Consider the following 72089-nt stretch of genomic DNA (forward strand, 5'->3'; position numbering starts at 1 on the left):
GAACGGCCCCCTTTAAGGTGGCATGCCTCACTTTCAAAGCACTTCATTGTCTTAGCCCTATCTTTTTAAAATCCCTCATTCGTCCTCACTGTCCCACACGCAATCTCCGTTCTGCTCACCGCGATTTACTGACTACCCCAAGGAGTAAAACCAAGAGATTCGGCGCTCGTCGTTTCTCTTATCTAGCTCCTGTGCTCTGGAACCTCCTCCCTCTCCCAATCAAATCCTGTTCTTCCCTTCTGAATTTCAGGAAAATGCTAAAAACCCATCTCTTCCCCATTCCTACTTAGAATCTGTCATTTACGTTCTCCCCTCATCTTTTCTGTTTATCAGCGCCAGGAAGCTTCGGTGTCAGTGCGCTTTATAAATCACATTTAACATAACATAACATAACAAGTGTCATTCAGTGTGATGTTAACAATGATTTTAATAGGATCAAAACAAATCAGGGCACTTTACTTGGTGATGCAGAACTAATCGTATATTCACTGAAAACCGATTTCCACACATTATCATTTGTGTGTAATATATTTTTGACAGTAAACCTGTGTGTCTGTGCAAATTTAGTGGCCGTTTCAATGGAAAAGGTGCTGTCAGTAAAATGTGTTGTCTGTAAAGTATAGTGGACTAACACAAGATGAACTATACACATTCAGAGGTTAGGAAAGGAACAGTGAAACACATTTTCTCTGATTAAGTGTCATTCAGTGTGATGTTAACAATGATTTTAATAGGATCAAAACAAATCAGGGCACTTTACTTGGTGATGCAGAAATAATCGTATATTCACTGAAAACCGATTTCCACACCTTATCATTTGTGTGCAATATATTTTTGACAGTAAACCTGTGTGTCTGTGCAAATTTAGTGGCCGTTTAAATGGAAAAGGTGCTGTCAGTAAAATGTGTTGTCTGTAAAGTATAGTGGACTAACACAAAATGAACTATACACATTCAGAGGTTAGAAAAGGAACAGTGAAACACATTTTGTGTGATTAAATGTCATTCAGTGTGATGTTAACAATGATTTTAATAGGATCAAAACAAATCAGGGCACTTTACTTGGTGATGCAGAAATAATCGTATATTCACTGAAAACCGATTTCCACACATTATCATTTGTGTGCAATATATTTTTGACAGTAAACCTGTGTGTCTGTGCAAATTTAGTGGCCGTTTAAATGGAAAAGGTGCTGTCAGTAAAATGTGTTGTCTGTAAAGTATAGTGGACTAACACAAGATGATTTAGTTACATTAAAAATGGCCTGCCTCATGTCCATTAAAGCTAAGTGGGTCTGTAAAGTGTGTTCTTCTAAAAATTGGGTCATGGTTCTAAAACATTTGGGAAACACTGACCTAGTCTGTTAGAAGATACTGGAATAAAAGGCTACTGAAATACCACTATACTTTGTGTGGTTGTCCTACTCACCTAAAATCACAAAGGATCTTGTGGTAGAGAGACTCTGATGTAATTTCAAAAACTGAGGCAAGATATTAGAGACTCCTTTTGACCATGGTGTCAGTATATGTAGAAAGAGGACTGTTCCCACTATGTACCCCTGCCTTGAGTGCTCTTCTTCATCTGAATCTGTAATCCTACATTTTGTTGGCCTGGGCCTCATGCTAATCTAGGGTGTGCACATAGGCATATGCCTGTTTATAAAATTGTGAGGTTCAAGATCAGTCCTCTGACCTGAAGGGGCACACCAAGTCCTTATAGTAAAAAGTGGACTCCTGTACCTATTCTGGGTTTATCACATAAAGCAGTGGTGGCAGCATACGATGTTTATGATTTTTGTTATGATCAATGTCTATGTGTCAGTGAGTGGATGGTCTTTTGACCCTGCTCGGGGAAGAGTCAGCTGTTATATAAAACCTAGAATCTTATGCTGACATCCTGTGTGTGTTTTGAGTGCAGTGGGTGTATAGCATGCATAAGGTTTAAGGAATCTGTGCGTATGAGTCTGAACACTGAAGTCAGTTGGATCCAATTTGGAGGCCTGTGGTTTAGCATGGCACAAAATGGAAGGTGAACACAGCTTGACCAGATAATGTAAATGTATTGCCTGTATTTCTGTGGCTGGAATTTGGTGATCCAGACCCTGAAGAGAAGCCAATATAGACAAGGCTACCTTTATCAATTCAATTATGACTTAGCGAGGGGCTGCTGATTGGTTCTTCTGAGCCCTTTTGGGCATGGTAGAGGTGAGTGTTGGGATTAAAGTTTCTGTTATTCAAAGTAGGGACGTTTCTATGCTGGTGTGCCCATTTGTCTGTCTCTAATTTCTGCTTCAGGGAGGCTGATGAAAGCCAGTCAGCTCAGGTGTTCACTGTTGTGAGAAGCATCAATTTCCACAAAGACTGAATCATGAGAATAGCCTGGAAATTACATTTGAAAAGTAACTAACTCAAACTGATTCTGAAGCATAAGGATCCTTAACCCCTTCCTGGAAAATGTGAAGAAAAGGGGCATCAAAACCACCACACTTTGCTCTAGTTCCGTGTTTTTCTTGACCAAGGACGGGAGTACTACACAAAGTATTCTAAGATCTGCCTAACAGCCAGTCTCATATAGGTGAGCTAGCATAATACAGTAATTTCTGCTGGAGGAGCTAATGAGCCTAGAAGACTGCCTGCTGAGAGATGGATGGTGTCTGCATAGACCTGCAATAGGAGAACCTGTCGATGAAGCGAAGCATAGCAAGCTCACAGCATGAGGAGCCCCAGAAGAAGTTGATCACTTGAAAGCAATCTGGACTGACGCTTGCAGGAAAGGAGGGCCCCCATTCTATTTTCACAGACAACAAGTGGACTATACCAACCTTGTACTTAGCCCCAAGAGATAGTATCACCACTGAAAATAAGAAATTCACCCAGTCACCACCAATAAGGAGAATGCTGATCAGTCTGGAAGCTGCAACCGCTGCAGAGTCATCCTCGGACAGAAACGTGGCCCGGAGTCAGCACCTCCGCCTTCCAAAGTTGAATGCTGTCATGTTCATTGCCTGCCAGAGACTGACCTACAATGCACATCTTGGAAAGGGTTGTACTTGGCCCGGTTGACAGAGCCTTAGTAGGGCGCTAGTGGCAAACAAACTCAAGCACTATGATTAGGGCTGAGTACACCATTCCACTACTATGTGTAGATTCAAATTGGTTAAAACACTGAGTACAGTAATGGAAATGTGTGCATATATTTGTCCCAGATCCACAAAATTGTACAGTTTATGAATTTCATGTTAGTTACGCTAGCATGTTTGTTGTGTATCCTCCCTCTCAGTGGCTTTCTGAGCCAGTGATGACAAGAAGAGTCCTAAGGCTGTTAGACATGAAGAAAGGAGCAAGTTTTCAGGACAGACTACAGGATATATTGTCTTCAGCTGATCCAAGTACCATTTGACACATGGATTTTTGCAGACATACCCGAGAGTATACACCCATCTAGTCCGGAATTGTCCCCTGGTGAACAAGAGAGATGTTTGAACACAATTTCATTTGAAGGTGTAAAAGAATAAGAGGAGAGAGCCTGGTATCAATGAAGGAAGAATCTCTATTTTAATATTTGTAGGATTGTAGGATCTATCTGCTTCTATGGTTACCCCTACCTTTTGCCTGGTGCTAAGCTGTATTTAACTAATCTGACTGGGATCCTGCTAATTAGGACCCCAGACTATCTGCTTTCTCCCTAAATTGTATGTTCAGTACTTAGGTACATCCCAGATTGGATACTGGGCTACTCTTGTAAGTCCCTAGTATATTGTACCCATGTACCCAGGGCACAGGTCCCCTAGACGTCTCAAATGGACTGAAGCATGTATTATGCCACCCATGGGAGACCATGCAAAATGGAACTACAGGCCTGCCATTGCAGCCTGTGTATGTTGGTGCTTGCAACACTTAGTAAAGATATAGATTTCCTGGATCTAGGATCACTGCACTTAAAACTCATACGTCACCCTTATAGCAGGCCTTTTGCAATCCTGAAGGCAGGATGCTTGGTTCTAAGTGACAGTGTGCCCCTGCATGAGCAGGACATCCCTGCAGCCTACAGATTCCATTCTCCCGGGTTGTCAGTGAAGCAGAGATATACTATATAGAGGGGCACCACGTAATTATGCGATGACCATATCGAAAACGGCTGCAACGAATCTTATCATGTTTGGTATCAAACATGTTGGAATCATGCCCCCACACCATACACAATGTGGGAGGTATGATTCCATGCACTAGAAGAGCCTTCAATTAGGCTCAGAGCGTTCCTGGTACCAGCCTTCTTGACCCCGACAGCACAAAATGGTTGCTGCTGCCCAGAGACATGATTCTGCCCTCCTGCTGCTGAGTCAAGCTCGAGCAGGGGAAGGCAGAACAATAGGCATCCTGTCACAGGGAGGTGTGACCACCTCCCAAACAGAATTTAGTGAATTGCGGTGTGGTGGGTGTAGTTGCCAGTGCCACTCAGTCTGCATGAGGGGCACATTTGGTGTCCTCGTGTATAGTCCAGTTTAAACCAGTCCTGTGAGCCATTGGCTCCCGCTCTGGCATGAAACTGGACAAAGGACATGGGAGTAACCTCCCCCCTGTCCAGACCCTCCCCTGGGAGGGTCCCCTGAATCTCCCCAACCCTTTCCCTAGGGTGCTTAAGTGCTTACCTGGGTCCCTAGATTCGTTGTGGGATAAGATTCAGGTCAGACACCACTTCTTCTTCTACCGTCTGGGCACTCTGGACTTCGCTGGACTTTTTTTGGGTCTGACTTTGTCTCCCTTCCGTCTGCTGCATTGTCTGTGCCTGTGTATCATATTCCAAGGCCTGTGAAGCATCAAAGACACTTAAAGGAATCTCCCTTGGAGTGAAGGAGTCACTCCCCTGCAATCACAGGCACCACAACTAATTCGACTGGTCTGCTGATCCTGAGCTCCTCCAGACTCTGTAAGGTTCTGCAACACAGGTGGCGGTTTTCCACAGCTCCCGAGGCCTGCCCTGCTTCTCACCAAGTTTGAGACTAGTATTCCTCGTAGGGGTTGCAATACCCAAACCCCTGTGCACCCCATCAACTTGCAGTTGTAAAGGTTTGTTGGCTTCCCTCCAAGAAGATCTTCGGGCTCCAAATAGCCCCAACCTCGAGCACTTCCACTGACCAGAATCTTCAGCCACATCACATTGTGTGCATCATGGCTTGCATCTTTTGGTGAGCTGCTTAAGGTCACAAATCCAGTTCCTCCGGCCTGTGGGTCTACTTGAGGGTCACACTTTTTTCTTTTGGGCTCCCCTGATTGCTCGGGGCCTGCCCTGAATCCCTTGCTTTTGGTGAGACCCCTGGACCTAGCTGGTCCCAATGTTGCTCCTTCTCACCTCCTGTGATGGTTGCATTTGCCAAGGCCTGTTAGTGCTCCCGCCGGACACCAACCCCTCAGCACTCGACATTCTTCATGGAACAGCACGTGCACGGCTCCTGGTCCTCCTCAGTGTCGCCTAGTCCTCACAGCTGCAGAGTCAAGGTCATCGTCACCCATCCTGCAACATTCGACATCGGAGGGCATTCATCTTCCAAGTCTCCTGGTCACTCCTGAGTGACATAGACTCTGTCCCCTCTTCTTGCAGGTAACTCTCATTTAGAATCCAGCTTTGGATTCCACTGGACACTATCTCTTTATTGAACAGTGGCACTTTCATGAAGTCCTCCATTGGGTTTGAAGGCGGTTTCCAATACCACTTCACACGTATGCACCCGGCTTCCCTGGTGCAGGCAACGTGGATACTAGGGTTTCCACGGGTGGGGTGACTGTCCAAACTTCTGTCTTCCACGGGGTTTCTTCAAGGTCCACTTGGTAGGGTCCTTAATCTTTAAAAATCCAACTGCTAGTTATACGTAGAGTTGTACGGAGCATGCAGACGTGTTTCCACACAGCACACGCGCTCCGTGGGGTCCCTATCTACTCATCTTGGGTGGTCCCTTGGGTCCAGAGCACTTTTACGTCCTCTCAACCCTGTCTTGATCTGAGTCGTGGTTCTTATACAACTTCCTTAGTATATGGATTGCCCCCCCCCCGGGTCCACTGTGTATTACATGCTATTTACTGTGTTTCTTTGGTAAAGTATGTTGTGCATTGTGTTTATCTCGGTGTAGGAGATATTTGAATGTACTAGAGAGTATTATATAATACATACATATTTTTATAAATACTTGGCGTGGTTCTTTTCACGTAATCTATACTATAAGCTTGCATTCTGGTAAAACAAGCTGCTTTACACTCTTGGACTAAGCCTGAAGGCTGTTCTCCATAGCTACCACTTAGAGAGTTTTCTAAGGTTGTCTAAGACCTCTTAAACCACCAGAAGGGTTTCCTGGACTAGTGCAAGGTGCTTGCTTACATTAGTGAACATCATATTCCAGGCCAACTTCTCACAAAGTTGTATGAGCAAGTTTTTAAAAGACATCGAAGCACTTTATTGAGCGATTTCTTATTGCATCTGAACAGTTTTGAACAGGGGGTGTTGTGAATTCAATGGTATGGCAAGTGAGGACCAGATCAGAAAGCTGGTATGTGATGAGGATGAAGTAGGAATTTCTGAATGGGCCCTTCTAGACAAGGCACTGCACCTTTTTGATTTTATAACACATGCAAGCCCACTGTACATAGGTACAGTGCTTTTTTGGACTTAGACGGATTTGTCGCTTGCCCTTTACTTTGAGATACGACTGGTGTACTAATCAGTCACACTGAAAACAGCACATCTGCAGGAGGTCAGAAACCCTTGTATCTCATTAGCATAGTATACATGAGGCAGGAGGTATTTGTAACCCATTCCAAATGTCTGTGAATGGAGAGATGGAGGTCGTGGATGGACAGCGGACCTCTATCTTTGTGTTTGTAGTCACTTTTAAAGCTACAATAGTTGCTTTTAGAAAAAAGTAGGCATGCAGGGTATTACATCAAGGAGAGCATGCTGTGGTCCTCTGAACATTGCCAGCTCACCCTGAGGCTACCCGCTACCATTCATAAAGTGAAAGCTGTCCCACAGCTTCACTTTGGAAAGGGGTTATCAAGTTGGTGATGATGACCTGTCAATCGGCACCACTGTGATTGCAAAGTTCTGATATATATCATTGTGACTTTGAACTTCGCACCTACTCATCGCAAATTACGACGTGTCATAGATGGTGCTTCAAGAGCCAGACAGTTTGTTTCAACTTGCAATGTACCTTTAGTACCCTGGGACCTGTGATTTTGTGGCTGCAAACCTGTCATTTTGTGAATTGCTGACTTTACACCAGCAGAAGCATTATTTGGCTCATAGTAATGCTATATTATGCATGTTCATAATTTGAGTTAAGTTTACCAGGGATCGTGTGAATTCTGGTCAAGTGCCAAAATGGGATAAATACCCATCAATGGGGTGCAAAGTAAGCTATGTAGGGCTTAATTTGGAGTTGACTGGTGATGCAAATGTTTGATTTCTGGAGGAAGTTCTAAATATGAAAAGAGAATTCTCTAGTGGAATTTCCTCCACAGTGCTATCCCTTTAATGGAGGAACACGTGTTGAAAGATTCACACTGGATTTGCACCTCTTCTAGAAGTCTGTGCATTATCCAGTACCACCTAAAGCTAAATCAGATGAAAAGGCTTCAATCTACATTTCCTCTCCTCTGCAATATTCCATTTCAACAATGAAGTGTGCCTTAAGTTGGACCCTTTCTGCAACTAGAAGCCTATGCAGTACAGGTAAGATTTGTTCATACTTACTTTTACATGTTGCATAAATGGTCCTCTGCATACTGTGTACATGGCAAGCATTGAAAAAGTTAGATTCACATGCTCATATAGATGACACTACCGTAAACCACTCTGAAATTAATGAGAGCAGAAGAAGCCATTATGTTCTTCACAGCTGGAGTGAATGTAATGTCTCCATTAGATGGAGAAAGTGAATCCTGAACAATTGCATTAACTTGAGTGTTGAAGAGCAGGTGCTACAATGTACTGAAATAATTACATTTATTGGTATTTTACTGAGCTTACAAGGTACTCAAGCCACTTATCTACACTGTTGCAAGAATCGTAGGAAGACTACTTAGGTTACCCATTGCACCGCTCGCTAAATCAATTTGGATGGATCATTTGGAAATGTATGTCCCCATTGTTGTTTTTACTTGAAGCTCAGCCTCTTTCAGAAGTCATAATAGGGCTCAACTATAAAAAATATATATTTACGTATCTTTATTACAGAATCAGAAGTCGTGACTTTATCGATACGGTTCCACTGAAAACGCATTTTGGTGTGCTTATAGCTTTAGTGACGATTGACAAACCCGCTCAAAATTTAGCACGCCAATAACAAAATTGGTTGTGTTCGGCAGTCCAATTTTCGTGCAGGGGAAAACAGATGAAAAGATACCAAATTCCAGTTTCATACATAGTGAGCGCCAAGTATCTCAATCAGAAAGCATTGTTTTTTAAATAAAAGATGAAATCTGTTTAGCGCTTTTAGAGGTATTAGTTAGTGTTTGCAAAACATGTCAGTGAGCAGAGAAGCATTAAAATGTTGTCATTTTGCACCATTTATAGCGTTCCACGCAGAAGTTTTTTGGTTTCTCATCAGCTCGCCATGAATATTGGCAGGGCTTTAATTGGGCCGGGTCCTGCCAGTGCTCAGCACCGGCAGTTCTAAAAAGCAGGTGCTGAGACGGGTCCCTATCAGGCTCTCTATTTTTGCCCTCATCCTCACGGTGAAAAAATACCTTAACTCTGCAGCAATACCACCCTTCACTGCCTTTGATGTAAATTCAATGGGGCTTATTTATGAGCCCTTGCGTCACTTTTGCGCCGCCGGTGTGTCACTTTTTGTGACGCACCGGCAGGGTAAACAATGCACCATGTTGCGCCACATTATACCTGCGCTAGGTATAATGTATGCAGGGTGGGCGTTTTGACGCAAGTAAGCCTCGTAGAAGTGACGCAGTGAAATCTATGAGATTTCACTGCCCCACTTCTAGGATGCAAATGCGTCAATATCTTACGCCTGCCTTACAGCAGGCGTAAGACTGACGCAGGCACATTTGAAATGGGACTTGCCCATGTGAAATGACCCATTGATGGAGTTGCTTCACTTTTGTGACACACTCCAGCAATGCGTTATTTTTGTGCCTACAGATACGTCAGAAATACTGACTTATCTGCAACTCCTTGCGACATGATGCGTCATACTCTAAATATGACGCATCTACCATGTCGCAAGGAGGGCGCAATGAAAAGTGAAGCATCGCTGTTTTCATGCAGCGATGAGTCCTTTTTGATAAATGAGGCCTAAAGAGACTCACTCGTCATAGTACTTTCACAGTCTCATCATTTCAGAAAGGAAGCATTTTCAATATTATACACAACAAAGCCATAGTTGTTGCTTATTTACCTTTTGCAACTAACAACATATATCTGGATGCAATGACAGAAACATTAAAATACGGCACCTATGCTAAGTACAGAGTTTTAGCTTATATGTTTTTAAGCCATGCCCTTAATTACACTGGCCAAGCCCCTTGGAGAGACCCCTCAGTTTTTTCATCTCACTTAAAGCCCTGAATATTGGACATCATCATGCTGCTTTGGCATACCTACAGAAATCAGTGCTCACTTTGAGGCGTTATTTTTCGGTGCTCGGCACACCTGCATTTCTAACAGTCTGCCACATGGTGGCGATGTTTGGTTTATTTAGAAATTAACATAACAACAGTTGTTTATTAATGCAATATATGTGAACAAATAACGAATACTTGCCATCCAAGCCATTTTTATAGCTTTGGGGGCCTGGAATATTTTGAGGTGTCACACTTGTAGGTACTTGGCAGCACTGTCAGGGGCAATGGGTGCTGCAAGCTGCAGTGGCCTCCTGATGAGGGCCCTGGCACTAAGGGGTATATTTACAAGGGAAATGTCGGAGTGCTGCGTCAGCCTTCTTGGCTTAACGCCTCTCTCTGCCACTTTGGAAATGCAGGGCTGCACTGTTTTTACAACAATACTATGCAGCCCTGCATTGCCCCCTGCGCTGGTGCTAATTACTGCTGCCTAGCGCTAACACAGGCATCCATGCAGCATAGTGCAAGGGTGCCTGCATTGTGGGAATGATTGTTTATGTGCAGGGGGTGTCTCTTCCTGCATGAAAACAATCTTAAATGGGGATTTGTAACTTCTATGTGTGCTGCTTTGTGCAGTATACATAGAAGTTGCAATTCGTCATTTTTAAAAGGATTGTTTATGTGCAGGAAGGAAAAACATCATGAATGGCACCTGCTTTTTCTGTGAGTGCTGCACAATGCAAAAACGAGGAGAAATAAAGCATTTCTCCTCGCTGCGTCAGGATAAGACCAGGGATTTTTTGGTCTTAATTTTGGTGCTGCCCTATATTTACGTCACCCTTGTAAATATGGGGCCGCGTCAAAATCAATGGGTGTTGCGGCGGAACACCCACTGCAACACCCATTGCTCACCCGTTTCATGCCAAGTATAGTGTGAAAGGGGGCCTTATTTACAAGGCAGCGTTAAGCCTTGTAAATATGGTGAAGCCTTATGCTGTTCTAAAAATTATGAAGACTGCACTTATCATGAAGAAGCGTTAGGGGTCCTGTGTAATGCTGTAATTTTATATCTATCTTTATCATCTGGTATATTTTGCTTTCATGGCCTTGAGCCAAACAAAGTATTTGCGTTTGTTTGAGTTAATTTTTTTATGGTTATTTAACTATCGCACTGGAAAGCCACGAATTCTGGCAATCGCTTTTTTATGAAATGTGATTGGCTAATGAAGGACTTGAATGATTTGTTTTCTGCTTTCTTGGCGTGAGCGAATTTGCTCAAACTTGCGCCTTTTAAGCCATGGAAAAAAAGCCATGGAAAAAAAATTCACAAGAAAAATTCTAACCCTTTCTAGGCCAAAAAGGGGCGAGTGTTAGAAAGGTACGCAGAGGCATGGAAAGATTGCAGAGAAAATGAAAAATGCAATTAGTGGACAGTAAACATGCACATAAAAAAAAATCAACAGCATGAAATGCCATTTTGTGTAAAAATATACACCATTTTCCAACACACTCAAATTTCATGAAGACAAAATAAAGGTATAAAGGTCCACTGTAGGCAATGAAATGGATTATGAGCGTATACGAAGGATGAAACAAATCGATCATTGAATTACAATAAAAATTAATTTCAAATGAGACAAGCTTCTGAATAAATAAAAAATAATATGTTTAAAATCAAAACTTTAAAGAAATCAGGGAAAATAAAAAAAGAAAAAAATGCTAGGTAATCAGGCCTGTTGCGAAGTGCAGGCCTCCTGCGTCGCATAGATTTTTAGGGCAGCGTCTGACCACAGTCCAAGCCGTGCACCCATCCACCCCTCCGAACAGTGTAAGGCTCTGAGGGGCTGGGCACATGGGTATTGGACACTGGGGGGGATATGTACTAGGAAGTGGCAGAGCGTGTCGTTAGCCTCCTTGGCCTAACGACACGCTCCCTGCCACTTCTGAAACGTAAGGCTGCACCATATTTACAAGAATGTGGTGCAGCCTTGCGTTTCCCCGTGCAATGGCGCTAAGTTTAACTACTTAGTGCCAAGGCAGGCACCCTTGCACCAGAGTGCAAGAGTGTCTGCGTGCAGGGGAGGATTGTTTATGTGTAGGAAGGTGTCCGTTCCTGCACATAAACAATCCTGAAATGCCATTTTGTAACTTTCATGTGTGCTGCTTCATGCAGCACATATTAAAGTTGCAAAATGGAATTTTTTAAAAAGGTTTGTTAATGTACAGGAAGGGACACCTTCCTGTATATAAACAAACCATGGCATTTTGCTTTTTCCATGTGTTCTGCACAAGGCAGCGCACATGGAAAAAGCAAAAACAAGGAGAAATAATGCATTTCTCCTCGTTTCAACAATTTAAGACCAGGATTTACCTGGTCTTAATTTTGGCACTGCCTCCTATGTACGCCACCCTTGTACATAGGGGGCAGCGTCAAATACAATTAGTGTTGCAGTGGAACGGCCACTACAACACCCACTGCACGCCCCTTTCATGCTAACCATAGTGTGAAAGGGGGCCTTATGTATAAGGCAGCGTTAAGCCACATTAAGTGGCTTAACGCTGCCTTGTACATAAGCCAAGGCCCCTATCGCCACCACAACGTCTGTAAAAGTGACGTTCGTTTGGTGATAGGGGCTTGTACAGATGCCCCTTGGTCTGGCTGCAGTCCAAGCTGAGTGTCCAACCCATGTTGTGCATTGCATAGTTAGGGATGCATATGAGGGCGAATGGATGTAGAGACTGGCACAGCCAGTCCCTGCGTCCAACCCATCTGTGCTCAGCAGGGTTGGATGGACAAGAGGTAGTCCTGCATCCAACTAATAATGCTCCTTTAAAGAAATGAAATTCGACGAGAAAACCATTGTTAAAATAAACATATGGTTCAGGAAGTGCTGTATGCTTTGACAATCAATCTAGAAAAAAACAGAAGAAATTTGACGAAACACTGTTAACATGCTGTCATGGCTCCAAATCGAATCCCTAAAATCTATGAAATCTGTCAATTATGAATCACTGCTCAAACCAAAACTTATGCCCCACCATCACACCCATAACCTACCCCTAAAAGCAATGTTTGTGATATCACAATCTTTATACAAATACCGTATTGGACTTAACAACAGAGCATCAATAAAAATAACGCACATACAAGCACAGAAAATGTACTGTATCCATATCAATGTATGCTTGTATGCACTGTCACCAGTGATGTCATTTCTGATGGCCTCCACCGCAGGGACGCAGCTATTAACGGGTCAGCAGGTGCAGTACCACCGAGTCCAGAGGCCTAAGGTGCCCACTAATCCCTGTTTTTTGCTGTATTTTCCAACCCAAACAGCAATAAGTGAGGTCATGTTCATTCTTGCCTATCACACAAGAGGTCAAAGAGAGGGGAGAGAAAAATAGAAACAGCCAACACCAGTGTTTAATTTGAGTCGGTGATTTCCATTGCCTGGCACCGGCACTTAATTGTCAACGCTGGTGCTTTTGACAGTCTGCCACCAGGTGGCATTGTCTGGCTAATTTAGAGGTGACCACAACAACAGTTACTTATTAATTCAGTATACATTAAAAAATACTATTACCCCCCCAAACAACTATTATAGCTTTGGGGACCTGAAGTAGTCTGAATTGTCACACTTGCAGGAGAGTGATGGTTAGTAGTTGTGTTTTTACTATCATTGGAAGCATGGCTGGGGCAATGTGTGGTGCAAGCTGCAGTGGTTTCCTGATGAGAGCCCTGGCACTTATTTTCCACAAATTAATCACTGGCCAACGCACATCCTCTCTACCTGCTATATCATGACATCAAAGCTGCATGGGTACTTTGCTGAAGTAACACTTATTCTGTCTCCAGCTATATCACATGTATCGAAAGATAATTGAACAAGGCATCTCAGCCACTTTTATTTTGGGCATGCTTCATCATTGAATTCTTAGCCCCATCTGAGTCGATGGATACCACTCAGATGAACTAAACAATTTGTTTGGAGTTCATAATATATTATTTTACTGGATATCAGAACGGATCCAGATTTTACAATATCTCAAGGTATAAGCAATATATATATCTTTAATTTTCGGAGTACCCTGGACATACTAGAAGCTGGGTTGTTTTCTGAAAACAATGTTTTAGATATCCAAAATGACTTTGCCTACATGTTTTGGGTGAGTCTATTTGTCCATGTGGTTCATCGGCCTTCCTCAGACTTTTGGGATCCCAACCTTAAATTCAAAGATTCTCATGTAATGTAATAGAGACCTAAGGCTGTCTTATTTGTTAAACTGGATTTCCTATGATATAAAATATGAAGAAAGCACTTTTGGTAAAACCTTCAGGGCCTCATTTACGAAAAGTTGACGCATCGCTACCTGAAAACAGCGATGCGTCACTTTTTATTGCGCCCTCCTTGCGACATGCTGGATGCATCAAACTTACAGTATGACGAATAATGTCGCAGGGAGTTACAGATACGTCAGTATTTCTGACGTAACTGTAGGCGCAAAAATGACGCATTGCTGGAGTGTGTCACAAAAGTGACCCAACTCCAGCAAAGGGTCATTTCACATGGGCAAGTCCCATTTCAAATGTGCCTGCATTAGTCTTATGTAAACTTAGTAGGTCGCACACTGCTCGTCATACCAGCAAATAGCCCCATAGAACTCTGGATAATGTAGTGGCAACGGTGAGTACGCCTATGCCACGAGTATGTCACTATAATGCCATCCCTGGACACGTGTTTCGAGGTAATTGCCTCTCGTCAGCAGGGTGCAGGTAGGTATGTGGGGTGCCAAGTAGACTGCCAAAATATTAAAGGTCAAGTACCTCTCACGGCGCGCAGGTGCGGAACCAAGGCTCGTCAGCCCAAATCGCTCGAGGGAGATTAAATACGTAAACTTAGTAGGTCGCACACTGCTCGTCATACCAGCAATTGACAATTTTTATTTTATCGCCTGGCTTGATAATTTGCCCCCTAGAGTCATGCATAATGAACACATTTCAAACGATTCTTTCCTCATACAAGCTTTTTAACCGAGAAGTAGAGTGTCAAGCACTCTTTCATTCATCCAATATTTAGTGCATACACTCTGGTCATATCAAAAAACACAACATAAGATTGTGCCATACAAACATACATTGTAGAGTTTTTTGGGCCAATAATAATGTATGTCAAGTTGCAATAAATGACATGTAACAGAGGCATGCATTACATACATACATCATGGTTCTCCATATCTTTCAAGGTCCTTTATGTCCAGGTGTGTACTGTGTTAAGCATTAATTCAGGAATCCGGTATCATCGGGTTTTTGAGCACTATGCGGCCAGCTTTGATTTCGATTATCTATTGGTTTCTGTTTAAAACCACATATTGCTTCCAAAGATGTAGCAGTATACCACCATTCATCCCTGTCATAGTGAATCCCAGTGACGGCTTTTGTTCGGGCCCATTTAACTTGCCTCCAGTTCTACCCTTCTCCGACGTGGTGGATGAGGGCAGTATTGCCAGATTTTGAGACCCGTCCCTTGTCCAAAGGTGCCCAAGTTCAAGCTCAAATTTAGCCCATCGCAGATCAGTATCAGCTCAAAACCAGCCCAAAGTTGCAACCCTCAAGTTATGCAAATAAAGCCTTCAGGAAACATGTTATTCATAATTTTACTTTCTTTTCAATGCAAAGCTCCCAAGTTTCCCAGGTCCATGCATGATGTGCTGCTCCAGTTCAGGTTATTTATATTCATTCTAGGACTTGTAGCCCTGTTTTAAAATGGAATAAACAACACTACAAGTTTCCAGAATTCAAAGAAAAAATCTGGACTGGAGCAGCACATCAACAAACCGTAGAACATATTTATGCAGTATAGTAAACCCAGCTCTGTTAGCACTATCAGGGAAATCGAGGGGATATTACCAAGAAATTGCGATAATTTTATCGCCAGCTATCGCTGGATTTCATCACGGAGATAACGCGTTATTATCAACGCTTATCTCCAAGGCGATAGAAAATCCAGCGATAGCGCCGAAACCCAGCAATAGGGCGATAAATCCAGCGATAAATCCAAAGCGCTGATGAAAAGCTTGCTAATAGGCAGGTGAGGACTTAACCTTACAATCCACCTCCCATTGACTAGAATGGTTAAGTCAGGTTTTAAATAGGTGTTAGATTCCAGCGATATTCGCAGTTAGCCCAAATTTTTTTCGCGGGTATTGCTAATAGGGGAAGCTGGGTTTGCACTTTAAGTTAGGAACGCCTACTTTGCATGTCATTAGCGATATATATCGCTGACATGCAAAGCGGCACCAAAACGGTCGCTTTCGCCATAAAGCTATCGCTAACAGCTGTTAGCGACAGCTTGCTAATAAGGAGATAGAAATATCACCGCTTTAGCGGCAAAAAGTGCAGCTAAAGCGGCGATAAGGCCCTTGGTAATATCCCCCCAAGTTCTTTGGATTTTTATATAGTGCGAACTCGACCCAAAGGTATCAGAGCTCCTTACTTAAGTCCAGTTGCATTACAGACGGACACATTCATTTTGTTAGGCATGGGAAGATTACGTTATTTGCCCAAAATCACAGGATGTTTAGCGTCCCTGCCGAGACTCAAACCCAGGTCCCCACCTTCGCAGTTGACCGTTCTAGCCTTTAGGCCACATCCTCTGCATTGCAGCATTGTGATTGGCTTAGGGGAGCCTGGGAGCTTCCCGCTGCAGATTCCAGGAAGAAGATGAAGAGGACGGAGGATTTACTTTTTTTTTTAATCCTTTTCATTTCCCCCACCTCCCTTCTGCCCTCCCCACTCACCACCCCGTCCGGTAGCCGCTGCTACTGAACAGAACATTGGTTTCTTGTACTTTAAGGAACAGCATGTGAGAATTTTCCAATATTTTTTTATGATAGTTTTTCACCATATTGAAATGGATGCTGTATGTGGCTACACATATCAGTTTCTCTTCTTAATCTTTTGAGTATGTCTGTAACAGTGTCTCTCGAGCATTCCGTTTTATAAGTTTCCGTTTACAGTACACATTTCAAATCAAAAGCAGTTGCTTGGTCCAGAGTAGAGTTCATTTTCCTGAGTTCTTCACAATCATAAGAACAGCACACAACCACAAGGACATTGCCAATGTTCCCAGTATGACAATAAAGTAAGTGTTTCTTCAGGACTGTTAGCAATTAAAAGCAACAGACAAAAACACACAAAAACAAACAATAGATTAAAATCAATTAAAATCAATACAAAATACATTCAATACATCTAACAATAAAATAGGATGCTCCATTAAGGGAAACTAATTCTACACATAAATAAAGCCACAGTACATTTTGGAATTGCATCATGCAGCTATGTTTTATAAAAGTAAAGCGATACTTAATATAAAAAATATAAACAGATTTCTTTGAATAACTATACACAGCATTTAATCAGTTAGTTAACAACTGTTAACAAAGCAAGGAGCCATCAGCCACGTTTACCAGATTTGCATGAAATTGTATGGGTGTTTGAATGGGAAATCCCATATACCATGGAACACCAACTTTACATCTCAAATCCTGATTTGCACTGGAAAGTAAATACGGCTACAGAACTTTGCTTTTGGTTTGTGTTACAAACGTAAAGTAAACTTGGTGCAAGTGGTTAGTAAATCTGGGCCTTAGACTCTAGAAGGAGATACAGTCATATTTATGTCACTTGAGAAAATAATAGAACAAGCAGTGGTAAAGCAATCTGCTTGCCTTTTACCTATTGCCTTTGCCAAAGGTTTAAGTCGTGTGGCACAGCATAACCAATGCATTGCTGTGTGGACGAAGAATACAAAAAAACGTATTGACTCAGCTGGACAAAATATTTTGTAGGGGTAGGCCACACAGGCAAGCACGTATATAATTCTGCAGATTTGTTATTTTATCTTTAGTTACTGATTTGAGTTGGATCAGCAACTGAAAAGACAAAAGCATGCATAGTTTAAAAAAATGTAAAGTGTGTCAGGAGAAACAACACCAAGGAAAAGCAACACTCAGTAGAAAGTAATGCTGGGGTGGGAAGCAAAATGGGGGTACTGATGGGTTGGAAGCAACATGGGGGTTGGGAGGCAGAAGCCACATTGGGGCACGGATTAGGGCAGAAAAAAAACAAGACACAGTTATGGGGAAGAAACATGGGGATGCAGGTTGGAAAGCAACACAGGTTGTGGGTTGTGGAAGCACATGGAAGAGAATTAAAACTAGGGATGTGGGGAGAGAAATACAGGCCCTCATTTATGAAAAGTGACGCATTGCTGCGAGAATACAGAGTTGCGGCACAGGGGTTTACAAAGCGGCACATCTACATAAATGCGTCACTTTGTAAATATGGCGCAACTTGGCTCATTTTTTTACACCGCTGATGCATCAAGTGAAGTGCACCAAGTGAAGCAGGATCAAAAACGACCCAAAGGCATGAGAAAGAGGGGACCCTCTCCAAGACATGGCCATTGGCAGAAAACTGCCTGATTTCTTGGACTTAGGGCCCATTTTCATCATGTGTAGTTTGCTATAGTTAGTGGACAAACTAAATCTGCCTTGAAAGCAACAAATGAATTTATTAGCTGCTGAATTCCCAGCGCAGTCGCAGACAACAGGACCACTCAATAGCATAGAGTAAAGTGGGCATCACAAACGAGCCCGCCTGCAGGGATTCTGCATTTACCAATAATAGAGAAATTTACAAATTGCTAATGTATATAGGTAAAAACAAAAGGGGCCAGGATACAACCCTGGCATAATCCCTGTGAAGGAAGTGGCCAATTAGGGTCACCCGTGTCACTCACAACCACCTCTCAGCCTTCCATACCAAATGAAGAGTCGGTCAGACGGTAGAGAATACAAACCAATATCTGTTTATTCGAATACACTCAGAGTGGAGCCCAGTCTGAAAAGTCGCCTAGGAGTGCTGCAGAGGGACTGACATCAGCAAGCATAAATATACATTATGTACATTTCAGGACCAATGAAGGCACACTCACAATGGAATTTGTCAAGCAGATGCAGCAAAACAGTGAAATACAAAAATTAAGTTTTGATTCTGAAGCCGGGCACACACTATCTACTATCCAAGATCGTTCTGCCTGTGCCCGCCACTAGACAAGGGGGAGAAGGCTAATATCTGAAGGGAAAGGTATGCGCTAAAAAGAACAGTGTATTCATGAGTGAAGCAAAACCTAACTTTGGAGAAACAGAACCTAACAGGGGCCTTTTTTCGGAAATAGCAGAGTGTAAGTTTCGACTATAACACAAAATGGCGCCGGCATAGAAAACGGGGCAGCGAATGCTCCCATACATAGAACAATGCACAAACATGATTTTCCTACTGTAGCTTTAAACAACCTTGTGGAGAAGCCATCCATATCATATCTCACCACTGAATACATATCGAGGTGAAAATCACTTAAAAAGTAAACAATATTGCCATCCACCCCCATAGATAATATAAATTGCCCAAAGCCGGGTCCTAATCACTCTGTCAAACACAGAACAAAGATCCATGAATACCAGGTGGAGGTGGCCTGACCATGCATTCATTTATTTATTGCAGTCAAATGTAGCTTAAGGCATTGATCATTGGTACTGGGACCCAGCCTAAAACCATACTGCAAGTCAGAGAGGATTCCCTTGTACTCCACCCAGATCGAGAGTTTATTAAAAATCAGCCTCCCACTTCTTTGACAACTGCATCTATTAGGGAAATGGAGTGATGGCATTGGGGTGGGGGGGCCTGCCGCCCTTTTCAAAAATGGTTACCATAACCAAGTTTGACCAAGACTTAGGTGGGCCTTCTACCACTGCTACATTGATGTAGTAAGTCAGGACTAGAGTCCAGAACACAGGGGCATTCATAAAGGGGTCAGAGTGGATCCCGTCTGGGGCCCTGTTTCTAGAGATATTCAAAATAGCATTTTTTACCTCCTCCAAGCCCATAGGCAAGGTAAAGAGACCCATTTGGCTTATTGTCTCTTCAAATGAGTTCGCATTACATATATTATAGATCACTTGAAAGTGAGTTACCCAAGACTGCGGGAGAATATGGAAAGACACTGCACCCTTGTCTAAGTTGTTAAAAAAGGGGGATTAACGACTTCCCAAAGTGTAGCGCGATTTGTTAGTGAGGATGCTAAAAGTAGTCCCTCCTAAAACTAGCGATCAAGTTTTCATGCTTTGGATTATTTATCAGTGCCAGGATAAGTGATGTATGCTCCCTGGTACAATTTTTGTCAAACCATCTCTATACTAGGGGGGCCCACATGAGCGCAGAGAAGGCCCATAAAACCTCTAAAGAATGATTTGAACCTCTCTGGCACTGTTCTAATTCTGAGGCACAAATTTTTCTTACGTGTGCATGAAACGCCACCGGGACCACTGTCGACCATCTTAGTCTTCTCCCTTGATTGCTAGATGTTATGCCTAGGGAATTGGACTTGGGGTTAAACCTTACCTGCGGGAGGTGCCACTTCACCCTCAAGGAGAGGGGGTTGTGGTCACTGAACTCAGCAGTGTACAGTCACATCCTCTAAGTCAGCACCAAATTGCTTGAAAAAAGGATAAAATAGATTACTCTCGAGCAGTCCCTACCCATGAACGTAGGAAGAAGAAACTTTAGCCCTTGCAAATTTAGCATATCAAGGGCCAGATGTACTACCTGCCAAATAGCGCCTCGCAAATTTCGTTGCCTTTGCGACTCGCAATTTGCAAGGAGCTATTTGGCATGTACAACAGTGTGTTTAACACTGTTAGCGATTCCCAAAGGGGTTGCAAATTGCGAGGCTCATGAATATTAATGAGCCTCTCGCAATTGGCGAACCCATTGGGAATGACAGGCTCTTCCAGGGATGGTGGACTGCTGGGTTCAGCAGACCACCATGTCTGGGACTGCTTTTAAATAAAGCAGATTTTTTTCAAATGTAGCCCATTTTACTTAAAGGAAAACGGGATGTATTTACAGAAGAAACAAATGAAACGTTTTTGTTTCATTTGTTAAGGGCAGGCAGTGGTCAAAATCATGAATGTACCTGGAACAGTAACTGGCCATGCCAAGGAGAGATCACAGCATGGTTGCATTTTGTGGTGGAGTAGTGGATGATAAGTCTTTCACTTTAGCCTGATCTGGTGTCATCCCCTTTTGAAATAAAATACGGCCAAAGAATTTCAGTTCTGTTTTGTGAAACTCACACTTTTCTGCGTTCAAAGTGAGACCGGCATCAGCAAGCAAACAGCATACTTGTTTAAGTGCTTTGTCATGTTCCTTTCGTGTAGCCCCAAACTCCAGTATATCAACACTGTAGTTTAAAGCATGTGTGACAAGCTGCATTACTCAACGAATCGCATCTTGAAAGATATCTGCAGCTGATGACACACCAAAACTGAGTCTTTTATATCTGAACAAACCAATATCCATTGAAAAGGTAGTAATGTACATACAGTTTTCTTCCAGTTCAAGTTGATGGTAGCTTTTGTTCAGATCAAGGTAGGAGAAGACTTTGGGGTCATTCAGCTGTGTGAATATGTCCGCGATGTGTGGACCTGGATGTTTTTCTCTTTCAATTGTTTTGTTGGCCTGTCACATATATCAACACAAATGCGCACTGAAACTCCACTGTCTTTTTTGGCACCACCACAATAAGTGAAACCCACGGCGTCGGACCAGTAGAGCGCTCAATTTTGTCATGCTTTAACAGTGCTTCTAGTTCTTTCTCAATGGCTTCCCGAAGGGAAAAGCAATTTGACGGTGTAGCTGTGCAATGGGGTGAATATCTTCATTAATATGAAGCTGTACCTTCATTGTCTTAAGTTTCCCAACTCCTTTAAACATTGTCAGGAACTAAACCACTATTTCAGAATGGACATTCAAGTTGTAGGTAATAGAAATCAGTCCCATGTCAGTAGCAGTGTTGAAACTTAATAAGCATGCACTCAACAAAGTACCTGGGAGTACATCAATTAGCACTTGCACTGTTGTTTTCTTGTGCTGTGTGGTTGCCAAAAAGAAACCCTTACTCCACATGGGTGTAGAAGCTGCCGAGGTATAAACCCTGGTTCTGTTGGTGGTATCGGTGACAGTTCTTTGTACTTTTCTGCCAGCAAGATGTTTATTGACACACCACTGTCTTTAGTGAAAGTTGTAGGGCACCCTTTCACCTTAAGCGTGATTTTAGGACAGCGTCCAGAGGAACTTTGTTGCTTCGTGTGGTAATTCTTTTCAGACCTGTGTTTTTTGTGCACGTGACCAATCCTACATGAACATGTCGATCTGTCACTTACATTACCATCTCACATCCATTTTCCTCATCGTAACTTGATGATGGCGTAAATGAACTGTTGATGAATTTGATAACAATGGACTTTGTTTCGTTTCCACTTGCCTTAGTCGTTGTTTCCTTTTGGCTTGTGCGAGTAGCTAGAATGCTTCTGGAACCTTTTAGCGTCCATCTTCTCGTCTCTTCGTGATGCACTAAGTTTCTCTTTTGCTTTGCAAACATTTATGAATTGCTTTTCCTTCATGCAGCTTTTGCATATTTGTCTGATAGCAAGACATTTACCTTCCTGTTGAAAGGAGAATCCACAGCAGAAACAGGTATCTGCTCGCACTACTCGTTTCTGCATTAAAACATTTTTAATGTCTTTCAGTTGTTTTTAATAGATATTTTCCTGCCCACTCACCTGCACATAAAATTGATTACACTCCTCGCGACTTAGCAAGCCTCAGTAGATCTTTTGGTGGTAGTGCCAGTAATCAGCCGCCATTTTGGTTAGCGCTCTAGCGTTTCTGTAGCTGGGGTTATTTTAGACAGGACGCTGCATGTGTGCAGCGCACGCGCGCAGTGGGCGCGCCAGAGGCGCACCAGAGGCAAGCCCGTCTGCGCCCGTCCGCGCCAGTTCGCCGCCAGGACCCCTGGTAGGTTGTTATCATCTACATTACCTACCCTCATTATACCCTGCAGATATTCGCGTGATTCTTTAGTAGATCTTAAGCCTGCCCCCTGCAAATCACCCTCTCACCTTTATCATGTACTGGAGGGCCCCTTCTCATGTCGAGCTTGTAGATTCCAGTGCACTGAGTGTCTCTGTCCCTCTCTGATTACTTTTCAACAGCTTAATTTTAAAGACTCACCTCACTCTCTAAAGAATACCTTTCCTAATTTCCCATCTTCCCCATGGAAAAATATCGAGTGGAACTGTTTTTTGGCCAATGTTAGGTTGCTCCCTAAACACGCCACAAATATATGGGATATCCTGACTGATCTAATACCCGAGATGGGTTTCATTACTGAGACCTGGATTAAACCATCCTCCACTCTTGCCATTGCCTTGGCCATTCCGGAGGGTTATCGGATTTCGAGATTGGATAGAATAGGCAGACCGGGCGGGGGTATACCTATCATCGATAAAGAATCCCTAGCAATTACCATTTTAGATCAAATGGGCACAGAGGTGTTTGAATGCCTTGTATTTAGATTGGATCTTTCTGTAAGCTGTAGCTGGAAAGGTGCTTTGGTATATAGACCACCTGGCCCAATACTGGATTTTACCAGCCAATTGCAAGACTTCATTTCTCCTTACATAATTGCTACTGGTAAATTTCTTCTGCTCGGAGATTTTAATATCCATAGCGAAGATGCCCTGAATCAGGACGCAAGACTATGTTTGCAAGACCTGGCTGCCTCTGGATTGGTTAAAATTAATTCTGCTCCTACTCATGTAGCGGGTCACACTTTGGATCTTATTTTAACCAATTCCCAGGATATCAAATGTGGTGATACTTACCCACTTACTTGGACCGATCATTCACTAATAAATTTTCAATTTATTAGTCCTACCAACTGTATTTCTGCTGCTACAATTCCAGCCACTCGCCAGTATAGCCCATGGCACAATTTGACCCCTGATCATTTTTCTTCGCTATTTTCTTCCTGGGACAGGGAAACCATGTCCTACAATGTCAATCAACAACTTGACCTTTTTAAATTCTCTTATTTGCAATTTGCTTGATAAGGTAGTCCCTATGAAGCTTCTCACTCATCCTCCTAAAAATACCCCTACTGATTGGTACTCATCTGCTTTACGAGAGGAAAAAAGCTCCTGTAAGAAGCTTGAACGCGTATGGCGACTCTCGCACAATGAGCAAGCTAAATCTAACTATAAGGCTGCAATATCTAACTACCACAATAATATTAAAAAGGCTCGCAAATTGCATATTGCGTCCGCATTAGATCAAGCAGGAAATAACTCTAGAATGCTTTTTCAAATTGTGAGGGATTTTACTAATCCTAAATCTTGTGAGTCTAAGGACATCTCTTCCCAAACTCTATGTGACAATATTTCTTCCTTTTTTATCCCGAAAGTAGAAAATATTTATCAAAAAATTATTTCATCTAACACTCCCTTTCCTGACTCTATTGTAGATCTATCAAATTACACTAATGAAGACTCTCAACTATACACCTTTCCTAATGTTACTACCACAGAAGTATCATCTTTACTGGAATGCACTAAATCTGGCTCCCCTCTTGATATTATTCCAGCTAAAATTGTATCTAAACTTTCGGCTCAACTTGCTTCACCCATATGTTCCATTATTAATAGCTCTTTAAAATCTGGTAGTCTCCCGCAAGATTGGAAACATGCCCAAATTATTCCTATTCGCAAAACTTAAAAATTCCTCCTTCTGAGTTGACCAATTATCGCCCTATTTCTTTGCTTCCTCTACAGAGCAAGCTCATAGAAAAACATATTAATAGGCACATATTGGCGTTTATTGAGTCCACTCATGCACTTGATATTTCCCCATCAGGCTTTCGAGCTAAACATAGCACGGAGACTGCCTTAGTGGAAGTAACGGACAATATCAGGATGGCTCTGGATAGCGGTCAAGCAGCACTTCTGATGCTGCTTGACCTTTCAGCAGCGTTCAATACCATTTCTCATCAAATCCTGCTGTCCAGATTACAGGAGCTTGGAATTAAAGGACTTGCACTGAAGTGGTTGTCAGATTTCCTGACAAACAGAACTCAGGCAGTCACGATGGGCTCTTTTAAATCTGCTCCCTCCCAAGTTACCAGGGGTGTCCCCCAGGGCTAATGCTTGAGCCCTACTCTTTTTAACATCTATGTGACCCCCCCTGGCGAAACTTATGAGAAATTTGGGTCTCAGCCCTATTTCTTATGCGGATGATACCCAACTCCTCCTCACTTTTGATAAAAAAAGATCAGACACACAACATATTTTCTCCCAAGGTATGATGGCTATTGCCTCTTGGATGCAAAGTAATTTCCTCCAATTAAACTCCGAAAAATCTGAGATTATGTTGTTTGGAGGTGCTGCCATCAGTTGGTCGCCAAACTGGTGGCCTGAGGAGTTGGGTAAAGCCCCTTTTCCTAAAGAGGAGATAAAAAATCTAGGCATTAAACTGGATCAAAAACTTACCCTAGATGCCCACGTCAATACAACCGTTGGCACTTGTTATCATCTTCTGAGCCTTCTCAGGAGAATTTTTCCTTTGCTTCCTATCTCCACCAGGAAGACTTTGATTCAGGCCCTGATTATGAGCAGAATTGATTATTGTAATGCTCTGCTTTTTTCTACGAATGTAGCCTCATTAGGAAAATTGCAGGTTATACAAAACACGGCAGCCCGTCTAGTGACGGGCTTACCGCCTAGGACTCCTTCTCTGCCTTTGTTACTAAAGCTTCACTGGCTTCCAGTGTAAAAAAGAGTAGAATTTAAGATAGGATGTATGATCTTTAAGGCCTTAAATAAGCTTAGTCCCTCTTATCTTGCCAGGAAATTTAATATCTACACTCCTGGATGCTCACTTAGATCTGGATCTAAGAGACTTCTTTCGATTCCCAGAATTAAGAAGGCACGCACTGGAGGTAAAGCTTTCTCTTACCTCGCTCCGAGTTTTTGGAATAGCCATCCTCAATATCTTTGCGCTGAAATGACCCTCCTCCAGTTATGAAAGCTAATCAAAACATATCTCTTCTAACTAGTTTGATAGGGTCGTATATCTGTTACAAGCGCAGAGATACCCCTCGGGGTGATTCAGCGCTATATAAAATTATAAAATAAATAAATTATAAATAAACACAATTTATTTTTCTTCGGATTCATCTCTTGGTGTGCTTCTGCCTTGTGTTTCTGCTTACTTTTCAAGCTCAATGCTGATTCATTTTGGGTTGTTCAAGCTTCCATATCAGCAGCTTGTTGATCAGCACAGTCCTCTGCTCTAGCAGCCATTAGGTCTTTCTCCAAACTGAGCGTTTCTCTCAACATGTGCCGTCGGAATGAGTCAGAGAGGCAACCATCAATAACTCTAAGATGCATGGCTTCTTCATCATTGAATTCATTGAATGTGCAGTGCTTTATAAGCTTATGAATTCCCTCAACAAACTCATCCATCGTCTCACCATGTTGCTGTCTTGCTTGGTTGAAAATGTACCTTTTATAGTTGAAGTTCGCCACTGAATCGAACTTGGCCTCCAACATCTTCTTTATTTTACTGTATGATATTTTACCAGCTTGTGATATTTACCTTTTTTACTCCATCACCTGCAAGATACTTTAAGTATTTGATGATCTTTTTGTCATCTGCCTTTTCTATAGCATCTATGAAGTCATCAAACGTTTCAATCCAGGCAGTCATCTTGCGTCAATATTCTGCTTTTTGGTGGTATCGAATGTAGGAGGCGGTTTCAGGAACACAGCAGCATTGTATTAAGTGCTGTTTTCTACTGGTGTCAAGAGAATGTGCTGTTCAGTCAGTGTTTGATCTTCAGTATCGCTTGACTCGGTGGCACCTCTGCAAGCATCAGCCTGCTCACTGGTGCTCAGGTCATTGCGCCGGAGCTGAGGTCACTGGGCACCATCTTCCTTCTTCAAGGTGAGTAATGATTTTGCTTCTTGCATATGTTCTTCACCGTTCTCGACTTTAGGCATTGTACCTGGCTGTCGCTGCCTTTAGTGGTTCTTCATACTTGGTTGTCATTGCCTTTAGCATGTCTGCTTTGTATCAATGCTGGCTCTGTGTTATGCTGTGTGCACAGTATCTCTTCTTTTGGCCTTACCAGTAGGTTTTTGGCAAACTTACTGTCCAGGCTCCTCTGTAGGGCTTTCAACTTCTTTGCGGCCTCTCAAAAGCTAAAGTTGTACTATGACTTCATATATGCCAACTGTAGACCGCTTCTTGAGGTGCACGCAGCACGCACAAGAAGTTTTCTGGACCACAACAAACTCTCAGGGAGGGCAGCCTTGTATCTTTGGGGGGCATGTATCCCCTATCTCATCGTGAGTTGTATTGTCCTCCAGAACCCAGTATCATGCAAATGACCATGCCACACACGGAGCTCTGTAGTGTACATCTTTATTCTTCAGAGTGCAACCGTTAACTGTACACATTGCTCAATGAACTCTATTAACCACACCCAAATGATTTCATCATTATCTTACGGGCCAGAAAGGTCCCACTATTCATAGTGGTGTGATAGATCCCAGAACAAAAAAAACACTCTGAAGGCTAAAGCTTCACAGAAAAGCTGGAGAGGTATGGTGGTGTTCAACTAATGTGATTGGATGATTATACGGGCTGCAGTGTCAATCGATGTAAACTTTATTCGGTCTTTTAAATAAAAAACATAAAAGTGGTTCAATCCACAGTAAATACATCACATATATATTATCCTCAATAAAATTACATTAAAAGATATTAAAAATGCGTAACCTAATAAAAGACCTCAATGAATATATATTGGAAAATGGAAACTGTCCTGCCCTTCCCAGAGATTTAGTCCAAATTATTTCCCAGTCTGAAAGCAATTTTTAAAAAACTGAGAACCTTAAAAATAATGTCTCCCGGATGCATTTGCAGATATATCGGAGCGGGTCGAACTTTGATAAATGTAACCCTTTTCAGTACTGGGACGATAAATTGTTTCCTAGGTGCAGTGGAAAAACTGCAAAACATGGTAAAATGTAACGTGTCCTTTGGAGGTTTACTATCACAGCCGCAGGCACCCCTATTTCCCCCACTAGGAAAGGCTAACAGAATAGCAGGGGCCTGACACAGGCCCCCGCAGCCCCCGTGTTGCGGGATGGCCCCCCATGCTCCAGGGGCCCGCTCCGCAGCCAGCAAGCACAACACATCATTCGTGCTTGGATGTCATAGGTTACGCTCGCCGTCATTGCACCTCACCGCAGTCTCTTTTTAAATTAAATGATGCACGCAGTTATCTCCACATCTGCGCAGCTCTTCCCCCTGAAAGTGGGATTGGTGTCATGGGCATTGCGCATTTAAAAGTATGCATGATATGAGGCATCCCCGAGAAGGCCGAGAGGGACCGTGCAGCTGCCGGCCATAACTTAATTATTGCTAGACCAGTCTTCTGCAGTGCCGTCCACTCGCGCCTGCAACTGAAGCTGCAGGCCAGGCCAGGCCTCCGGTGAGTGTGTGAGACTTTAATAGTTGTAGGTAGTTTAATTCTATGAATCTGCAGCCTTTTTCCCTAAGCTGCACCATGATAAAGAATTGTCAACTCAATGCAGATTTGTCTACAGAACAAAGATTCCACAAAAACAAGATTTCTCTATACCATAAGGATTCTACACAAGGAAGTTTCGCCTGCACAATGAAGATTGGTCTTCCTTCCTACCAGTGCACTTCTCACAGCATTGCAACATTTTCTCTTTCTGCCCCTTTCTATCTTGCAAGTTTGAAACTCTGCCACAAAGCTGGTACGAACACCTAAATGTGTGTCTCAATTTGCAGCCTTTCATTGAAGGACTTTCTATTTAGTTACTTTTGTGGGTGTCACCTGTGTTAGCTATTGTGTCCTGTTGCGCACTTTTGATACCATATGACACATTTTGTTAATAAATGTCACACCCTCCATATCTCTTGAAGCTAGTGCATGGTTTATGTTTTTAACTCTTGGGATTCAGAGTTTGATTGGAACCCTTGTTCTGCCTACTCTCCACTCACCAGTGCCACAAAGTTCACTCGGGGTGATCAGCTCACCAGCCTCATACAAGTTTAAAAACACAGCAAAAGGGGGGGCATTAAGAATCAGGAGGGGCAGAAAATCAAAAAACAAAAAAATAGTGACTTTGAAAACCGTGATATGGGCCAAAACTTTCCCAAAGCCTTAAGGTAAGAAGAAGATATCTTTTTTTTATTTTTTTATTTACACCTTGGGTTCACTGCAACATTGCTGGAGTGTGACTGCAGGACCTTCGGAAGTCAACTACACTTGGGATTGTAAAGTTTCCGTCAGTTAATCAAAAGCCAGACTAGAATTGCATGACATTCATCCACAACATTAAGGCCGTTCCTGTCTGAGTTCCCTTGACTACTCAAGGCCTGTCCTCACTGTAATGGGGGTGACTCTAGTAGGCAAAAGAGCGAGGAGTCTCAGAGGGTGGGGTGGGGTGGGCTGGGCAGCATACTGGACATGTCAGCCACATGGATTAAAACATAATATAGGCCACGCAGCAGCCCCGTAGTACCAGTGGTATCCATAATTGATGGAGAGACCCAAAACAGTCTGGTCTTTTTAAAGAAGAAGGGACCAAATGACTATACATTTCTGGCAGAGAAAACGAGCATCCTCAGGGCTCAATTAATGTATTATCTGATTAAATGACATTGAAGTAACATCTGGGTGTCTCAGAATCCTCAGAATTCTATACTCTACGTATTGGAATGGATGAAGTTGTTTTCGCCATTACCTTTCGTGAGAAATGACACTACATCTCTGGCTGTTAACTCAGATTCTGGTGTCATCTTGAGGTACGTGATACTCCCCTTAAATTTGAGGATTATTACATCCATTCCAATCTGTGGAGTATAGAATCATGAGGGTTCTGAGACACACAGATGTTACTAAAATGTCATTTATTCAGATAATACATGAATTAAGCCTGCAAGAAGTTCAGTTTCTCTGAACGAAACACGTTGACTGGGCTGCGTTTATGGAATGAAGAAAATTAAAATAAAGAAGATTTCAGAAGACTGCAGACTTTGTGTTATTGAATGCACCTTTCCTTGTTGTTTTCATTGATGTGTCTCTCTTTAGTACTGGGGTGAGAGTGCACCGAATCTCAATTCATGGAACACAGTGGCAGGTACAGACACTGGCTGTCCGACAGTGATTTGTGCTTGCAAGTATTTCCTGCATTAAACTGCTATACATAAGCACCCATTCCTGAGGATCGTGTGAATAAGTCAAGATAAAGCAATGTGACACATAGGAATGTGAAACTCACAATATAGAAGCTCTAGGGCTGTTCTTGTCCAGAGAAGGGAGAAGAAATCAGGCAGTGTGCTCTTCTGGAATATGTTTGTTTAATGAAGTTTGAAGTGCTACGTAGCAATGTACGATGCTAAAGAGAACAAGAGGGAGGATATGGCAGCTTGAGAGTAGCAGATTGCTGTCACAATGACTGACCATGACCCTGAATGCAAAATCATATGTACTTCCATTACTTAAACCCTATTACATTGACCCCAATATCGCATTGTCATGTTGGCATTCTCCCCTTGTACTTACCACACTCATCAACTAGGACTATTGCCATGACATGCTCTTATATGGACTTGGCTGTAGAGCCTTCATTGTTAGGACTGAAGCTAGAATAGAAAACCTATTGAAGTAATGGAAAGTTGATGTAATTGTTTATATGTTCAGTCAATGTAGTGGTTGGTCACTATAATGGGGTTGAGGCTGTGACATACATGCTGTTAAAACTAGTATTGATAACATGCCGAGGGAGGTTTCTGAAGGCAGAGACTGGTATGAGTGTAGCAAGAAGCATCAGTGGTGCCACACCTCTGTATTCCTCCTCTTAAATGCTGAGCATGCAGTGTCTTAGAATGCACTCTGGACCTGTCGTATGGGGCAAAGCTTTGCAAGCAGGAGAGGAGGTCTCACTTTCTCATTTTAAGGAGAATGAGTGACTTGACTATTTAGAACAAAAACACACTATGCACAATGATTACTAATTACCTGGCGAATCCAGTTCAGGTGGGTGTATTACTGTTTTACACACCCTAACTACTAACATTTCAATACAATTTGTATCCACAACTCACTTGACACAACAATTAAGAATTCACTAGAATATTCTGCTTTTCATAAACAAAAATTATTCTTTCCCTAAAAAACACATTATCCAAACTGAGATTAGGGATCTGATATTCTATTTATTTTCTGACTTATAACTATGTCCAGCCCTCCTGACTGATAGCTGGCTTAATAGTAGGGTTGATTTATTTCCTTATACGTTTGTGAGCATGTATGAGTTCAAGCATTACAGTTTCTTATTACCCACTGTAGTAGTATTCCCTACTAGAATCCCTGAAGTATGAATAACCATTTCAGCCCAGTGGTGTCTCCTTCTCCTGACTGAATCTCTGGAATACTTTTATCATGATTAGTCCAGTGTCTTACCAGTTTAAATCAGTTTACTCCACACAGTAAATGCACTCAGAGATTTCTTAGGGAACTGGGAAAACATACTCCTAGGAGTGCCACTTGTAATGCCTAAACCCAAAGAGAGGCTTTCCTATTGGCTTGCGTACAAAATGAGCACCTAAACTGCTTTGCTCTTTGCATCTAGTGAGAGGTCGCAACATCTCAGCAGGTTTACCAATGCAGTGAATCTTTTAGCTTTTCATCACCCTAGTACAAAATTCTGCCTGGATTGAATTTTTGTCAACAGCATTTTTATTAAGATTTTTCCAAGCATGTCACCATATAGTGCATTACAATCCACGTACGCCATGTCCCAGCCTCCAGGGGCCCCATCAGCGTTGTAGCGCACTCAGGCAGCACTACACTCTCTTGCCGGCATTGGTTGCACCAGTTGAGTTGCCTCTTAACAGTCCTGCCTCAGAAATTAAATGGTGTGTGCCGGGTGCGGTGGGTGCAGGTGACCTGAGCTCCCAGGCCCAGCATCAAGGGGGTTGAAGGCAACTGCCTCGAGGCCAGAGATCTCTACTCCTGAAAGAGGTCAATGTAAATATAGCAAATTAAATATGCACTCCCACTTTGTCACAAGAGGTATAAGGCTCAAGTCGACAACTTTTCAATCAGGCGCGCAACGCCCATAGGGCTAAAAGGGCTTCCGCTGCCTCCCCTATCCCCCCCCTCGTTTCTCAGCCCGGGCTGCTGCAGCTCGAGCTGTTGTGGGCTCGGCTGGGCAGTGTCTGGAGTTTTCTCCACGGCACGCCCATGTTTTTCACAGGTCTTTGAAGACCATTTGCATATTTACATACCTTTGGAAACTGACTACTGAGGCTTAGATTTTCTGGTTCCAGTACCCCCTGGGCCTCCACTTTGCCTATTCCTTACATTTGAAATTTACATTTACAGCTGTAGTGTGGGACTGCATTTCATGAAAAGGAATGTAAAATAGGGTTGCCAAAAGAAAAGTGCCAGCAATCTGTTGTTTAAAGAGCCTGGAAAGACACTGTCTTGACACTAAATAGGGTTATAAATAAAAAAGTATGTATTAATTTGTAATGTGACATTTCTGTCTTTGTTCCCTTTAATTATAAGTCATGGATCATTCGGGCAGCCCTAAAACACAAAGTGTTTTCTATTTATATTTGCTCTTCCAAGTATGCACAGATAAGTGCTGAAAAAACGGCTTGAGGTGACTGCTTATTTTTGTCCCGTATGGAACATCAAACTAATGAGCTGGCGACCCTTATCATAAGACTGGAAGTTTGTTGCAGGATCAGCACATTATTTATTTCCTACACCCTCTATCCCCGATTAATGCCATAATAGCAATAGTTTAATTTATATCTGAAACCCTACGCCGTCGTTAATAACATGCTGAGTTCCTTCAAGTGTCTGGGAATGAACCCTGCATTCAGACAACTCACTCCTCATTTTTGCCCTTCCCTTTCACGCTCACCCTGCACTCACAGTGATCACCATGCACTCACACTATTCACCTGCTCACCCTACATTCACAGTGATCACTCTGCACTCACAATGCACTTGCGCTGTTCACCATGTACCTCACCCTGTAGTCACAAGAGCACACTACTCAGCCTGTATGCATGTAACACTTCTCTCACCTGTCCCCCTCACTGCTCACTCTGCAATCTCACTCAAACAAGCCCATACATTCTTTCATCCCACTGTGCACTTATGCTCAGACGGAGAGCTGTTATATGGGAATGGAGTGTATTGAAAAAAACATGTATGCACATATTTTAAAAGCAAGCTTATAACTAGCTACTATTTGTTAGAAATAATATGCCGCTTCAGCAGATTTGCGAGCTCCTTACCAAAATATACATACATTTGATTTTCCAAGGTGCAAACCAGCGCGAGGGAGGCGTTGCAAGCCATCTTTTAAAATTATTTAGGTGCGTGGGTTTTGGTGCCCCTTTGCCTGCAGGACTGTCTCTTGCCACCTGGTTACTTGCATTTACATGCCCGCCATTTTGTGATGGGCTGTTATCTTCCCTTGCACTTCCTTTTACGCACAGTAATTCTCAGCTCCCGTCCCATGCCAGGGCCCAGTCCTGATTCTAAGTGCTCTGCTATGTATCAAAAGCATACATGGCCTCCGGGGCCTCCTTTACTTTCCCCAGATCACAATTGCTGCCTCTTAAGCTGCCATTACTGGATGGGAGATTGCTGCATCCATTGAAGGGCGATGCCAGCCAAAGATGTTTTAAGGCATGGGCAAAGTGGGATCCGACCCAGGGCCCCAGACTTTCAGGGTGGCCCCTGATAAAACCAGCTCTGTTCTGCAGAGTCTTGTCCTGATGGCATTACATGATTCTTGAACAGATTGTTTTAAATACAACTTTCCTTTGTTTTTTTTTCAATATTGTTGGTGTGTGTCTATTACAAACATTTTGTAGAGGAATGTTGTTTCATGCAACATCCATAAAATAGTTTCTTTTGCATCAAATCAGGACCTCACATATGAGAAATGGGAGACTGTCACAGAGATTATTTCCAATAATATTAGCGAGCAGCCACTGTGTTACAATATTGAAAATGCACATCATTATCCCTGAATATTACATGTAAACACATTTAGAATTTGGGCTAGTGTGTCTGTGCACTGTCTGTGACTCAGGAGGGCGATCCCCAAACAGGGATCCACCCACTAGACACCAGGGAGGGGGGAGAGGCCCCTTGGGCAAGGGCCTTTGCTCCCCCCTATTTATGTTGGCACCATGGAGTCTTTTTGTCCCCCCAAAAAGCCCACTAGACAACCAGGAATTAAAAAAAGGGGTGGGGGCATAAGTCTGCCCATTTTGGGTAGCCCCCACCCCCCAATTATCACAGTATTTCTGCCCCCCCGGGGGGCAGATGGGGCATTGGCCCCTAATCTGCCCCTTCGGGGGGGCATAAAGCCCACTATACACCAGGGATTTCTTTTCAGTTTTTTTTAGGGTGGGGGCTGCCCAAAACGGGCACGCCAATGCCCCCACCCACCTGCCATCATTACAGCCTTTCTACCCCACTTGGGGGGCAGATGGGGTATTGGCCCCTAATCTGGCCCTTCGGGGGGCACAAACCCACTCGACGCCAGGAATTTTTTTCACGCAATTCTATTTAGGGTGATGGATTTTCTTTAGGGTGGAGGCTGCCCAAAATGGGCACGCCAATGCCCCCACCCCCGCCACCATTACAGCCTTTCTGCCCCCCCCGGGGGGGCAGATGGGGCAGTAGCCCCCAATCTGCCCCCCCAGAGGGGCAGAAAGCCCACTATCCACCAGGGAAATTTTTTTCGCAATTGTTTTTAGGGTGTGGGCTGCCCGATATGGGCACGCCAATGCCCCCACCCTCCCCCCCACAAAAATGACAGTCTTTCTGCCCCCCAGGAGGCAGATGGGAGCTGTAGCCCCCATTCTGCCCCCCCCCTGGGGGGCGCAGAATGCCCACTAGAAACCATGGATTTTTTTGTTTTGTTAGTGTAGGGGTAGGGGCTCCCCAAAATGGGCATGACAATACCCCACCCCACCCCCAGAGAAATTCCTGTCTTTCTTTTCCCCCGGGAGGACAGATGGTGGCAGTGGCCCCTGATCTGCCCCCTGGGGGGCAGAAAGCCCACTAGGCGCCAGCGAGTACACAGGCTTTTTTTATGCGTGGGGGTGGGGGCTGCCCAAAATGGTCATACCAATGCCCCCACCCCCACAAAAAATAGCCACAGTCTTTCTGCCCCTTTAGGGGCATATCGGGATGAAACCCACTTCCCCGATTCCCCCCCAAGGCGGCAGAAGGGCTCTGAATTTTTCTTTGCAATGTGCATACCTGTGGATTTTGGGCCCTAGCGCAGTTGGCACGTAGGCAAACCTAGCAAATGTGTACATTTTTGAAAACTAGACACCGAGAGGAATCCAGGATGGTGTGACTTCACTGGCTCTCCCCATATTCTGTTACCCAGAATCCATAGCAAACCTAAAAATGTGTCCAAAATAAGACATTTTCCTCACATTTCTGTAGTGGAAAGTTCTGGAATCTGCGTGGGTCCACAAAATTCCACCCACCCTGCGTTCCCCAAAGTCTTCAGAGAAAAATGGTACCTCACTTGTGTGGGTAGGCCTAGTGCCCGCGTCAGGCAAGGGCCCAAAACCTATTGAGAAGACATCAAAATTACCTATCACAAAACAACCTGGTTTTGGAAAGGGGGTCCCATGAGTTTTTGGCCCCGGGCTTGCGGCCATATAGGGAAACCTACCAAACCCACACATTTCTGAAAACTAGACACCCGGGGGATTCCAGAGAGGTATGGCTTGCGTGGATCCCCCAACGTTTCCTTACCCAGAATGCCCTGCAACCCTCAAATTTAGCTGAAAAAATCACCTTTTTCCACACATTTTTGTGTGGGAAAGTTGTGGCATCACCGGGCTGACACAAATTTCCTACCACTCAGCGTTCCCCCGGGTCTCCTGATAAAAACGGTGCCTCACTCGTGTGGGAGGCCCAAGTACCCGCGACAGGCAAGGGCCCAAAACGTAGTGAGACGACATGAAATTTGCCTATCTCAAATCGACCTGGTTTTGCAAGGGGGGTCACTTGGATTTTTGGCCCGGTGCTCAGCGGCCACCTAGGGAAACCTACCAAACACACACATTTCTGAAAACTAGACACCCAGGGGATTCCGGGGAGGTATGGCTAGAGTCGATCCCACAACGTTTCCTTACCCAGAATGCCCTGCAAACCTCAAATTTAGCTGAAAAAATCCCCTTTTTCACACAATTTTGTGTGGGAAAGTTGTGGCATCACCGGGCTGACACAAATTTCCTACCACCCAGCGTTCCCCTAGGTCTTCCGATATAAACAGTGCCTCACTCGTGTGGGAGGCCCAAGTACCCGCAACAGGCAAGGGCCCACAGCGTAGTGAGGCAATATGAAATTTGCCTATCTCAAAACGACCTGGTTTTGCAAGGGGGTCACTTGGGTTTTTGGCCCAGTGCTCGGCGGCCACCTAGGGAAACCTACCAAACCCACACATTTCTGAACACTAGACACCCGGGGGATTCAAGGGAGGTATGGGTTGCGTGGATCCCCCAACGTTTCCTTACCCAGAATGCCCTGCAAACCTCAAATTTAGCGGAAAAAATCACCTTTTTCACACATTTTCGTGTGGGAAAGTTGTGGCATCACCGGGCTCACACAAATTTCCTACCACCCAGCGTTCTCCCGGGTCTCCTGATAAAAACAGTGCCTCACTCGTGTGGGAGGCCCAAGTACCCGCAACAGGCAAGGGCCCACAACGTAGTGAAGAGACATGAAAATTGCCTACCTCATAACGACCTGGTTTTGCAAGGGGGGTCACCTGGGTTTTGGCCCGGTGGTCGGCGGCCACCTAGGGGAACCTACCAAACCCACACATTTCTGAAAACTAGACACCCGGGGTATTCCAGGAAGGTATGGCTTGTGTGGATCCCCCAACGTTTCCTTACCCTGGATGCCCTGCAAACCTCAAATTTAGCTGAAAAAAACATCCTTTTCACACATTTTTGTGTGGGAAAGTTGTGGCATCACCCGGCTGACACAAATTTCCTACCACACAGCGTTCCCCCGGGTTTCCCGATAAAAACGGTGCCTCACTTGTGTGGGAGGCCCAAGTTCCTGCGACAGGCAAGGGCCCACAATGTAGTGAGGCGACATGAAATTTGCCTATCTCAAAACGACCTGGTTTTGCAAGGGGGTCACTTGGGTTTTTTGGCTTGGTGCTCGGCAGCCACCTAGGGAAACCTACAAAACCCACACATTTCTGAAAACTAGACACCTGGGGGATTCCAGGGAGGTATGGCTTGCGTGGATCCCCCAACGTTTCCTTACCCAGAATGCCCTACAAACCTCAAATTTGGCTGAAAAAATCACCTTTTTCATTTTCGTGGGGGAAAGTTGTGGCATCACCGGGCAGACACAAATTTCCTACCACCCAGCGTTTCCCTGGGTCTCCTGATAAAAACGGTGCCTCACTCGTGTGGGAGGCCCAAGTACCCGCGACAGGCAAGGGACCACAACGTAGTGAGGCGACATGAAAATTGCCTACCTCATAACGACCTGGTTTTGCAAGGGGGGTCACCTGGGTTTTAGGCCCGGTGCTCGGCGGCCACCTAGGGGAACCTACCAAACCGACACATTTCTGAAAACTAGACACCTGGGGGATTCCAGGGAGGTATGGCTTGCGTGGATCCCCCCAATGTTTGCTTACCCAGAATGCCCTGCAATCCTCACATTTAGCTGAAAAAATCACCTTTTTTACACATTTTTGTGTGGGAAAGTTGTGGCATCACCGGGCTGACACAAATTTCCTACCACCCAGCGTTCCCCCGGGTCTCCCGATAGAAACGGGGCCTCACTCGTGTGGGAGGCCCAAGTACCCGCGACAGGCAAGGGCCCACAACGTAGTGAGGCGACATGAAAATTGCCTACCTCAAAACGACCTGGTTTTGCAAGGGGGTCACCTGGGTTTTGGCCCGGTGCTCGACGGCCACCTAGGGGAACCTACCAAACCCACACATTTCTGAAAACTAGACACCCAGGGGATTCCAGGAAGGTATGGCTTGTGTGGATCCCCCAACGTTTCCTTACCCTGGATGCCCTGCAAACCTCAAATTTAGCTGAAAAAAACACCCTTTTCACACATTTTTGTGGGGGAAAGTTGTGGCATCCCCGGGCTGACACAAATTTCCTACCACACAGCGTTCCCCCGGGTTTCCCAATAAAAACAGTGCCTCACTTTTGTGGGAGGCCCAAGTACCCACGACAGGCAAGGGCCCACAACGTAGTGAGGCGACATGAAAATTGCCTACCTCAAAACGACCTGGTTTTGCAAGGGGGGTCACCTGGGTTTTTGGCCCGGTGCTCGACGGCCACCTAGGGGAACCTACCAAACCCACACATTTCTGAAAACTAGACACCCGGGGATTCCAGGAAGGTATGGCTTGCGTGGATCCCCCAATCTTTCCTTACCCAGAATGCCCTGCAAACCTCAAATTTAGCTGAAAAAATCACCTTTCTCACACATTTTTGTGTGGGAAAGTTGTGCCATCACCGGGCTGACACAAATTTCCTACCACCCAGCGTTCCCCCGGGTCTCCCGATAAAAACGGTGCCTCACTCGTGTGGGAGGCCCAAGTACCCACGACAGGCAAGGGCCCAAAACGTAGTGAGGCGACATGAAAATTGCCTACCTCAAAACGACCTGGTTTTGCAAGGGGGGTCACCTGGGTTTTTGGGCCGGTGCTCGACGGCCACCTAGGGGAACCTACCAAACCCACACATTTCTGAAAACTAGACACCCGGGGGATTCCAGGAAGGTATGGCTTGCGTGGATCCCCCAATCTTTCCTTACCCAGAATGCCCTGCAGACCTCAAATTTAGCTGAAAAAATCACCTTTTTCACACATTTTCGTGTGGGAAAGTTGTGGCATCACCGGGCTGACAAAAATTTCCTACCACCCAGCGTTCCCCCGGGTCTCCCTATAAAAACGGTGCCTCACTCATGTGCGAGGCCCAAGTACCCGCGACAGGCAAGGGTCCTAAACATAGTGCACCTCACTACGTTTTGGGCCCTTGCCCGTGGCGGGTCCTTAGGCCTCCCACACGAGGGAGGCACCGTTTTTATCGGGAGACCCGGGGGAACGCTAGGCACTTTTCTAAAAAAGGGTAATTTTGCATTGTGAAAATGTGGTGTGTTCACGTTGGGTTTTGAGCCATTTCCTGTTGTGGGCACTATGCCTACCCCTACAAGGGAGGTACCATTTTTATCTGGAAACTTAGGGTATTTCAGATTTGTAATGGAACTGTTATTACCTATTGACTTTCGATGCATTTCTGCCTTCCAAATGAAAGACATTGTGTAAAAAAGAAGTCATTCTAAAAAATGACTGAGAATTCTCATGCTAGTATGAGTATTCCCAATTTCGGAAATGTGCAAATATCTACTGTTTCTAAACTCTATATTTTGTTCCCATTTCAGAAATACATAGGTGTCTTTCATACCGATTTTTCCATGTGCACATTTTTACAGAATAATTACTATATACCCAGTACATAATAAAAAACCATTGCAAGTTGCTACTCAGTATTTGGCTCTGGGTTCGTCGGGTTCTTGGTGAACCTACAAGTCCTATATATCCCCACAATCAGTAATGTCCAGCAGATGTCACGGTATATTGCTTTCAAAGAGCTGTCAAAATTAGAAGAAGTTACACAAAAGGCTTTTTTTTTTCCAACAAATTTTCAATTTATCCTATATTTAACTGTTAGTTTCTATAAAGAAACCTTGATGGATCTACACAAATGACCCCTTGCTGAATTCAGAATTTTGTCGTCTTCTCTAAAATGTATATCTTTCCAGGATCCATTATTGCTTTTGTACCCATTTCTACCATTAACTGGAAGGAGGTTGAAAGCACAAAAAATAGCAAAAATAGGCTTTGTCCCAGAAAAATGCCAAACTGTTTAAAAAATGTTGGGTTTCTGACAAAAGTCTGGTATCCCCTAAAAGCTGGGAAAATGGTGATTTCAGCCCCACAAACCCTTTTTTGATAACTGCAGAGAAAAACCCAGATGCTTTCATTTGCAGCCCGTTTTTCCCATTTTCCCAAAAAAACCTAAATTTTGCTGTATTTTGGCTCATTTCTGTGACCCCTCCAGGGGTATCCACAAACCCTGAGTACCTTCAGAATCCCCATGATGTTGGAAGAAAAGGACACAAATTTGGCGTGGATACCTTATGTGGTCATAAAGTTACAGGGGCCTCAGCGCGTACTACCCCAAATAGAAAAAAAAAGGGCGTGGCACAGGAGGGGGAAAAGGCCTGGCAGCGAAGGGGTTATTGTATGGTGCTTGTTAGACCTGGCACCTTGGCATGAGTCTCCCTTCCTCTTTTTGTCGCTGTGCCTCATGTGTTTTTATGGTGTTGGCCGCTCAGAGCACTGTGCCACTGCCAACCAGTGCCACAGTGCAAGTGCTCCCTGTATTAAAATGTATATGTTGGTTGGATTCCATGATTGGCATATTTGGTTTACTGTCAGACCCCAGTAAAGTGCACCAGGAGTGCCCAGGGCTTGTAAATACAAATGCTGCTGGTGGGCTTGCAGCACTGGTTGTGCCACCCACAAAAGCGGCCTGGTAAAATGTCTCTAGGGTCTGCCATTGCAGAACCTGCGTGCAGTCTGGTACTGTCATGCTGACTGGGCAAGTGCACCCACTTCCTAGTCCCTAAACCTTCCCTTAACTTCATATCAGTCACCCCTATGGTAGGCCCAAGGGCAGTGTGCATTGTAAGCATGAGGTAGGACAAGCCCTGATGTGTGTGGCATGTCCTAATAGTGAATTACAGCCATTTTCGTTTTTCACTATTGTAAGGCTACCTGTCCCCATAGGCCAGAATGGGCTGTTAAGATTGTTACATCCTATGATCCTAACATGCCCAGGGAACATGGTAGAAAATCGAGTTTAGTATGCCTGAACTCAGAATAATAAGGTACATCTTTTAGTAAGGTTTATTTTAATATTCTGCGTTTGCAAATGCCACTTTTAGAAAGTTGGCCTTTGCTTGTCTAACCATTCCTCTGTGTGATGTGTATCTGCTGTCTGGTTTGTGTGAGTGACAGGGCTGGAGAAACCCAGATGGGCAGGGCTAGGTAGCCTGGTGGTGAATAGGAAGATTGACAGATAGATGGGTGGGAGGAGTGCACCTGGACTCTGAATAGGGCTGTGCTCTGCCACCACAATGCTGGCTCCACCTCCCGTGGAGCGGCTGATGTCTCTGCCCTGCACCCTGAAAGAAACAGCCTGCCTCACAACAACAAAGTGCTCAAGAACTGGTTTGGACTGGGCAAAGGCCCCTTAACTCCAGAGGAACAAAGGAATTAGGGGTATAAGTATTGGGACCCTGCTCCCAAGAAATTAGATCCTGCTTAAACAAGAAGAACCTCTGCCAGAGGAGAAGGAACCGGGAAAGCTGTAAGGAGGAGTACTGTCCCTGACCTGGGGGATTGGCCTGCAGTGGTTGCCTTGCTGTTGAAGGAGAGGAAAAAGACTGGGAAAGACTTTTTATTTCAACTTGTGCTGAAAAAGATCTCCAAGGGCTTGTGCTGAGCTTGCCCCCTGAACGAAGTCCCAGGACCAGTGGACTTCACCCCCAGCTCCCCAGAGTCTTTTGGAAGTGCCTGCTGCTGTTGTTGGGCCTTCTGAGGGACTGCGTGTCGCAAGGAGCTGGAAGCGCGACTCGAGAAGGAGAAGCGTGCCACCGTCGGAGCTGTTGCCGTTGCATCTCGCAAAGGGTGTCGCCGCTGCAGAATCGCATCGAGCGGAAGCATCTCGCATCATTCCGGAAGTCTCGCAACGCCGGAGAAGCGTGTCACCATCGCAGCCACCGCAACTGATGCATTGCACCGCATCAAGAGAAGAGTCTTGCATCGAGAAAGAAGTGTGTCGCCATTGCAGCCATCGTAGTTGTCGCATTGCACCGCATCAAGAAAAGCGCCTCGCATCCACGGAGAAGCGTGCCGCCATCAGAGCTGCTGTCGTCGCATCGCGTAAAGGGGTGACGCCGCTGCAGCATCGCATTGAGCGGAAGCGTCTCGCAAACGTCGGAGAAGAGTGCCGCTGCCAAGGCTGCTGTCGTCGCATCGCGTAAAGGGGTGACGCCGCTGTAGCTGACGCATTGAGTCGAGCCTTCTCGCAACATCGGAGAAGCGTAACGCATCTGGAAGATCTTCACGTCTTTATTTCTTTGCACCAAAAACTTCATCGCATCAACATCGTTGCAACACTTTCGTTGCCCTGCGTGTCGCATCTAAGGTACATTGACTTAAAGTGTCGCATTTAAGAACTTAAGAGAACTAAGCAAACTTCTACCATCTAAAGTAACAGTATTGTGTATTTTTGTCGTTTAATGGTCTTGTGATAGCTCTATATAAAGAATCCTTATTTTTAATATAATACCTGTGTGGTGTCCATTTGTAGTGTTGTCACTTGGTTACTGTATGTGTTCACAAATGATTAACCTATAACGCTCTGAGATAAGCCTTGTCTGCTCGCGCCAAGCTACCTAGAGGGTGAGCAGGGGTTATTTTAGGAGTGTAACCCCTTACCCTGACTAGAGGAAAGGTTCCCTGCTTGTCACAAGTACCTACCTGTGCCAACCAGAGAACCCGGATTCTAACATTGGTGGTCAGCGGTGAGAATTCTGGACTTGCATTTGTGACTCATGTACAGTAATTGGTGAACACTACTTAGTGAGTGCAGACCTTAAACGCAACCAATACTTGTTGGTAGATTTCTTTTGGGACTGTCTATTTTTGAGCACTGCCAAGCTTAACCATGGTGGAGAAAGCAGCATCCATAGTCTCTGTGAATACTGAATTTGAATGGGAAGAAGAGAAATTCGATAGCTACACTGCAAAGCAGCTGAAATTCTTCTGCAGAAAATTTAATGTGTCCACAACTGGATGTAAAAACAAGCCAGAGTTCTACAAGGCGCTGAGGGCCTGGGTAGAGGCAAGGAATGCCACTGATGATGATAATGCAGATGAGCAGCTGGATGGGCCAGTAGGTTCAAGAGGAAGGAGAACCCCTTCCCCTGCCGGTAGCAGTGTTTCTAGGAAAATTCTATCTCCAGAGGAATTGGCAGATAGAAGAGAGGATAGGATGCACGAATTGGAAATGGTAAAACTCCAATTAAATGGACAACTGGAGCTGGAAAGCCAAAAGCTGGCTCTGGAAGATAGGAAAAACGAAAGAGAGCATGAAATGAAAATGAGGGAGCTGGAGTTGAAAGTCCAGGGCTTGGGAAGCACTCCCTCTGGTGGCAGCACACCCCCAGTGCAGGTAGAGTCCAGAGTGTACATACCCAAAGATGTAGTGAAGGAATTTTTTTTAAAATGATGACATAGGGCAGTGGTTTAAAGCCTACGAAGTAGCCATGTCCTCCCACCGGGTCCCTGAGAAGGATTGGGGAGCGGGGTTGTGGGGACGGTTCTTGAGTGAAGGGCGGGACACACTGCTAGATTTGCCCTCAGAAGTGTATAACTCTTACCCCCATATGAAGGAAGCTTTAATGACTAGGTATGGGTTAACTCCTGAAATGTATAGGCAAAGGTTCAGGGGTTGCACTAAGATTCGCAATAGTATGTATGTGGAGTATGTGACTTTTTTTTGCAGAGCACTGGATGGTTGGGTGAAGGGTAGCAAAGTTGATAATTTTCAAGTGCTTCTTGATTTAATGGCATGGGAGCACTTGTCCAGCAATTGTTTTCCTGAGCTACGCCAACACCTGATAGATAGTAGGTTGACTAACCCTAGGAAGCTTGCTGAGGAGGCGGACCGCTGGGTCAGTACCAGGGTCCACAAGGGTCCCGTGGGAGACTCCGCCAAAGGTCGGCAGGGTCCCCAGCAGAAGAGCAGGAGGGACAAGGGTAAACAGAGGGAGTTCCAGAAGAGGCCCCAAAGTAATCCCCAAGGGAACCAAGGGGAAGGTTCTCAGCCTCCCCCACCCCAGAAACCGACTGGGGCCCCAACAGGTAACCCTGTTCACAGAGGGCCCCCAACCTGTTACAGATGTGGTGAGCTGGGTCATTTTGCCAATGATCCCAAGTGTCGCCTGTTTGGTGAACCAGCACCCACTGGTGCAACCCCCGGCAGACGGCTAGTGTAGCCCTGGGCGGAGAGATGGGTGTCCAAGGTGGGTGGGGTCCTGTAGAAATGTCCCTAGTCTCATTAGGAGACCGTGAAGTGGTCCCCCAAACCCAGCTGCCTGAGAACACTAAAAAATACAGGCAGTGGGTGACCATAAATGGCCATAGGGTGGAAGCTCTGAGAGATACAGGAGCCAGTGTGACGGCTGTCAAGTGCCACCTGGTGTCTCAGGAGCAGGTTGTCCCAGGGGCATTCTATCCGGTTGTTGGTGCTGACAACACCGAGAGTCACTGCCCAGTGGCTCAGGTTCCCTTTGAGTGAGGGGGGGGGGTCTCTGGTACTCTTCAGGTAGCTGTGAGGCCCACCATGCCTGTAGACTGTCTGTTAGGGAACGATCTGGAGAGCTCACCTTGGGCTAAGGTGGAGCGGACTGCTCACCTGGAGATGTTGGGTATGCCAGATTGGGCGTGTGTCACCACACGGTCCATGACAGCGAGTAAAGGTGCTCAAGAGAATCTGGAGCCTGAGAGGGAGGCCCAGAAACCGTCCTTAGGGAGAAGAGGCAGGGGGCGCGGGAAACCGGCCGCTGAAGTTCCCACGGTCCAGGAGGGAGCAGACCTTGAGGGGGATGCCCTGGAACCTACAGGGGAACAAATAGCTGAACTGGGGGACCTGCCTGAGCTGACCCATTGGCAGCAAGAAGGAGGACCCTCCAGGGAGGAATTCTGCAGGGAGCAGAAAGAATGCCCTTCTCTTGTGGGTATGCGGCAGCAGGCTGCAGACCAGGCCGCAGGTGATCAGTCTGGGTCACATTTCATTTACTGGGAGAACGACCTCCTGTATTCTGAGCCTAAGGTTGCTGAGCCTGGGTCAGCCCATGTGCTGGTGGTACCCCAGCGCTTCAGAGCCTTCCTACTGGGGCTGGCTCACAATGTGCCATTAGCAGGACATTTGGGGCAGGACAAGACCTTTGAAAGGCTTGTCACCCACTTCTTTTGGCCCCAAATGTGCAGGAGTTCAGACACTCACTGCAGGACCTGCCAGACTTGCCAGGCAAGTGGCAAGAGTGGAAGGAAGCAGAAGGCTCCACTCCAACACTTCCCTGTGGTCGGTACCCCATTCCAACGAGTGGGGATTGACATTGTAGGGCCACTGGACCCCAGGACAATGATGGGCAATAGGTTCATCCTGGTCCTGGTGGACCATGCCACCCGGCACCCGGAAGCCATCCCTCTGAGGACAGTGACGGCCCCCGTGGTGGGACGTGCGCTGATGGGAATTTTCTCCCGAGTGGGATTCCCTCTAGAGGGGGTGTCTGACCGAGGTACCAATTTCATATCTAAATATATGAAATCCCTTTGGCAAGAGTGTGGTGTAACCTACAAATTCACCACACCTTACCACCCCCAAGGTAACGGGTTGGTTGAGAGATTCAACCGAACCCTGAAGGGCATGATAATGGGTCTTGAGGAACCCATGAGGCATAAGTGGGACGTCCTCTTACCATGCCTTCTCTTTGCTTACAGAGAGGTGCCACAGAAGTCTCTAGGGTTCAGTCCCTTTAAGCTGCTGTACGGACACCCAGTGAGAAGACCTCTAAGTCTGGTCAAGGAAGGCTGGGAGCAATCTCCCAGGAAGCCTCCACAGAATGTATAAAGCTACATGCTGGCCTTCAGGAACCAGACTAGGCGTTTCAGGGAACTTGCTGAGGCAAACCTGGAAGCCAAAGCAAAACAAAGGAAATGATGGACGGAGTGTTGAACATTGCAAGCACTCACCCCCAGTCAACTGATCTGGGTTTAATCCATCACCGTTCTTTAGCCCACTCAGCCACCCCAGTTCAGACATGGCCATATGCAAATCAGTCTGACCCTGTGCCTCATGGGAACAGTCCAGCCCGAATTGCCAAGCCATGTCTTCCCTGGACCGGAAACAAGCTTCCTAGGACCGGTTTCAGGCATCTCAGCCGTCTTCAGCCAGGCTTGCTTGAATCCAGTGGCAAAGTGAGCAAGGGACTCACGTCTGAGAAATACCCTGCCAACTTATGGCGAACAAAGCAAAACCAAAGGAAATGATGGACGGAGTGTTGAACATTGCAAGCACTCACCCCCAGTCAACTGATCTGGGTTTAATCCATCACCGTTCTTTAGCCCACTCTGCCACCCCAGTTCAGACATGGCCATATGCAAATCAGTCTGACCCTGTGCCTCATGGGAACTGTCCAGCCCGAATTGCCAAGCCATGTCTTCCCTGGACTGGAAACAAGCTTCCTAGGACCGGTTTCTGGCATCTCAGCCGTCTTCAGCCAGGCTTGCTTGAATCCAGTGGCAAAGTGAGCAAGGGACTCACGTCTGAGCATACCCTGCCAACTCATGGCGAACAAAGCAAAACCAAAGGAAATGATGGACAGAGTGTTGAACATTGCAAGCACTCACCCCCAGTCAACTGACCTGGAAGCCAGCCAGGAGGAGATGAAGCGGTGGTACTACCAGAATGCCACTCTGGTAGAGCTTCAGCCTGGAAAAAAGGTATGGGTCTTGGCCCCCGTGGATCCTTGTGCGCTCCAGGATAAATGGACCGGTCCCTTTGAGGTGGTGGAGCACAAGAGTCCCGTTACCTATTTGGTGGCCCCACTTGGACAGGTCCCAAGTGGGCATGCTCTTAGCGACAGATGCTGGGATGGAGGAGGAGACCGAGCCTCTTCCTGACCTCCTGTCAGCCAAGGAGCAAGATGGGTCAGTGGATGGTGTCATCCTCTTTTTCACCCTGACCCCGGAGCAACAGAACGATTGTCGCCAGTTACTGGGACAATTTTCTGACCTGTTTTCCCTGATTCCCGGTGTCACTGAATGGTGTGTCCATGATGTGGACACTGGGGATAGTACTCCTGTGCGGCACAAGGCCTACAGGGTAACTGACGGGGTAAGGGCCTGCATCAAGGAGGAGGTCTCCAAGATGTTTGTCCTTGGGGTAATTGAGTCCTCAAGCAGTCCTTGGGCCAGCCCAGTGGTCTTGGTCCCAAAGGCTGCAGCGCCGGGAGCCACACCCGAACTCCGGTTCTGTGTGGACTACAGAGGACTCAATTCAGTCACTAGGACTGATGCACACCCCATCCCCAGAGCTGATGAGCTCATAGATCGGCTAGGGGCTGCCAACTACCTCAGCACGTTTGATTTAACGTCTGGGTATTGGCAGATCGCCTTGACCGATGGGGCTACAGAGAGGTCAGCATTTTCCACCCCTGATGGGCATTACAAGTTCCGGATTATGCCCTTTGGGATGAAGAATGCCCCTGCCACCTTCCAGAGGTTGGTCAACCAGGTGTTGGCTGGGCTGGATTCGTTCAGTGCAGCCTACCTGGATGACATTGCTGTGTTCAGCTCCACGTGGGAGGAACACCTGCTCCACCTCTGGGAAGTGTTGATGGCGCTGCGGAGGGAAGGCCTCACGATCAAGGTAAGTGTCAGATCGGGCAGGGTTCAGAGGTGTACTTGGGGCACCAAGTTGGGAGTGGCCAGGTGGCACCCCTTCAACCCAAGATAGAAACCATCCTGAATTGGGAGTCGCCCAAAACCCAGACAGAGGTGAGAGCCTTCCTAGGTCTCACCGGGTACTACAGGAGCTTTGTCAAGGGGTATGGCAACATTGTTGCCCCCTTGACAGCGCTGACTTCAAGGAAGCAGCCCAGGAATGTGATTTGGACTGACACCTGTCAGAAATCTTTTGAGGCCCTGAAAGCTGCTATGTGCACGGCGCCCGTGCTTTTGGCTCCCAACTTCTCCAAAGAGTTTATTGTTCAGACAGACGCTTCAGAGCATGGTGTGGGGGCTGTTCTTTCACAGATTAATGAAGAGGGCCTAGATCAACCTGTAGCCTTTATTAGCAGGAGGTTACTACCACGGGAACAGAGATGGAGTGCTATTGAGCATGAGGCCTTTGCTGTGGTCTGCGAGCTGAAGAAGCTAAGACCCTACCTGTTTAGGTCTCACTTCCGGGTTCAGACAGACCAGAGGCCCCTCAGATGGTTGATGCATATGAGGGGTGAGAATCCAAAGCTGTTGAGGTGGTCCATTTCCCTACAGGGTATGGATTTCACGGTGGAACATCGCCCTGGTACAGATCACACCAATGTTGAAGGTCTGACCAGATTTTTCCGCCTTAGTGATGAGGAACTCCCTGGGGTAGGGTAGTTCTCCCCACTCTTCAGCTGGAGGAGACACGTGTTAGACCTGGCACCTTGGCGTGAGTCTCCCTTCCTCTTTTTGTCGGTGTGCCTCATGTGTTTTTATGGTGTTGGCCGGTCAGAGCACTGTGCCACTGCCAACCAGTGCCACAGTGCAAGTGCTCCCTATATTAAAATGTATATGTTGGTTGGATTCCATGATTGGCTTATTTGGTTTACTGTCAGACCCCAGTAAAGTGCACCAGGAGTGCCCAGGGCTTGTAAATACAAATGCTGCTGGTGGGCTTGCAGCACTGGTTGTGCCACCCACAAAAGCGGCCTGGTAAAATGTCTCTAGGATCTGCCATTGCAGAACCTGCGTGCAGTCTGGTACTGTCATGCTGACTGGGCAAGTGCACCCACTTCCCAGTCCCTAAACCTTCCCTTAACTTCATATCAGTCACCCCTATGGTAGGCCCAAGGGCAGGGTGCATTGTAAGCATAAGGTAGGACAAGCCCTGATGTGTGTGGCATGTCCTAATAGTGAATTACAGCCATTTTCGTTTTTCACTATTGTAAGGCTACCTGTCCCCATAGGCCAGAATAGGCTGTTAAGATTGTTACATCCTATGATCCTAACATGCCCAGGGAACATGGTAGAAAATCGAGATTAGTATGCCTGAACTCAGAATAATAAGGTACATCTTTTAGTAAGGTTTATTTTAATATTCTGCGTTTGCAAATGCCACTTTTAGAAAGTTGGCCTTTGCTTGTCTAACCATTCCAGCCCGCCTCTGTGTGATGTGTATCTGCTGTCTGGTTTGTGTGAGTGAGGGCTGGGGAAACCCAGATGGGTAGGGCTAGGTAGCCTGGTGGTGAATAGGAAGATTGACAGATAGATGGGTGGGAGGAGTGCACCTGGACTCTGAATAGGGCTGTGCTCTGCCACCACAATGCTGGCTCCACCTCCTGTGGAGCGGCTGATGTCTCTGCCCTGCACCCTGAAAGAAACAGCCTGCCTCACAACAACAAAGTGCTCAAGATCTGGTTTGGACTGGGCAAAGGCCCCTCAACTCCAGAGGAACAAAGGAATTAGGGGTATAAGTATTGGGACCCTGCTCCCAAGAAATTAGATCCTGCTTAAACAAGAAGAACCTCTGCCAGAGGAGAAGGAACAGGGAAAGCTTTAAGGAGGAGTACTGTCCCTGACCTGGGGGATTGGCCTGCAGTGGTTGCCTTGCTGTTGAAGGAGAGGAAAAAGACTGGGAAATACTTTTTATTTCAACTTGTGCTGAAAAAGATCTCCAAGGGCTTGTGCTGAGCTTGCCCCCTGAACGAAGTCCCAGGACCAGTGGACTTCACCCCCAGCTCCCCAGAGTCTTTTGGAAGTGCCTGCTGCTGTTGTTGGGCCTTCTGAGGGACTGCGTGTTGCAAGGAACTGGAAGCGCGACTCGAGAAGGAGAAGCGTGCCGCCGTCGGAGCTGTTGCCGTCGCATCTCGCAAAGGGTGTCGCCGCTGCAGCATCGCATCGAGCGGAAGCGTCTCGCATCATTCCGGAAGTCTCGCAATGCCGAAGAAGCGTGTCACCATCGCAGCCATCGCAGCTGACGCATTGCACCGCATCAAGAGAAGAGTCTCGCATTGAGAAAGAAGCGTGTCGCCATTGCAGCCATCGTAGTTGTCGCATTGCACCGCATCAAGAAAAGCGCCTCGCATCCACGGAGAAGCGTGCCGCCGTCAGAGCTGCTGTCGTCGCATCGCGTAAAGGGGTGACGCCGCTGCAGCATCGCATCGAGCGGAAGCGTCTCGCAAATGTCGGAGAAGAGTGCCGCTGCCAAGGCCGCTGTGGTCGCATCGCGGAAAGGGGTGACGCTGCTGTAGCTGACGCATCGAGTCGAGCCTTCTCGCAACATCGGAGAAGCGTAACACATCTGAAAGATCTTCACGTCTTTATTTCTTTGCACCAAAAACTACATCACATCAACATCTTTGCAGCACTTTCGTTGCCCTGCGTGTCGCATGTAAGGTACATTGACTTAAAGTGTCGCATTTAAGAACGTAAGAGAACTAAGCAAATTTCTACCATCTAAAGTAACAGTATTGTGTATTTTTGTCGTTTAATGGTCTTGTGATAACTCTATATAAAGAATCCTTATTTTTAATATAATACCTGTGTGGTGTCCATTTGTAGTGTTGCCACTTGGTTACTGTATGTGTTCACAAATGCTTAACCTATAACGCTCTGAGATAAGCCTTGTCTGCTCGCGCCAAGCTACCTAGAGGGTGAGCAGGGGTTATTTTAGGAGTGTAACCCCTTACCCTGACTAGAGGAAAGGTTCCCTGCTTGTCACAAGTACCTACCTGTGCAAACCAGAGAACCCGGATTCTAACAGTGCTGTAGTTGTTATTGTTTACCTGTTGCTTTGAAATATATGTGCCTTTATGCACACAACAAACAGGGAATTGTTTGACTAACCTGGCTTCATTTTAGCATAATGCTGAACTTGTTTTTATCATGCACTTTGAAAGTAGTTTCACCTTGATGACAGAAGAAAGTTGGATTGTTTTCCAAAACATGCTTGATTTTTGTATATTGCTGGACCGGTGATTGCTTTATTATGCACTTTGAAAGAATTTGCGCTTTTCTTTTGCTTTACCAACTACAGTTAGTATAGAATCTGTCAGTAGGTACTTGCGGATATGGATTGTTTTATTCTACATGTGGTGTTATTTATGGTATTGCTTGCACTTGCCTGTAATATATGTGGCTTAAATCTTGTATTTAGCATTGTTTACTCTACAGAAAGGATACAGTCAAACAGACAAACATCTGCATCCGAACAGTTTTCATCTCGTTTGCATGCCTGTTTTGCAATGCTTACTAATAAAGACATGATGGTAGGAATTTAAATTTCTTCCTCAGTTCACGTTATTATCATGCACAACTCTTGACAGTCGCTAGTGTGTGACATGCAGATGATTAATCAGTCTATTTCTCTTGAATTTCGCAGGATACTGAATTATATCTTGTGTACTTCTCATGAATATTGTCAGTCGAGTCTATGGAATTGCAGGTTTGGGTTTGTCTTTCAAAGTTTCAAGTTATTGTCCATTAACGTCAATTGTAATTCAGACCCTTCATAGTTGTTCTCTGTTCTTCAGTCAGAGGCAGTTCCCGAGACAATAGAACGACTCCTTGGCATTGTTCTGATTGCTGCCTTAGTTAAATATTCTGCTCTTGACAATAATGTTACAAATGGCGTAACTCATATGTTAAATGTTTCCCTCTTTCTTATTAGAACTTTGAGCAAGAGAATATAGAGGCATTTCCTTATATGTTGGAGGTTTCAAATCAAAATATACTGGATTTGGGGCAAAGTGGTAGGTGGTGAGCCAGGCCGCCGGGGGCCCCCTCCATGTGCTTTGCAGGGGGCCCCCTCAAGTTTCGTTACACCACTGCAGAAAAGGCAGTAGGTCAGCTGGAACCTGGTTAATAGAAAGCGATCATACCCACTTTTAACACACAAAAGGTAAGGCTCAGTCAAGGGCAATGGTTTTAGGATGACGTAACATCAAACACTAGACTTCATAAGGGCTCTCTACTCAATATCCAGCTCCCTCTTTCTATAGAAATGTTCTTTCACATGGTTAAAATCCTGTTTCACAATCCTTTCATGGTTCCTAGAAAGATCTCCCCTGCCCAAATAAAAAAAAACAGTCTCTTATATATTTAAGCCAGGGGGTGTTAGGGGAGTGATCCAGGGATAGACAATCCTTTATAATATCTTTACTCAATTGGATACTAGGACTAGTCAAAATATTCATCCAGATGGAGAGAGGAGGGAAGGCAGTAATGTCTGTTAAGTAGGCTACTCCCATTTCTTTGTGCTCAGAGAAGGTTGGTGAACTTTGCGGAACACAGAGAAAGCATCTCAGAAAAGTATTTTCGACAATTTGCAACTCTTCCAGCATAATATATCCCCAGATTTGGCTCCCATAAATTGCCTTGGATATGCACTTAGCCCTGTAAGTCTGTAAAAGAGCTCCTGTGGTTCTGCTGCTGAGCGGTGAGGATAAATTAAATACGGCAGCATTTGCCCTAACAAGGTCCTCTTTTTTCCTATTAACCAAGGGGGCACAATTCAGGACAGAATCAAATAAAATATCCAGGTAAGAAAATGCTCTGACCTTAGGCACTGGGGAGAGCCTGAATTTAAAAGGGATCGATTTGGTAGATCGAGGCCATACAACCATCACAAAAGATTTTGTCATTCAACAACTAATCTACATAAAATGAACAAAGGAGTTTAAAAAAGTCTGCAGACCCCTGGAGGTTCTGGCTATAAGGACTGCATAATCTGCATAGATATATAATTTTCAATCAGACAAAACCTGTTTCAAGCTGTTAATATATAGGTTGAAGAGGATTGGGGCCAAGATACAGTCCTCTTTGTATACGAAAAAGGCAGGTGACCTTTAAGTCTTTAAAATATTGAACCACTGCCATTGTATCCCCATGGAGGTCCCTTAAAAATAAAAAAATGTCCCGATCTACCCCCATGGATAACATATTCTGCCATAGTTTGGTTCTATTTACTCAGTCAACCGCAGATGACAGGTCCATAAAAGCCAGGTGGATAGAACCAGGCCGTGCAACAGTGTATTTACCTAACACTAAATAGAGGTTCAAACATTGGCACACAGTAGACCTACCAGGGCGGAAACCGTACTTGTGATTCTGATAGAATGTTATTAGCCTCGGCCCATTTAGAAAGCCTCTTCAACATGTTACGCCCCACCGCCTTGACCACCGAATCAAGCAATGAAAGAGGTGCTATCCCTATCGCCCTTTTTGAAAACAGGTACTATGACTGACTTAGGCCATGACTTGGGGGGTAGTGCCTCTCAAGGTGCATTGATCAAGGATGTCAGAACAGGGACCCAAACATCCACATCCTGTACATAGAGGTCAGGAGAGATTCCATCAGGACCCAGATCCTTGTTCTTAGACAACCAAAATATACCTTTCCAGAGTCATTAAGGAAGGAATACCTCAAAACAACACTGAAAATTGGTGACAGTCACAAAGAAACAGGAGGCCGAAGGAGACAGTGGCGTAAAAAGTCCCGGAACAAAAAACACTCAAGGCTAAAGCTTCACAGAAAAACTGGAGAGGTCTGGTATAGTTCAAGTAATGTGATCGGAGGTTTGGGAATAAAATTTCACTAATAGAATCTCTGCCTAAGCGGGAAGTTGCACAGTGTTAAGACCATTCTGTTGCTTCTTCCTTTGGTGAGTAGCTTCCTACTGTGGGTATTGGATGGCAGGGGCAGAGTGCACCAGTTCACGGGATGGCTATAGCCAAATTGTGCAAGTGCCCACTTTGATATTTTCGGTTTCCCAAACCACAGACATATACATGAATCAACAGAAGAGCAAGAATGAGCTACTTTCCATCCCATAGACATCGAATCAAGGGTGGATTGGTTTCACCATCTTGTTGGTGTTTAGCCCACCCACTGGTGCAATTTTGTCAGGTACAACATCTCTCTTATAAGGGGAATGTCAACATAGACTGGGGACGAGACAGAACAGGAAGAGTTGAAGCATGCCAGGTGAATGATTTGTGTAATACCAAGGTGTTGGGGATGAAAGCAATTGGCAAGTTCATGACATCAGTCAGAAGGAGGTGCTTAATGAGTGATGGGCATTTGTGTGGGCCAATGAAGATGAAAGCAGAGAAACATCTGACAGAGGTCGGACGGAAGTAATTCCAACTTGAAGGCACATTTTTGGCATTTAGACCGACAACAAAATATGTACAGGAAAAAGTACAAGATGGGTAACTGACAATGAAGCACGGGGCATGAAGTGAGGGAGGTGTGCAGAACAGCAGGACATTTTACAGTGCGTGCCTAACCCAAGGAGGTAGCAAGAATGAAGGCTAGGAAACTAAATAAAGGTAGATGTACAGAAGTTGAGAAATAAATGGGGAAATGGAGTGAGGGAGCACGTAAAATATAAATGCAAAATACAAAGGGGTCGCAATATTACTCAATAAGACAATGCACACCAGAGTAGTAAAGATACTGAAAGACTAAGAGGAGAGTATTGTGCTAACACAACACTGCAAATGGAATCAGATCAAAATATTATTGGTTTGCAAGTCAGCAGGATATGAGTCTTTTATACAAAGCTACATGAAGAAATGTTAGAATTAGGTGATGTTACATTCTACTGAGAGGAGTTTAGAAAACAATATTGGACGTTCTTATCGATAGTTCAGGGATGAGAGACTCAGAACTTAACAATGAACAATGACACTGAGGGATGCCTGTTACTAGTGAAGTACCCGGGACTTTTAGAGAGATATAAACTGCTGAACCCCATTGATAGAGAATACACATTTCAATCATCCATGCAAGAGACATTGTCCAGGGTAGATTTTACCTATAGTTGTAATGGCTGCTGCACAGTCTGGGTCCATCAGAATTAGAGATTGGGGGGTACCAGATAAGTCACAGATTAATGCCACCCATGGTTCACGGGTTTTAAGTGAGTCAAACCAAGTGGCATGGAGGATGAAAATGGACTGTGTAGGTGCACTGATCAATGGACCTTACAGCAAAAGACAAAAGACTGTGGGGCATATTCTCAAGACAGGCGATAAAATTATCGCCGCTTTAGCGGCAGAAAACGTCCACTAAAACGGCGATAATGGGCTTAATAATAGGCTCTATGGAATTCCAATTGAAGCCCATGTTAGATGCCCTTCACATTTAACATGGGCTTCAATTGGAATTCCATAGAGCATATTATCAAGCCCGTTATCGCCGTTTTAGCGGCAGTTTTCTGCCGCTAAAGCGGCGATAATTTTATCGCCTGGCTTGATAATATGCCCCAATATTGGACGTTCTTATCGATAGTTCAGGGATGGGAGACTCAGAACTTAACAATGAACAATGACACTGAGGGATGCCTGTTACTAGTGAAGTACCCGGGACTTTTAGAGAGATATAAACTGCTGAACCCCATTGATAGAGAATACACATTTCAATCATCCATGCAAGAGACATTGTCCAGGATAGATTTTACCTATAGTTGTAATGGCTGCTGCACAGTCTGGGTCCATCAGAATTAGAGAGTGGGGGGTACCAGATAAGTCACTGAATAATGCCACCCATGGTTCAAGGGTTTTAAGTGAGTCAAACCAAGTGGCATGGAGGATGAAAATGGACTGTGTAGGTGCACTGATCAATGGACCTTACAGCAAAAGACAAAAGACTGTGGGGCATATTATCAAGACAGGCGATAAAATTATCGCCGCTTTAGCTGCGGAAAACGTCCGCTAAAACGGCGATAATGGACTTAATAATAGGCTCTATGGAATTCCAATTGAAGCCCATGTTAGATGACCTTCACATTTAACATGGGCTTCAATTGGAATTCCATAGAGCGCCGTTTTAGCGGCAGTTTTCTGCCGCTAAAGCGGCGATAATTTTATCGCCTGGCTTGATAATATGCCTCTAAAGGACTACTAGATGACTGGAATGTTGAGAGCGTTATTGAAGGCAATGGAATGGCTCAGGGCTTGTAATGCCTAGTATAGGCCTTCTGCTCCAAAATTCAAATGTTTGTCTATGTGTTTTGCCATTCTTAATTTAGAACATTCTGTTCTTAGTAGATAAAATGTTCCAATAGCCTTATAGCCATTTTGTCTTGGACTATGCCAGTTTTTAAAGGACCTCTCCCTCATTATAGTTAGGCCTGGGTTAAAATTTCGTTCCGGTCGCGGACATTGCGATAATTTGACATTTTCGCGTCCCGCGGAAAGCGCGAAAATGTCAAAATTTCCGCATTCCGCAGCTTAGCGATAATTTGTTTCTTGCTCGCGCTGTAAAATAATACATTCTCGCGTGCGCGCGATCGCCTTACCTGAATCCCCGCGTTCGCCGACAAGTTTTCCCGATCCGGTCGCGTTCTCCATCAGATGTTGTATTGTTTTAAGCCATTTGCGCTGTCTCGCGACAGTTCGCGCCCGCAGTGACGTCATGCGTCACGCGATCATGTCTTTCTTCTCGCGATCATGCACCGCGAGACAACTAAAAACAAGATGGCCGCGCCCACGAACAACCACAAGGGTAAGTTGGCGAGCCGCAAACATGCAGAAAATCTCGCGAACGGGCGGGAAAAAATGTCCGCATCTTCGCGATATTTCCGCGTGTTTGCGGAGATATTTAACATTTCCGCGATAATTTGCGAAAGTGACTTTCGCAAATTCCGCCCACCCCTAGTCTCGGGTTCCTGGTTCAGAGTGTCAGAATTCAGAGTGTTAATGGTTGGAGTAGGGACCAGTCAGTCCGGGTCTTCCAACTCACTCAGGGATAGAAAACGGTTGCTTAGTTGTAAGGTAGTGGTATCAGTTAAGGCGGGGGTTGGTTGACTCAAGGCGTGGCTTTTTCTGAATCACATGCCAGCCTTTCCTGACCGGGAACTTAGAGTTTAATGGTGGGTAGAAAAAGCCCAAAGAAAGAACAGATATGCGGTCCATTGATGCACCTTTTTCCCCAAGGACATGAAGGATAGAGCCAGCTCATACAGGGTTGGTAAAATTCACTGATATGCAATCACTCAGAGATGTTTTATGGGACTGGACTATCCAGCCCACCCTTTGGGCCATTATAATTTCTTCTGCCAATATCTGGGTGGGGGGCTGGTGAACGTTCACCCTGGTTGCCAGGCAATGAACTACTTTATTCTTCAGTTGAGCGTAGCTATCCTGTGTATCCTTCCTCAACCATTCACCAACACAACAATATAAGGGGTGACCACCGGAGGCAGTTGGATGGTAACGTTAGTGGGGTGATTCACTAGAGGGGCAATTTGGGATGTGCCAAGAGTGGTGGATACTGAGTAGTGTAATTTCTCTGAGTAAGCAGCTGTCCTGTAATGGAATCTGGCTGACCAGGATTGCCCTTGGTTATACAAGGTGGAGCAATTTGATGATGAGTACAGGCATTTGAGGGCGGTTGTAATAAGGCTGTGGATAGAGCTTGAGCCTGGGGCTGAGGGGATGCTCCGGCTCCTAAATTGCCATTGGCACCACTTAAGAGAGTTCTAGTACCTGTGTTCAGCATAGTTCTGGGAAAGTCATTGAGTCAGCTGCTAATGTTTGTGTGTAGGTTATCAACAGACCCTTTTAACGATCCCACTATTTGCTCCAGTGCAGTTATCCAAGTATCAAAGGCGTTTAAAGCTGCAGAGATCTTTATTTCCAGGTTTTTAAAAAGTGCCACAAGGGAACCCTCAAATGTATCCTGCCATCAAGCTGTGGGATTGTTGAGTGCAGGTGTAACTGGAGTCTTCCTAGGACCAGTTATAACCTTCCTAGTTGGTTTAGCAGGGAAAGGCTGACCTGGAATAGATGTTTTGCGTTGGGCACCCGTTTTACAAAGTTTATCAGAACATTTCGGTGTGGTGTCACTGGATGTGGGCTGTGATTCCTGAGTGATTTCTGGAAGGGCCCGTCAAAGCGGCTTCGGTGATAGAGGGAAGCATAGGGGATGCATTGATAGAGTCAGCACCCTCCTCAATTTGAGCCTCTGCATCTTGTGTTATGGCATGGTGGTTGACCGACAGCTCTATTTCGGCACTGGTGATCTCATCCGATAGCACCCCCACGGCCTGGTTCAAAAAGGACAATATAGATTTGCTGGCTCTCAGCCTTTTATCAGCCCCATTAATGGTTCCCGCCTTCCTCTTCCCCATGCTCAAGAGTCTAATTGCCACCAATCTACAGGTCAAAACTAGCAGGTTACGTAGGGAAGAACAGTTCCCAGAGTACTGGAGGGCCACAGGGTCAAGGAATATACCAATGCAGCATGCCCACTTACAGGGTCCAGTGTCCAGAAGTAAGTGGGGTGGCCCAATCCAGACTCTACCAGGCAATATCAGTAGAAACTGGGAGCCTGGAGCTTGTGGTTCTCTCCCCTGGTGTGGTAGATTTTTTGCGACCTAGCCCAAGAAAAAATCAATGAAAACAAGAGAATCACAGTGTTTGAAATGGCACTACTCCCTCAAGTGTCCTTGCAGATTTCCAAAAGCAAATATCAGGGGAGTGGCCCAGCCCAGCCTCTTCCGGGCTGTTTTTATGGTGCTCAGGCACCTGTGCAAGTCCTCACGGCCCCTCCTGCAGGCCGGCAAGGGAAGTATCAGCGGGTGCAGCGGTGGCAGGCTAGTGAAAGACACTTGTTCCCACATTCCCCCTGTGTGTATGCCATATGCTTCATCCTTTATTTATCTTATTGATCGTCTTATTTATGTTGTTGCTGCTATCTGGTATATAAGGGAAGCACGTTTGGTGGATGACCCAACACACCCCTCCTTCCTTGGCAAGAATGATGTCTACCGCAATGCAGTTGTGAATAACTACAACTCTCATGGCGTTAAGCTCCTCAGTAATGTTACCTAGAGCTGCTGCTGTTGGGCTTGCTAAATTTCAATCATCCTTCCTAGCTGGTGTATTCGATTTGTTGTGTATAGTATTCTTGCTCAGGGTATCATTACTCCAATGCCTGTCATCTCATTGTCTTCCCACCCTGCTATCCTTTTTCTCCTTGCTGTGTGGTGACCCTGGTGTTGTATTTGCAATAGGTCAGTAAAATGGGTCCTCTATGGCAGGGTAGAGGCAGGGTAGCAACTGGTGTTTCATTCAGGGGGCAAATGGAAGTATGGCCACTCACTGCAGACGAAAAACAATCCCTTATACTCCACTAAACCTGGTGATCGCTGTAGGCTCTTTCTCACTCTTGCCCTTCTTATAATGTGTGAGCACTTTCTCTCACCCACAAAAACAGCTGGCCTGTCTGTGTCTGTTCCTATTCCTAGTGACTCGTTGTCGGAGAGTAGGATCTGCACTTATGTTGCCCCCACTTTTTTTCTGATGTTAACACTGGTTTCTGGCTATAGTCTGGCTGGGTCCCATCTAATTAGGGCTCCAGTCTCTCTGTTCTCTCTAAACAACTTGGAGTGCATATTAGATGCACTAGTGATTGGATACTGTGGTACCATATGAGTCCCTAGTATATGGTACCTTAGGTACCAAGGGCATAGGTACTTCACAGGCCTACCAGGGGCTGAAGCATGTATTATGCCACCCCTGGAAAGCAGACTAAATCTGACACCGCAGGCCTGCTTCTGCTGCCTGGGTGAGGTAGTGTTAGCACTCCTCACTGAGGTATAGGTTCCTATATCTCACCTTACACACACATATAAACCTATCAGTCACCCCTAAGGCAGTCCCTATCAATCCTGAGGGCAGGGTGCTTGGTTTACAATGTGAGGGGGTGCCTCTGCATGAGAAGGGCCCCTCTGCAGCTGGCAGAGTCTATTCTCTGTGGCTGTTTGTGGATGCGGTTAAACCATATACTCTTAAGTGCATTATAACCTAGCGGTAAATGCTAACTTTGGAATGACTGCATCAAAACATGTCGTGTTTGGTGTCAAACAACTTGGAATCATACCCCCAAACCAGTAACTGTTGTGGGAGTATGATCCCACCCTTCTAGAGGGTAAGACATGTACCTACTGTGGAAACACGTTAGAAATCTGAAAGAGCCCTGGCAGCACAAAATGGATGCCACCAGCACAGACACTGGGCTGCCCACCTGCTGCTGACTGAAACTCGCAGTGGAGTAGGCCCAACAATAGGCATCCTGTCACAGGGAGGTGTAACCACCTTCCAGACAGGATTTAGTGTATTGGGGCTGGGTGGGTGAACTCCTAGAGTGCTTTGAAGTCCTGCACTGGGCGAGCAGGACTCCTCTGTGTATATGCCAGCTCAAACCGGTTCAGGGGCTACCTGCCCCTGCTCTGGCGTGAAACTGGACAAAGGGAAGTGGGTGTAACCACCCACTCCCCTGACCCTCCCAGAGGAGTGGTTATAGAGTTAGTCCCTCCCTTTCCTTTAGTATAAGATAGGGAAACCTTGCCATTGCAAATCAGATATCCCTGGACGACGCTCTACAAGAAGAATCCTGGCCCTTCGACATTCCACTACCTTTGGAAGACTGAAGAATCTCCTTTGGAGTCAAGGAGTGACTCCCCTGCTTGGCAGTCACCAAAAACTTGAATCAATGGTTGCAAACTTTCCCACTCGCGCTGGAGTCCGAAGTCCCTGCAGCCCCAGAAGCAGATTTCCTGACTTCTTGATGGCCATTGTTAGTCCCCAGCAGAGCTGAGGCGAGAGGACCCCACGAGTGACGAGGTACAGCAATACCCGGGTACCGTGCACTATTGTCGAGTGCAACCCCTTCACGACGTTCTATGAACTTGTGCATTGGACCACGTGTGGCCCAAGCCTCCAGCAGGATTTTCCTTGAAAATCAGAGGCCTACCTCATCCCAAGTGACCGTGGGATCCTGTGAAGCGAATCCTCATTAGGCGTCTTCGCGATCCCTTGCCGGCTGAAGAATTTCTCATCAAACCAAAGGGCTCCCCTGGTTGCTCCAGGCCTGCCCTGACTTACCTTTGCTGGGTGAGTCCCTCAGACCTTGCTGGTCTGCACCGCTGACTTTCTTCAATTTCCACAAGACTTGCTGTTGCCAAGGCTTGTTGGCTCCAATCCGGTTGCCGACACCTCAGTAAGCTGCAGACTTTGTAGGACACTCCGAATCCAGCTCCTGGTCATCGTCGACACCTCCTGGACCTTGTGGCTGGAGAGTCAAAACACCCTTGATCACCTGAAATCACCCAACTTCCGTGGGCATCCATCTTCCTTGCCCCGGGTCACTGGCAAGTGACTGTGAACACTGTCCCTTCTGCTTTCAGGTCTTCTTCATCTTGAATCCAGCCTTGGATTCCACTGGACACTTCTCCAGTATTCACAAGCAGCAAAACGTCTTTGGCTTCCATTGAAAACGATGCGACCCGACACCAAAAGACACCTATGCACCCGGTTTCCCTGGGAGAGGTAGCTTGTGCACTCCGGTGCTCCTGTGGGTGTTGTCCCTCAAACTATTTACCTTGTAAGTGGCTTGCTTGTAGACTCTCTAGAAGTACCCTAAAACTTTATATCCATCCGCGACTTGCTCCATTGAAATCAATAGGGAATCTGCGGCTGTGTTCTCACACTGCACGCGTCTCACGTAGGTCCTTTTTCTTACCTGCCTTAGGTGGATTAGTGAGTCCCCAGCGATTCTGCAGGCCCTAGGCCTTGTCCCCTTGCAAGTCGACATTCCTAAACCTCTCTTTTAGTATATGGTCTGGTACGCCCATTGGGCCCCAGCCATATTTGTACTTAACTTATTGTGAAACGTTGATATTTGCATATGTTCCTGACTTCTAATCTCATAAAGAGATTAGTAGAGTGTGTCTAGTAATAAATACATATATATATGATATATATACCTGTGTGGTGTCCTTTCATTTGGTAAGTCAAGAGATTATAAGGTAAAACAAGCTGCTTTACATTCCTCTAAGACTTAGCTTGAAGGCTGCTCTCCACAGCTACCACTAGGATAGCTTTCTTTAAAAGGTTGTCTTAAACCTATCTACCATAAGAGTCGAATTGGACTGGTGCAAGGTGGCCACTATAACTGGGGCGTGGTTCTCCCTTCCATTTTTCGCTGTTGTCTCCTCTGTTTTTGCTGGTAATAGATGCTCTGGGCGCTGTGCCACTGCCATTCAGTGCCACAGCGCGAATGCTCCCTGTGTAAAGATGACATGTGAATTGGTATATCCATGATTGGCTTATTTGGTTTACCTGTTAGTCCCTAGTAGCGTGGCCTGTGTGTGTCCAGGGCTGGTAAACCAAATGCTGCTGGTGAGCCTGCAGCGCTGGTTTGCGCCACCCACAGAAGCAGCTTGTAAAGTGTGTCTCAGACCTGCCACTGCAGTGTCTGTGTGCAGTCTAGAACTGCCATCTTGGCTGTGAAGTGCACCCACTTCACAGCCCCTGAACCTTTCCTTGGCATCATGTAAGCCACCCCTATGGTAGGGTGCATTGTATTTTTAAGGTAGGGCATGCTCAGATGTGTGTAGCGTGCCCTGGTAGTGAAATACACCAAATTTCGTTTTTCACTACTGTAAGGCTACCTGATCTCCATAGGCCAGAATGGGAGGTTTGGCTATTACATTCTATAGTCCTACCTGACCCACAGAACATGGTAGAAAAACGAATTTAGTATGCCTGAATATTAAAATACATCTTTTAGTGAAGTATATTTTTATGTTCTGTGTTTGAAAATACCACTTTTAGAAAGTAGGTATTTTCTTGCCTAAGCCTTCCATTGCATGTTTGCGGGCCTGAAAGCGCTCGCTAACCAAAGATCATCACATCGAGTTCATCGCTTATCGACATCGCAGAGCGGACGCCGAGCGTTCACCATTTTCATCGCATCGCATCAGGATCATCGTTCCCTCGTGGAGCGGCATTTTCTTCCATCACAACAAGATCGCACATGCAACAGGCTCGGCGCATCATCCTCCCTTCGCGGCAAGGATTTTATCGCATCGCCGGCTTAGCGTGCAGAAGTTTGTCGCTTTGTCCTGCACACAAATCAGCGCATCATCCTCCCTTGCGGCAAGGATTCAACGCATCGCTGGTTAGCGTGAGGAAAATCATCGCTACAACTCCTTAGCGACATTTTTGTTGCTTTGCTACAGAATCCAGGTATCTTGTGAGTAAAAGGGTCGCAGAGGCCACTTCCTTGAACTGAACTCCTCTTTGCACACCTTGAACTATTTTTGCAGCATTTTAAGAATAACCCTATTTTTCTAGTATTGTGGATTTTTACTGTTATTGGTCTTGTGTTAAGTCTATATATAAAGATACTTATGTTTATGACTACTTGAGTGGTGCTCCTTTGTAGTGTTCTTCACTGTATTACTGTGTATGGTCATAAATGCTTCACACACTGCCTCTGAGATAAGCCTAGCTGCTCGTGCTACATTACCACAGGGTTGAGCAGGGGTTGTCAAAGGGTGTAGTCTGTTTACTTGGACTTAGGAAGAAGGGTCCCTACTTGGACAGTGGCCAGCCATTGCCAACTAGAGACCCCCATTTCTAACATTGGTGGTCAGCGGTGAGGATCTGGACTTGCATTTATGATTGCATACAGTAATTATAGTGTACACTACTAGTGAGTGCAGACCATAACATAACTACGTACGTTTTTGAGGTTTTTGTTCTATTTTTGAATGATATTGCCAGTTATTGCTACAATGGGCAAGGCCAGATCCAATGCCTCTGAGGATCTCTCCTGGAAAGAAGAGAAATTAGAAACCTACAATGCCAAGCAGCTCAAATATCTTTGCAAACGCTTCACAGTCCCTATCACAGGTCTCACTAGAAGAGAAGAGTATTACAAGGCGCTGAAGGCCTGGTTAGAAGCCAGGGATGCCCCTAGAAATATGGAAGAGCCTGTGGAAGGGGGAGAGAATGCAGGAGAGCAGCAGGATGAAGTGGTAGATTTGGTAGGAGATAAAGCAGTTTCCAGCCCGGGCACTAGTGTGTCCTCAAGGGGTCTGACTCCAGAAGAGATGGAGGACAGAGAGAGTGATAGGCGGCATAATATGGAGATGGCTAAGCTTACAATGGATGATCAGAGGGACCTAGAGAATAAGAAGCTAGAATTTGAAATGATGAAAGTGAAACTTGAGGGAGTTGGAGATTAAAGCAAAGAGTATAGAGATCTCCCCCTCTGGTGGCAGCATACCAGTAGTGCATTTTAAGACAAGCAGACTTGATTAATATAAGGAAGTCTTTATTGTAAGTCGGTAAGAACAACCCCCAGATGCATCCTCTGCCCGCAACTGCCAGCAATCTTCTCCTGGCACGCTCCCAAACCTATTACAATGGATACTCTATAAGAATGCAGACACTGTTGCTAAGGCAGCATGCGGGCTGCCAGATGTCAAGATATAACACATCTTCTTTCCTTACAATACAATAATATAGAACAGATAACAATTTTACTTAACCTCTAACAACAATGAAGAAAATAATCATTATATACATTCTAATAAAAATAAGAAATACTCAATAAGTCACATAATCACTAAGCCATCTTGGAGTCATCCGGACACGCTTGTCCTTGCATGTTTCATCGTGTCCCTTGGTTATATTGTTGTCACTGTCCTTTGATGAGCAAGTTTTTACTTCCAATTTATTACATAAAGTAACACTTCGAGTATTCCACACTTTGCCATCACTTAGCCACACACTGTTACCACAAATTTTGGTTATTCGCTTAGGTACAGACCATTTTGATAAGCCCCTCCTTTGTGGCCCCACGCTATATGTCCTCACCCAGTCACCAATGGTAAAATTACGCGCATTCCTTTTAAGTTTTTTCATTGTGCCTTTGCACATACTTATCTTGTTGTTTCATTACTCTGCATTCCAAACTCCTTGCGCATACAGGTCTTGAGAACCCCTTAAACATCCACCCTGGAGTAACCTTTGTGCCTGGTTGTCTACCCTTAAGTAGTTTGAAAGGTGATTCATTGGTTACTGAGTGAGGTGTGGTACGATAGTTCCACAACATTTATTTTACTGCCTCTTTACAATCTCCACCACTTTCCTCAGCTAATTGTATGCACTCCTTCAACACCCTGTTAAATCTTTCCAGAAGACCATTCTCTCTCGGATTATAAACAGCTGTACTGTTATGAATGATGCCCATGTTGTCAAGATATGAGTTGAATTCATTTGATTCTAATTGTGGCCCATTGTCTGTGAGTAACCTATCCGGACATCCTTCTCTGCGAAAGATCTGGTCACAGAATTCTATGATGTTGCGTGCCTTAATGTCACTCGTAAATGCCACCTCTGGCCATTTAGAATAGTAGTCAATTAGTACTAACGCAAATTTGTTAGTAATTCCCTTGCATGAAAATGGACCACAAATGTCCATTGCGACCCTTTCCCATGGACTGCTGGGGAAGTACGTTGAGGAAATGGGTGACTCCTCTACCCTGTGGGTCTTGTCAACATGCACTCCATGCAGTCACGTACATATTCCTCTATATTCCTGTCCATACCAGGCCACCAAAATGTTTCTCTAGCCTTCCTTTTCATTCCTGACATGCCACTATGACCTTCATGTAGTAAATTGAGTAATCTATTCCGTAAGCTTCCTGGAACTACCAATCTGCCGTTCCTACGTAGTACTCCATCCACCATAGAGAGTTCTGTCCGTCCGTCCAAAACTCTCCACATTTTTTCTTAAGTATTGCATCTGGAACAGATGGGTTTGATAATTCACTCATTAATTCTGTAAAGGTGTTATCATTGGTTATAGCTTCCCTCCATTCATCGCAAGATATAGCTCCTTTACATAATCCAACAACCTCCGCCACTACACAGTCATCATTAGAATCTATGTCATTGTCATCACCTTCTAATGGTAATCGTGAAAGGCAGTCGACATTGACATTGCGATTCCCTGGTACATATTGTAGGGAAAAATCATATCCCTGCAATCTGTACAACCGCTTGGCTATTCTAGGAGTTGCCTTTGCAGCTCCTTTGGTAGTAAACAACTCTATGAGTGGTTTGTGGTCTGATCTGATCTCAAAACGCGTGCCCCATATTTACTTCCTAAAATATGTTACACCCCACCAGCATGCAAGTGCTTCTTTCTCAATTACTGAGTAAGTAGCTTCAGCTCCCTTCAAAGTTCGTGATGCAAATGCTACTACCCGTTCTTGATCCAATTGTTTTTGCATGAGGACAGCACCTAGGCCATAAGCACTCGCGTCTACTACTATAATACTTTGATGTGAAGGATTGAATGGTTTTAAATGAACTGACTTAACAATTTGTTCTTTGATAAAAGTAAAATCGTTCTGACATTCATCTGTCCAATTAAATTTTTTTCCCTTCTTCATCAATATTCTGAGTCTGTGGACTTTGTCAGCAAAGTGACGGACAAATTTGGAATAAAATTCCGCAAGGCCCAGAAAGGAGCGCAATTGCTCTTTGTCTTGAGGAAGTGGTGCGTTTGTGATCGCATCTAGTAATTTCTTCTTTGGTTTGACTCCATCTCTGGATAGAGTATGTCCTAAGTATTCAATTTCTTGGACACCAAATTTACACTTTTTAATTCCTACTCTTAGGCCTGCTTGTTGCAACTTCTCTAGAGTTTTAGTTAATGTCTTATCATGTTCTGAACGATCGGCATCCCAGAGTAACACATCATCCGGAAACACCAGTACTCTATGTAGTCCTGTCAAAATTCTTGACATTACCCTCTGAAAATCTGCTGATGCAGATGCTAAACCAAATGGCATCATATGAATTAGAAAGCTCCCTCTGGTGTGATAAAAGATGTAAGGTGTTTAGACGATGGATTTAATTTGATTTGATGATATGCATTAGATAAATCAATCAAAGAAAAGTATGTTGCATTGTTCACTGAAGACACCATTTCATTTATATGAGGTAATGGGTATCGATCAATAAGAATATTGCGATTCAAATCCCTCAAATTAACACACATGCGCAAATTTCCGTCCGGTTTTTGTGCCAAAACTATTGGACTAAGCCATTCCGATGACTCTATCGGTTCGATAACCTGGGCCTCACATAATCTTTGTAATTCTAATTTTAGTTTTTCTCTCAAGGTGAAGGGTACACTCCTTACCTTATGAACACATGGTACACTGTGTGTTTTAAGTATAATGCGGTGTTCAAATTTTTGTAAGCAACCTAAATTATCACTAAACAATTTTGAAAATTTGGTACAACATTTGGTGATTTCTGCATCCTCAGTGGGTGGTTGGGATTTAATGTGATTCCCAATTTTTTTTGTTCGCACCATCCCAACAATGCTCTTCCCTTTTCCACCACATATACCTTACTAGTGGTTGTCCTACCTTTGTGAGATAGTGTACATTCAAAATAACCTAATAGTGGAAGTTTAACTCCGCAGTATCCTACTGGTTCAACATCAGGAATTTTTAATTCAGGACTTCCTACTTTCTCCCATGCATTTTTATCAATGATAGTGTATGGAGAGCACGAATCGGCCCACACAGTTATTCTGGTGCCATCAATTCCTAAATCGCATTTGGACGGATTGTAATTTTCAGATACTTCATTTATAACATTGTCACATATGACCATTATTTCTACCTCTCCTTCGTTTCCTGAACTATCATTCTCAACATTTTCATCTATAGCGTTCACAGGGTGCTTCCATTTTGAGTTAAATACAGATCCTGCTTTACACATACGTGCTAAATGATCCACTTTTTTGCATTTATAACACTTTTCTTTAACTGCATAGCATTTTTCAGAATCAGCGGTGTGTCTTGTGCTGCCGCATCTGTAGCATACTTTGTTAAATTTTTGAGCAATATGTGTTTTCCTACTATTGTTTTCTTTCTTATTACTTTGTTGTTGGTTTTTTTTTTCTACCACACACACTTTGGCTGTGCCCGGTTTATCTGAACTTAATTATTTAACGTATTTGGAAGTGTTTTCAATTCTTCTTGCTGTTTCTATAGTTCTTTTAAGGGTTGGATTATTCATGTCTAAAAGTCTCTCTTGAATTTTTGTGTTACTGGTTCTATTTATGAATTGATCCCTTATAATTTCATCGTGAAGATCTCTAAATTTACATGTAGCTGCAAGTGTCCTGAAGACAGAAATATATTGTTCTACAGTTTCTCCCAGTTGTTGAGATCGAGAAAAAAACTTGTGCCTCTCCACTACTATGCTGTTTTTTTTCCCAAAGTTTTCTTCTAACGCATTTTTTACATTAATATATTCATCACCGAGACTAGTATCCTCGTACTGTATTTCTGTTACATCGCTTTCCTCTTTATTCTCGTCATCATTGGTTTTTTCATCAATAACTATTTGTTTTGAAATTGTACCAATGGGTAAAGTTTTTAGAACTTTCCTACCTTCTATACCTAATTTATGTTTTAATATTGCCACTTTTCGGGAAGCAAGAAAATCCTCCCCGCCAATAGCTTCTAAGTAAGTTTCAAAGGATTCTATCAAATCCTCCCACGGTAATGTAGGTTCTCCGGGGTTTTGTAAAAATGTAGGTGGAGCAATAATAGATGACTTATCCATTTTGCTTGTGGTGATATTATTACGTGGTCAATGTGTAATCCACCAGGGTATTTGTGTTTAATGTCACAGTTTTTCCCTTGTACTCTTCGTGTTTAAATGTATATACTTTTATTTGTCTCTCCCCTTTTTTTTTTCTTCACCGATACTTTCCTCTGTGTACTCGCTGCAACATGTAAGCTGGTTGTTATGGCAACGTCGTGTCGTGATCACCGAGTATTCGATGATTCATGCGTTATGACGCATTGCCGCTCCCATAGTGCATTGCGCGCATCAGACGCAGGAAAAGAGGAACGAGGAACAACCAACTAAGCTGATCCCACGCGATGTGTATTTATGGCAGCAATGCAAGATAGTGGCCAAACAATTACGCTTGAAGGTGAGCACGAGTAATGTTCTCCATTATGTTTTGAATAGTAACGCTTAAATGGCAATCTGATTGACGATAGATCTTCGGCTTCTCCGGGCGCGACGTCAATCTCAGTGTCTCCCAAACAATTACATTTTCTCCGGGAATTTTTTTTTCACAAGCAACACTGTGCTGAGATCTAAAAAAAACGAACACTGTTGTTCAAAATCCACACGCAGCTCCTCAATGTGTCCTCGACCGGTCAGCTTCAACCTTAAGACACGACGCTGAAACCACACGTTCCTCGCGTAACTCGTCACTTCAACTTGAAATGTCTCACAAGTTCACAGAGAAACACTGCAGAGTTGCCCCGTTGGGGCCAACTTCCTTCTTCTTAACTCACACAGTATACAACACTTCACAGGTGCAAGCCAGTCTGTAGTACCATAAAACACAGCAATTCCACTCTCATTCGAAGACGTTCTCACCCTTGAGATATCCTCGAAAATCCAGTAGCAGGGAACGCGATGTCAAGCAATGTGTGCTTTCAGTTCATCTGAGGGTTGCTTGTTCGCAAATTCTTCTTGGTTCAGTCTGCTTTAAAGGGAGTATATCCCATCCTCGTCGCCACTTTTAAGACGAGCAGACTTGATTAATATAAGGAAGTCTTTATTGTAAGTCGGTAAGAACAACCCCCAGATGCATCCTCTGCCCGCAACTGCCAGCACTCTTCTCCTGGCATGCTCCCAATCCTATTACCATGGATACTCTATAAGAATCCAGACACTGTTGCTAAGGCAGCATGCGGGCTGCCAGATGTCAAGATATAACAGTGCATACTGAGAGTAGAGTGTATATACCTAAATGGATTATTAACCCCTTCGACGCTCATGACGGAGCGGTTCCATCATGAGCGTCAGTTGCGCTGTGCGCATGACGGAACCGCTCCGTCATGGCCCCGCCCGCGCTCAGATCCTTCAGCACTGCGCGGAAATCCGCACAGCGCTGAAGGGGTTAAGGATTTCCATAAAAGTGAAGATATTGGGCAATGGTTTGCCACTTATGAATTAGCTATGGTGTCCCACCGGGTCCCTGAGAAGGTTTGGGGAGCGGGGTTGTGGGGACGCTTTGTGAGTGAGGGGAGGGATACCTTGTTGGACCTGCCCCCAGAAAGTAGGATGGTTTATGCCCACATGAAAGAAGCTTTGATTACCCGCTATGGTTTGACCCCTGAGATGTATAGGCAGAGATTTAGAACCTGCAAGAAGTTAGAGGGACCACGTGGGTTGAATATGTGTCTTTTTTTTGCAGATCAATGGAGCGCTGGGAAAAAGGTAGCAAAGTGGAAACTTTTGAGCAACTTTATGATTTGATTGCATGGGAGCATTTATCTAGTAATTGTTTTCCTGAGCTACGCCAGCACCTGATTGATTGCAAGCTAACTAACCCTAGGAAGTTTGCAGAGAAGGCGGACCGCTGGGTGAGCACCCGCGTTCGCAAGGGTCCAGTGGGAGACTTCGCCCAAGGTGGACAGGGTCCTCAGCAGAGAGGTGGGGGGGACAGGGGTAAACCAAGGGAGTTCCACAGAGGGCCCCAATGTAGTTCCCAAGGGAACCAAGCAGTGGTGTCCCAGCCTCCCCAAGATAAGAAGCCAGTGCCCCCAACAGGTAGGCCTGTTCAGAGGGGGGCCCTTACTTGTTTTAAGTGTGGTCAAGTGGGCCACAGATACTTTGATGCACAGTGTCCCCAAAGGGATGCTCCTGCACCACCCCGTGCACCACCCCGCCAGCTTGCTAGTGTAGCCCTGGGATGGGAGGAGATAGGTGCCCAAGGTGGGTGGGATCCCGTAGAATTGACCCTTGTCTCACTAGGAGACTTTGAGATGGTCCCTAAACCTGCACTGCCTGATAACACTTAAAAGTACAGGCAGTGGGTGACCATCAATGGCCATAGAGTGGAGGCTCTGACGGACACAGGAGCCAGTGTAACTGCTGTCAGCTCCCGGTTAGTGTCCAAAGAGCAGGTTGTTCCCCATGCATTCTACCCAGTAGTGTCCGCAGACAACTCAGAGAGCCAATGTGAGGTGGCTCAGGTTCCCTTTGAGTGGGGGGGGTCTCAGGAACTCTTCAGGTGGCTGTGAGGCCCGCCATGCCTGTAGACTGTCTGTTGGGCAATGATTTAGGGAACTCCCCATGGGCTACGGTGGAGAGGAAATTTCACTTGGAGCTGTTGGGTCTGCCTGAGTGGGCCTGTGCTACCACTCGGTCCATGGCAGCCAAGGAGGGTGTTGAGAAAGACCTGGAGCCTGAGAGTACGGCTCAGGTTCCTGCCTTTGAGAGAAGGGGCAGGGGGCACGGTAAGCCGGCCCCCTTGGTTCCCATGGCCCAGGAGGGAGCAGACCCTGAGGGGGATGCCCTGGATCCTACCGGGGAGCAGAGTGCCAACCTGGGGGACCAGCCTGAGCTGACCCATTGGCAGCAGGAAGGAGGGCCCACCAGGGAGGAGTTTTGTGAGCAGCAGAGAGTTTGCCCTTCTCTTGAGGGTATGCGGCGACAGGCTGCAGCCCAGGCAGCAGGTGACATGTTTGGTTCACATCTGATTTATTGGGAGAACAGTCTCCTGTATAGCGAGCCTAAGGCTGCTGAGCCGGGGTCAGCCTGTGTGCTGGTGGTACCCGAGTGCTTCAGAGCCTTCCTACTGGGGTTGGCTCATGACATTCCATTGGCAGGACATCTGGGGCAGACCAAGACCTTTGAGAGGCTGGTCACCCACTTTTATTGGCCCCAGATGCACAAGAGCTCAGATACGTATTGCGGAACCTGTGAGACTTGCCAGGCAAGTGGTAAGAGTGGGGGGAAGATCAAAGCCCCACTCCAGCCCTTTCCAGTTGTGAGTACCCCATTCGAGCGAGTGGGCATTGACATTGTGGGGCCTCTGGACCCCTAGACAGCCATGGGCAACAGGTACATCCTGGTCTTGGTGGACCAAGCCACCCGGTACCCTGAAGCCATCCTGCTCAGGACAGTGACGGCCCCCGTGGTGGGACGTGCACTGATGGGGATCTTCTCCCGTGTGCGGTTCCCCAGAGATTTGGTGAGTGACAGGGGGACCAACTTAATCTCCCAGTATATGAAGTCTCTGTGGAAGGAGTGTGGGGTAACTTACAAGTTCACTACTCCTTACCACCCCCAAGGTACTGGTCTGGTTGAAAGGTTCAACCGGACCTTGAAGGGCATGATCATGGGCCTAGAAGAGCCCCTGAGGCGTAAGTGGGACGTCCTCTTGCCATGCCTGTTGTTTGCATACCGTGAGGTGCCACAGAAGTCCTTAGGGTTCAGTCCCTTTGAACTGCTCTATGGCCATCTGGTAAGAGGGCCTCTGAGTCTTTCAAGGATGGCTGGGAGCAATCTCCCAGGAAACCTCCCCAAGATGTATTTAGCTACATATTGGCCTTCAGGAACCAGAATTGGCGTTTCAGAAAAATTGCTGAGACAAATCTGGAAGCCAGCCAGGAGGAGTTCAAACGTTGGCACGACCAGAATGCCACTTTGGTTGAATTTCAACCTGGTCAGAAGGTTTGGGTACTGGCCCCAGTGGAGCCTTGTGCGCTCCAAGATAAGTGGACCGGTCCATTTGAGGTGGTGGAGCGCAAAAGTCCAGTTACCTACTTGGTGGACTTTAAGTCTCCCAGTAACCCCTTACGGGTCTCGCATGTGAACCGCCGTAAGCCCCACTTTGAGAGGTCTGAAGTGGGCATGCT

The sequence above is a fragment of the Triturus cristatus genome, chromosome 2_1 (genome assembly GCF_964204655.1).
Source record: "Triturus cristatus chromosome 2_1, aTriCri1.1, whole genome shotgun sequence".
Classification (NCBI taxonomy): Eukaryota; Metazoa; Chordata; class Amphibia; order Caudata; family Salamandridae; genus Triturus; species Triturus cristatus.